Genomic DNA, 72,089 nt, shown 5'->3' on the forward strand with positions numbered 1-72,089 from the left:
ATAAAATGATAAGAGAGTTGTTTAAAGTATCTCCTAAAATTTTGCACGTAGAGGGTACATTCCCAAAGATCTGTTTGGTGTGGAGCATAAGGATTGAAGAAATTATAAACCAGACCATACAGATTCTCCTGCTTTTCGCGAAGTATAGCAAACTAAGCTTAATTTTCATAATATATCATGGAGTTCCGCAAAGTAACGCCTGCTTCTATCCAATATTAAAAAAAAAATTCAAATATAAGAATTTATTTGAAATTGCTACAATTCAACTAAATCGCGCGTCGCCACGGCCTGTATCGCCACGGTAAAAATCAGGTTTACCATCGCCGATAGATGTTTCACATAAAAAAGATCTTTAAATACACTGTCAATATAAGAGTGGCGGGCGTGAGCTCCACATCCGTATAAACAACACCGCATCGCAATCAGAAGGTAACCGCTAACGGTTCGGAGACGCAGTGAAAATATTATCCCGTGTGTTTGTGTTGGCTAATTGGAACGCGTCGACGCCTGAGGCGGACTAGGGATGGGCACACGCCTATCGACACGCACATCGATACCACTACGATAAATTAAAAAAAAAAGTAATAAATAAATAGTTTTGTACAGAATAGGCTCCGAAACTACTAGACATTTTTTGACCATTTTTTATCAATTGGAAGTAAAATTATCACGAAGTAATATAGGTTATAATTTCTTTGAAATAAATTAGAGATTCTTACGAAAATTGCAATAATGTAATCCCCAGTAGTACTATAAAATTAACTTTGAAATCGGTCCTTCCGTTTGGTCAATACGATATATGGCATAGACAGACACACACAAACAAACACACACATTCGTTAAACTTATATACATATATATATATATATATTACTATACTTAAACATATAAAAATAAGGAGGGTAAGGAGAGAGCTTACACTCGTAACGTTTGTTTTTAGAGTACTGAGGGGACAAATATGTAATGCTGATGTGTTACGCCTGGTAAGCCTGCGTGCGCCTGACCGGTATGTTTGGCGGAGGCACCGGCCATCGCTGCTGGCGGTGCCGAACGGGCGCACCAAGCTACTGAAGGAGGCGCCACTGACGCGCGCACTCCGTACCCTCAATGTGATAGCCGAGAAGACGGATTTATTTTGTAGCACTCTGAGTGAACTCACAAATATAGCGATTAGGATTTTATCATATACACTATAGTTATATATATTATTAAAATTTACATAACATGCTGCATTGTCGTATTAGGATAACTTTTCCTGTAATGACAAAAATGTAAGATGAAGAGAAGAGGAGGGAAGAGGAGAAGAGGGAATAAATAAATAAATAAATAAATATATTTTTCGATTTCAATGCTACAAAATAAGTTATTTAAGGAAATAAAGGTGACATTGACGTTAGTACAAATTTAATGCGTAACATTCATTGTGTTTTTTTATTATGTTTTGATAATTTCACCATAGTATTAATACTTATAGTAATAATGATTGACAGTCGATGAAAACCTATTTTCCATTCATCGATATCGATAGTCGTTTCTAATCTCAACCCCACCCCTCATATCTTGTTTAAATATTAATTCGGACGACAAAGGGGTTGGTTTCGCCCGCGGTGTTCCCTTTGTGCTCGGGGGACCTTGGGGGTGTTGGGGGTGTCGGGGGGTCAGCTGGTGGGGTGCACCTGCTCTCATCCGCTATTCACGACCTGTTAGCCGCATGTCAAAGATCTTTGACTGTTTCGAAAACTTCATCCGGTGAATTTCAGACGATTTAATGACGCCATCTATTGACAACAGCGGCGACTTGTGGAGGACTTGGTTAGGACTTCGGGTTCGTAACGTTTCTAAGATAAGTGCCTTTTAAGCAATTAAATTATTACTTGCTCCAACTGTGAAGGAAAACATTGTGAGGAAACCTGGATGCCTGAGAGTTCTCCATAGCGTTCTCGAAGGCGTCTGAAGTCCACCAATCCGCGCTTAGCCAGCGTGGTGGAGTGCTACCTAAACTCTTCTCATTTTGGGGGAGACCAATGAGAATGGTTTGTTAATGATGAATCACTGAAAAGTAGTTGAATCCCGCGGCTACGCCCGCGTTTTGTCCTTGCGCCAACCATTTGTTTTAATTCCTAGAATTTAAAATTGTTCTTTGTCCATCTCCAGGATGCAATCTATCTCTGTAACAAAATTACGTTAAGATTGGTTCAAAATTCATTTATTTAAAGTACGCCTAGTTTATAAGCACTTTTGAAACGTCAAGTCTGTTTGTAGTGTCTCTACCACGGGTTAGGAAGGCAGATTCTAGCGAGAAGAGCCGGAAACTCAGCAGATTACTCTTTTTCAATATAATTTTAAAGTTAAACAATCTTTAGAATTTTTACTATCTTGTGAGAGACGAGAGCGGAGTGGCCTGCTTCCAAGCAGCCTCGTCGTTAAGGAATTCATGAATCGTGTAGTAACCACGATTTGTTTAATGTCTTTTAATATATTGTTTAAACTTAAGTGAAGGTAGATCTAATATAACCTTCGGTATCATGTTATTAGAGTATATACCCATCCCCACAAAGGATTTATGTACTTTACTCAGACGATATGCAGATATCACTAATTTATTTCTAGTAAGTCGATTGTTTATATATATAAATATTGTAGTAGCCTGATACGATGCATGTCTGAGAGTTCTCCATAATGTTATAAAGGTGCGTGGTGTCCACCAATCCGCACTGGGCCATCGTGGTGGACTTGGCTAAACCCCTTCTCAATGTGGGAGGAGACCCGTGCTCTGTAGTGGGCCGATGATGAGTTGATGTGATGATGACCAGGTTGCCAATGAGTGAATGATTATGATTGAATAAATAATGTTTATTTCTTGTTGTTGTTCAAAATGTCTCTATACTTTTTATTACACTGCAAGTAAACCAACGAAAAATATATTTTTCTAGGGAAATAATAATTACAAACTAAAATTAATATTTACAATAAATATAAGCCGTCTGACTGTTCACTTATGGGCATGGTACCCAAAATGCTGGCGCTATTGCCCCTTTGAATTGCTAGACTTACCCGTTGGGCTAAATAAGCGCCAGCTCCAGCCACCAGACGTAAGGAGCAATTTTTGGGACACGATGTTAATGAAATTTTTCGTGTCTGAAGACCATGGGCCCAGAGTCTCAAACGCAAGCGCCGCGAAAACGTAGTCATTACAAATAACGGAGTATTTACGGCGCTTAAGCATTTGAGCAGATTCGACAGCTGTTGCCGCTTTTTGGGACGTACTCGGCAAGTGAGAAGCTGCCAACGTATCATGTTCCAACTACAAGTTAGTTGGACAAAATATGACTATCTTTTAAGGTTTGACTCATACGCGGACGAAGTCGCGATGGTCTGCGAGTTTCTTCAAATTCAAATTCTTTATTTGGTAAAAATATGGTAGGTACGAAACACTTAAATATAGATGTTATCGTTTTTTGTTTCACGCATATTTTGTCGTTCACATCGACGTCCAAATATTGAGGTAAATTGAAAAGCATAATGGTGGGTGCGGCGGCTACTAGTGCCGAGCAGGCCAAGAGGCGTAAATATGAAAACCTGGATAGCAGCTTCATTTTTGTGCCTTTCATATTTGCATTTTTGGTTCGGAGCCAAGAGCTCTTTTCAAAGAATTATCGAAAAGGGTTATCGAGTCTTCCGGTGATCCTAGAGCGGGCAGTTACCTTGGCCATCGAATTAGTTTGGCCATCCAAAGGGGCAATGCTGCCAGCATCTTAGGAACTGTGTCTCGCTGCGGTGGTTTCGAGGACGTTTTAGATTTTATTTAGTTTTAAATAGTTTATTTTAGGTTATATTTATAAAACAATTATTTTAGAGAATAAATAAATAGTTTTTGATCAAAAGCATAATATTATATTTAGTTTAATGTCAGTAAAGGTAATTTGGTAAACATATTATAATTCAGACAAATTTTTGTTCAGTAAAAATTCCTATGAATAAAATGAATTTTGTAGAAGCCATTTTTTGAAAGCTGGTTTGAATCTTATCAGTGGTAAAATCTATATATTTTCTGTTATCTTATAAAATAATACACAATTTCCCTTGAATGAATTACTAATTTTATGTAAACTGTACAACACTTCTGGTATTTAAATCGGTACAGTCCACTTTCATTTTAATTTTTAATTTTTGTATATTTTGTTTATGTATTCGTATATAGTTATTTGAATGTAGGTTTTGCATCTTACACCACCTATTTGTTCTCGCTCTTGTTGTCCTAATCCTAAGTTTGCCTGGCAGAGATCGCTTTTATGCGATAAGACCGCCATTCTACTCCAGTTTTTGTGCTTCTGTCTATTCGTCCTTTATTTTCCTAGCTATGTAGTGGTGTACAAATAAAGAGTTTAAATAAATAAATAAATTTAATTATATTTAGATGTACAAAAATAAAATTTTCTATATTGATTAATATTTCGAGTTAAGTTATTTCGTTTGGGGGGGGAGAAGTGATTTTCTGATTGCTTAATTAGCCAGTCGGACGGGTTTCAATCGCTCGACAAATTCCAGTTTATTTTAATTAAGACCTTTAATTACAGGGCTGCCGGCTGTCTGTTTGATTAAAAGATAACAGTTGTCGGTTCGATTTCCGGGTGGGGTAAAACCGCCCTTATGAAACGCTTCCTATATATGCTTCAATACATTTATTCTCAAAACAAACAGTTTTAATTAATGAGAAATTAAAATGAACATAAATAAGTGGTAATATTCAATTCAATTAAAAATTTCTTTATTCATGTAGGCCTATCACAGGCACTTATGAAGCGTTCATATTGTTAGAAATATTGGGTTAGGCTCACATAAATAAAATACAGTGCACATATTTAATAGTTATTTATTTACTTTGTACTTCGAGATTTATTTTAGTTACCTACTAGGTAAATATTTTTCATACTAATACTTTACTTTCGCTTTATTTAAAGCAGGTACTTATAATTTATCATAGTACCTGCCGACTTAATAGGTTTAAAAAGTTTTATAAAGTTTAATTATCATGCCTAAACTTTAACCGTTATTATTATTTGGTCACAATGGTGCTTATAACAGTTTCTAGCTAGGTTTAATGTAAATGTGTTAATACTCATCTCCAATCTCGTCAGCATCTTGTGGTTTGTAAGAAAGTACGTTTCAATGACTAGCAATTAAACTGGTTGTTCGTTTTACTTTCCTTTATAAACAATTACTTCTTCTCATAATTAGGTGTAAGAGAACAGAATGACCTTTTAAACTTCTACCAGCTGTTCTTTTAAGTTTTAACCACGCTTGTTTTTTCCACCATCACCGGTTAATTCCCCCTTATTCCCCTTTTTTTCACCACTGACATTGACATTCCTCCTACCAAGACCTACAGTTTTCGTTCAGGAATCGGGAATACTCAACAACTGATGTCGTATCGATATTATTTATTTAATCCTAACTGATTTTTAGTGCTGTTTATTAAAATTTGTTTGTTTTGATACTTTATTTATTTATATTTATTCCATATGTTAGTCCATATTATATTAATCTATAATCTAAGCTACTATGGTATCCAAAACGTTGCACTAAATTTGGTTGCCTCTTATCACAGCAATAGAACCCAAAGAGTTTGCATAAATGATACAAAGTCTCAGGGTTCATATACCTCAATGGGTGTCCCACAAGGCTCGATTTTGGGTCCTTTTCTATTTTTAGTGTATATAAATGATCTACCGTACCATATCAGTGGAACATGCGACATTGTATTGTTTGCAGATGATACATCTCTAATTTGTTCGACTGACAGGGGTAAAGATAACTCTGAGCATGTAAACCGTGTTATGTCGCATGTACTGGGATAACCGATAAATATTTTTTATGAATAATGCACATAAATACTTATACACCCAGACACTGTAAAAAATCATGTTCATCACACAAACATTTATCCAGTTGTAGGAATCCCCACCCACAATATTGCCACCACTGCGCCAGTCGGCCGTCAAAAATATAGAAGTTGGGACCTCCAAATAAGACACGCAGCTCTCACCACTGCACCGGCAACAAAACAAACGTACAAGTAATGCTTTAGAAATAAAAACAAATCATTTCACAGTATCACCCCCATCGTAACAGTAATCTGAAGCACGCAGTCTGCGAGAGCGCCGCAGCCCTACGTCTTAAGTTTTTAATTAAATATTAAAATTCATGCTACAAGCCGCGATAAGGACGTCTTCGCGTATATACTGCGACCGAAACAACTTTGAAACTTATAGTTTCGCGTCACCGATGAACTACTCATGCTCGTGATGTATTTTGTCAAATTCAAATTCGTTTATTTCAAGTAGACCTACTTTATAAGCACTTTTGAAACGTCAAGTATGTATGTTTGTAGTGACTCTACCACCGGTTCGGAAAGCAGATTCTACCGAGAAGAGCCGGCAAGAAACTCAGTAGTTGTCACACTCAATGACGTGATACGCATAGAGGGTATGCACAGGGTATGCAGATAAAATAACAATGCACATTGCCTTATAGCCCCAAAGTAAGCTTAGCTTGTGTTATGGATACTAAGATGACTGTCGAATATTTTTTATGAATAATATACGTAAATAAATATAATATACAGAACACTCAGACACTGAAAAACATTCATGTTCATCACACAAACATTTTCCAGTTGTGGGAATCGAACCCACGGCCTTTGACTCAGAAAGCAGGGTCGCTGTCCACTGCGCCAGTCGGCCGTCGTATATATCTTCGATATTACTACAGTCTATATCCTTCTCATTGTGGGATCACTTGTTTCAACGGTGTTGGAAAACCTGAGAAGGAATGCCTAGGAGTTCTCCATAATGTTTTTAAAAGGCGCCAGCGTGGTGGACTACGGCCTTAGCCCCTTCTCACCCAGGAGGGAGACCCATGGCCTTTAGTGGACCGCTAATTGGTTGATATGATGATGATGATGATTTCTTTTTTCAACGGTGAAGGAAAACCTGCATGGCTGAGAGATCTCCATAATGTTCTCAAAGGCTTGTGAAGTCCATCAATCCGCATTGGATCAGTATTGTCGACTACGGCCTAAAACGTCTTTGTGGGAGGAGATCCGTTCACTGTAGCATGCCAGTAGTGTCTTGATAGGATGAAGTGTATTTTTCTTTGAAACATTAATAAATCCCAAGTATCACGAGCACATAAGCGCAGTACAAATCCGGAGTCAAATTGCTCGTCGGAGCGAAGGGTCTCTCGCGAGTTGAATGAAACATTGATAATGGTGGACATTTTACACGGAATTAACTAATAACACCACGGTGCGGGTTGGGAATCATCTTCTGCCAGTCGTTCTTCTGTTAGCTTCTTTTAGCTGGACTGACTGTCCTCTTATGTTGAGATGTCTCTTAAAAAGTTCAAAGTTTGTATTAAACGCAAGCTTATAGAAAAGTCCTATTATAGTATAAAGGACTACGTAATTGATAAAAAAGCTTGGGTGTAAATTATTGCTCTAACCAGGTTGCTCTTCCAATAATTTAAAATGGCATTGTGAGATGGTGATATCAAAAAAAAACACATGGCTAAGTTTGTTGTGGGCTTCTTCTTAGACCAGGACGCGTTTGGAACCCTCGTAGCTTTAGTTTTAAGTTTACGAATGTGGTTATCGCCATCATCTCACTACCGTGTAATTCTTATGTACGCATCAAAAGTGCCACCTATGGGCCTACTTGAATAAAGATATTTTTGACTTTTAATTTGACTTCTTATTTTGACATTAACTGAATTGGTACACCGACCTGCAAAATAATTGCTCGTTTAATAAAATTATTTACATTCACTGATATTAACAATCAAAAACTGAAATTGACTGAAATCTCACTTGCTTGTAAGTGACGATGCTGGGCTAACCTGGATGGGGTACAGCAGGTATATTACAACCATACTGCTAATCGATTGCTACGCTTAATCTGGCCACGGCCGAAGCCTCCCACAATAAATTTGCATATTGCCCCTGTCGGGGATCGAACCACCCACTTAAAACCGCAGCGCACACAGGTTAACCTGAAATAACTTAAAAAAAATAGCATAATCACACCCAAGTGTTGAAGGTATTAGAAAAAGGATGGCGAGCAACGGAAAAAAGTGACGCGTAACCGAAAAATGTGACGGTAATTTTTTTTCCAACGCCGGTAAAGAAGTTTCACATGTAAAAGATTTTCTCTTCTCCGTTCTTGTTTATTCTCTGTTCTCTACTGTTCTTCTTGTCGTCTATGTTATCTTCTCTATTCTCTTTTATGTTGTTATCTCCGTTTCCTATACGTTCTAGTTAAATTGTTTGTTCTCTTCTATCTTCTCTTTTCTGTTCTTATCGTAACTACCGCCATGCTTATTTCTGACTCTTATCTCAAACGGTGTGTTTGTCAGTTTAGTTTCTGCATCGAATCTATCCTACTCTCTAAATAATCAATATCAATCTACTCACAATAGACTTGTTTCTAGTCAGAGATCGAGAAGGAGTCCACCGTTCCGCTGCGTGTGTTGGGGCTCGCAACTACTTCTTCCTGTACTTAGAGGAAGCAGTAGTACATAGTGAATCCACTATGCCGTTTAACGGAAATATAAATGCCTGAAGTAGGCAGAAGAAGTTGAATATGCTATGAAGTATTGAATGATGAGGAGATGGAGACATGAATGAAGTACACTTTATTGTACAAATAAAAAAAAAACAAGCATTAAAAAAATACACAAGAGAAATTCAAAATTCAAAATACATTTATTTCAAGTAGGCCTAATACAAGCACTTTTGAAACGTCAAGTCTGTCCTTGTGTAGTGACTCTACACAAGGACAGACTTGACGAGAAGAAGCCGGCAAGAAACTCAGCAGTTGCTCTTTTTCAACATCAAAAATTTACATTTTACATTTTAACATTCACTTTTCTATCTTGTGAGAGACGAAAGCGGAGCCGGATGCTTCCAAGCAACCTTGTCATTAAGAAACTCATCAATTGTATAATAACCTCGCTGTAATAAATGTGTTTTAACACATTCTTTAAACTTATGCATTGGTAGGTCCAAAATTACCTTAGGACTAGATAAAATAGCCATAATGATGATAGCAGGTCTAGTGGTTATCTAGTCTATTGTTATGCCATTTATTAAGGAAATCTAGTATTTGGAAATCGTTGCTTCTGACGTTTTAAAAATCTTGAGTTATTATCCAACAAGATTAAGGTCTTAGCCACTGGATGGTCATATGCCAGTATTATTTATTTAAGAAATTATTTATTTATTTATTTATTTATTCCCCATCTTACATTTTTGTAATTACAGGAAAAAGTTACGGCAATGCAGCATGTTATGTAAACTTTAATAATATATATAACTATAATGTATAGGATAAAATCCAAATCGCTATATTTGTACATTATGAAACGTTACGGAGAGATCTTTAATAGGACCCAGTTGGTTTAGTTTATATATATATTTGTATATTATAAGTATTTATGTGTATTAAATTCATAAAAATATTCATCAGCTATCTTAGTACCCATAACACAAGCTGCGCTTACTTTGGGGCTAGATGGCGATGTGTGTAGTGTCGTATTTATTTATTTATTATTAGTTACATTACGGGTTAATTAGGCTTAAAACCTACGTTTCAGGTTGATGGACACAGTTCGGCACTCTCCTACTCTCTCTGTTCTAAGTGATTCTATATTAATAGCGATGGTTTTCCACATGGGCCACATGCTTAGTGCTTTTAGTTCATTATAGTAAAAAAGAGTACGTGTTCAAACTCTGTTTACAACCTTTTAAAGATGAAGTAGCGCATGAAGTTTTAAGCTGATTTCATTTATTCTGAAGCTTTTGTTACAGTTAAGTTATAAAGTGGGTAATATTTAAACTTTGGATAACTATAAATATCAGGCCAGATAATTTTATTAAATTTATTAGGATTTTAACAAATACGCTAGTAATTATTATTTAATTAATAGATAGATATTAATTATCAATAAACAATTTAAATTTTATTTGATTAACAACCAATGTTCACAACAACAAACACTTCAGTCCTAAATGGAATTTAAACAAGCACAGATACCTCCCGGTGTCCTAGTCGTTTATCACTTTATAATCTCCGATTGCTAACATAATTTATCGCGGACGAAGTCAGCAACATCTAGTCCATATTATAAATGCGAAAGTGTCTGTTTGTTAGTTCTTACTCTGCGCCCTAACAGGGCGACCCATCACCTCGATTTTTGGCATAGAGTAAGTTGCAAGAACAGAGAGTGATGTATGCTATTTATTATTCCAGAGAAATAAACGGTTCCCGCGGGATTTGTAAAATACAGTAATAAACCCGGACGCTGGCAATCATCATCATCATCACCTCAACCAATTCACGTCCACTGCTGGACTAAGTCTTTTGTAGGGAGTTCCACAATCCACGGTCCTGGGCCGCTTGCCTCCAACGGCTCCAAGCGACTCGCCTGATGTCATCTGTCCACCTCGTTGGGGGCCGACATACGATGCGTTTACCGGTGCGGGGTCGCCATTCCAGCACGTTAAGAAATCATAAGAAATGTTACTAGCTATTGCCAATGTCCGAAAAAGTATGAGGATATTTCGGACGCTGGCAATAGCTGGTAAAATAAATAATAGTTTAAAAAAACTAAAAAACATTTAGCTTTTTATAGAAAACCGAACTAATAAATAGAAAATAAATTGTAATAAATTCAAATTAAGAATAGTGTTAATAATTTCAATAAATATATCTAATCTACTATCAATTCCGTGATAACTCTAAGTAACTGTAATTATTTTCCAAATTATTAATGTGTACGGTAAGAGTTAGGAGGTTAGCTGAGGTTACCCGCTCAGGAATTTATTAATAATTCAGGAATGGATTAAGACTTAACTACATAACATAACAGACCCTGCGCGGGTGCTGCTAAGCTGAGTGCCCGATCAGAGTGTCTCTCGAAATGCAAGTTCTAATTATTATTTAAAACAGCCCATTAAAAAGTAACAGCTAACGCCCTCTACCATCTAGTAGCGTAATGTTTTCTGTGGAATTAATATGATTAGATTTCGCTGTTAGGTACGCGAACGCCATCTGTTGGTAAAGCCATAGGTTTTTTACATTTGGGTCTAGATGGCGCTGTAGTAATTGTAATTAATAGTTCGAAAAAACTAAAAAATCTTATTTTTCATATTGAAAATGGAATAATCTTCTCAAATTAGTGTATTGTAATCGGCCCTCGATATGTCTACAAAGTTTGAACGAAATCTGACCGCTTAAAGTGGGTCAAAATAGCGTCCAAAGAAGTCGGTTACAAACATACAAACATACAGGTGAAGCTAAAAAAAGCGTATTAAAAATACTAATTCCGAAGCTAGTCCTTAGACTAGCTTTGGAAGACAAAAATCCACATTTCACGCTGAAAGCACTTTGGCAAGGGCTGTTCGAATATAAATTAACTCGCACCCCTTAGAAGTGGCTATAAATTTTTGCTGGGTACATTAATGTCAAACGCAAAAATTAAATTTTCTATGTATGGTGTATTATGGTTCAAAGGATATGCTGTTGGTTTTAGGAAGCTTTATGACCTATTGGTGAAGTATCCGAAGCCTCTTACCGGATGGTGAGTTTACCATGTTATGATTTCTTAATGACAAGGTTAAAGCAAGCACACAAGGTGAGAAACAATGATTGATAAATAGTAAAATGATGTTAGAAGAGAGCAACTGTCTTTCCGAGTTTCTTGCAGACTTCTTCTCGGTTCTGCCTTCCGAACCGTTGGTAGACTCACTACAGACAGACTTGACGTTTCAAAAGTGCTTATATTGGGACTACTCGAAATAAATGTTTTTTTAAATTAATTTTATGATACTTATGCTTTATGAGCTATTTGCGAAGTATAGTACCGGATGGTCAGTTTACCATCTTGCCATGATTTCTAATGACAAATTAATGCAAGCCGCTCCGCTTTTTACCGCCGTATTAAATACATTATATACCTCAGCACATTATTTACTTATGTGCATTATTTACTTAAGTCAATTATTTACTTCAATGCATAATTTACTTATGTGCATTATTTACTATATACTTAAATATATTATATACTATATATACTTTAGTACATTATTTACTTAAATATATTATATACTTAAGTACATTATTAACTTATGTACATTATTTACTAAAATACATTATATACTTAAGTACATTATTTACTAAAATACATTATAAACTTAAGCACATTATTTACTCAAATACATTATATACCTCAATACATTATTAACTTATGTGCATTATTTACTTAAATACAGTATATACTTAAGTACATTATACATTTAAGTACATTATATACTTACGTACATTATTTACTTAAGTACATTATATACTTAAGTACATTATTTACTAAAATACATTATAAACTTAAGCACATTATTTACTCAAATACATTATATGCTAAAGCACATTATATACTTCAATACAATATTAACTTATGTGCATTATTTACTTAAGTACATTATATACTCAATTACATTATTAACTTAAATACATTATATACTTAGGTACATTATATACTTAAGTACATTATATACTTAAGTACATTATTTACTTATGTGCATTATTTACTTAAGTACATTATATACTTTAGTTCATTATTTACTTAAGTATATTAAATACTTAAGGTCATTATATACTCAAGTACATTATTTACTTATATACATTATATACTTAAGTTCATTATAAACTTTATATACTTAGGTACATTATTTACTTAAATACATTATATACTTAAGTACATTATTTACTTTAATGCATTATTTACTTTTGTGCATTATTTACTTAAATATATTATATACTTAAGTACACTATTAACTTTAGTACATTATTTACTAAAATACATTATAAACTTAAGCACTTTATTTACTCAAATATATTATATACTTCAATACATTATTAACTTATGTGCATTATTTACTTAAGTACATTATATACTTAAGTATATTATTTACTTATGTGCATTATTTACTTAAGTACATTATATACTTTAGTTCATTATTTACTTAAGTATATTAAATACTTAAGGTCATTATATACTCAAGTACATTATTTACTTATATACATTATATACTTAAGTTCATTATAAACTTTATATACTTAGGTACATTATTTACTTAAATACATTATATACTTAAGTACATTATTTACTTTAATGCATTATTTACTTATGTGCATTATTTACTTAAATATATTATATACTTAAGTACACTATTAACTTTAGTACATTATTTACTAAAATACATTATAAACTTAAGCACTTTATTTACTCAAATATATTATATACTTCAATACATTATTAACTTATGTGCATTATTTACTTAAATACATTATATACTTAAGTACATTATATACTTACGTACATTATTTACTTAAGTATATTATTTACTTCAATGCATTATTTACTTATGTGCATTATTTACTAAAATACATTATAAACTTAAGCACATTATTTACTCAATTACATTATATACTAAAGTACATTATATACTTCAATACATTATTTACTTATGTGCATTATTTACGTAAATACATTTTATAGTCGTGTGCGCATAGTTATCCCGTGTGCACGTGTTAGAATATCATAAAATAACAACTTGATATTTATCATATTTAATTATGATTTATTGTAAAAGTATATTTTAAAGTTAATATTAATATCCTCACATTAAATATAAAGACCATTTTTATTAGTCAACATTCAGTGATGTCTGTCACTATACCGCTGTCAATACAAAACTTTCATTATACAGTTTTGTAATTGTATTTTAAAAATAATATTTAGAGTAAGTGAAATTAATATAAAACCATTGTTGTTAAAGTCATCATACAATGATGTTATTATACTTTAAGTATTAATATTTGTTCATACAATTGTCATTATACAATTGTGTCACTATACTTTAAAATTAAAGCTTTCCGGAAATTGATATTGGTAAAACACGTGATGTCGAAAAGTATAAAACTAATGTGCCTCGTCAAAAAAGGGGCAGTCTCTGTTTTGCCAGCAAACAGTTGGTCCTTCACGTGGGTTACTCAGGCCACCACGCTGGCCGAAATACTAAAGTTAAGTACTTTGCACAATTACTGTATCATTTAATTACTTTTCATACGATATATAATAAATAATTATAATGAAATATTGTAAATGTGATATTAAAAAAGAAGGGTTGCTCTGGAGTTTCTTCCGCCACTTCTTCTCTATGACATATGACCCCTTCCGAAGTGGTAGTAGTTTAAAAAGAAAATATTAACGGGAGGATTAATGTGAAATATATTACCATCATACTTTAACGGAGTGTTCCTTGTTTTATTTTTATCTCATTTAATTTGGGATTAATTATTACTTTAATGAGAAGAATTATTATTCTATTGCCCATTCGTTTAAATAAGATCATTATATCAAAGGCCTTGCTACCTAAATTGATAAAAATCTATTACACGCGTACACATTCTACCTGCCGAACACCAGTTGCGTTGTAAACAAGTGACGGTTGTTTCAAACCTTTCGTCTGTAAAAATGTTTTTATGTGGAAAATGTAACAACGATACAGAGGAGGCTATTTTTTGACAATCCTTGTTCAGGAATAACTGAAGTAGGCTACCGAAAGCTGGGTGTTCGACAAGCTACTTGGAAATATGCGACATGCAAACATGTTCAAGGTGCGAAAAAACAGCCGGGTTCTCCAGTTCCTTCCCCGACATACCTGTCAATGGATACTGTTATGGCAGAGCTCACCAAGTTGTCACTTCAGTTGCAGCCCCTTCCAGAACTTTTCAAGGATATTCATTGCATTAAATCGGATATGGCTGCACTTTCGACTTCCACTCAGGAATTGATCAGTAGAATCGATAGACTTGAAAAAAGGATTGATAATATTGAGTCTGTAAGTGACGCCATGCCTGAGTTGAGGGTTGCCATATCTCAACTTCAAGAGCAGGATCAGTGGCTTCGATATAATAATATAGAGATAAAAAAAATTGGTTGCCTGTAAAGTCGGTATACGGGCGAAAGTTTTACGTGACAACGACTTTGAGTGGTAAAATAATTTTAATGTGAATATTTATTCGTATAGTAGGAAGAAGGATGAAATAATAGTAACAATTTAAAACATTTATTTATACAAAGAATTATATTTAAAACATTAATTTATACAAAGAATCTCGCACTGAATTTCATATTAACAAAATTTTATTTTTACCTTTACACATACATACGTATTTATATACAAATATACATACAATAACTTGCAATACATTTGCGTACAATGAAACAGCGTTTACTACAAAGGGACGCGTGCCTTTCACTTTTTATGTCTGTCTCTCTCGCTCTTAGGCGGGCGCGTGCCTCTCACTCGCTCTCATTGTGAGCGCATAACGTGAGCGGAGCGTAACGCAGTTTCTTGAAGTGTCACCCGGCAAACCAATTTATAAGACGTTGTCACGTCAAAATAGGAACAGAGATAACCTTCCCTGTTTCTAAAAACAATAAATACTTCATCGCGCGTGTACAGTTCCGAAATCCTTCTGAGAACAAGAGGAAGCCTGTACCTACATTCTTGTGAATAAATTATTATTATTATTATTATAATTGTGTCTTTTATTAATAGATATCTTAAAGAAGATTTCGTAGCTGCTGGAAAGGCATTGAAGACACTCACAACATCTGATATCGGCATCCCAGGCAATACTAGAATCTTCATTAATGACCATCTGACGGTCGAAAATAAACAGCTGTTATCTAAAACGAAACTCCTTGCTAAGGAGAAAAATTACCGTTTTGTTTGGGTGAGGCACTCCAAACTATTTGTAAGAAAAAACGAAACGTCCCCCGTCTTAAGTATCAAAGCGGAGAAAGATTTGACGGAAGTAAAATAAAGTTAGTAACTAAAATAACATTTATTAGAAGTATATACCTAGAAATAAACTTTAATCTTAACCTCATACCTCTTCGTACCGCATTCGATGGGCGCAAGCATTTATAATTCCGAGCGCTTCCGTAGTTTTTGCAATGAATATTGCTAAGTTTGAACGGTGTTATGATAATTTATATTATTTCTACCTACGTTATGTAATTCATTGGAAAATATTGTTTTTTCTTAACCGAATATTAATTAATGTTTGCATTGGTTATATTTTAATTTTAAACACTGATTACCATTGTCAGGGCTTTTGGAAATTAGATGCGTATATTATTGCTAATAGAAGAAAATGATTTCTATTACACTATTTTATAGTTGTTATGTATTACTATTAAAGTACACTGCAGAATTAAGAAGCACTTAAGTATGATAATACAAACAGTTTAAATACAACGTTTTTTACAAGAAACGGACCTACTATTACTATTAATTTCAACATATTGTCATTAATTCTACAATAAACTACCAGTTGACATCTTGGAGATGTCTCTTAAAAAGTTCAAAGTTTGTATTAAACGTAAGCTTATAGAAAAGTCATATTTAGTATAAAGGACTACGTAAACGATAAAATAGCTTGGGTGTAAATTATTGCTTTAACCAGGTTGCTCTTCTAATAATTTAAAATGACATTGTGAGATGGTGATAACAAAAAAAAAAAACACCCTGCTAAGTTTGTTGTAGGCTTCTTCTTAGACCAGGACGCGTTTGGAACCCTCGTAGCTTTAGTTTTAAGTTTACGAATGTGGTTATCGCCATCATCTCACTACCGTGTAATTCTTATGTACGCATCAAAAGTGCCACCTATGGGCCTACTTGAATAAAGATATTTTTGACTTTGACTTTGACTTTAACCTATGGGTGTGTTGCAAATAAGTCGTGTGTATTTGGAAGGCTGCAGTATTCTTATTACTGTGTATTAAGTAGATTACTTATAGGCTTATTTGGTTTTTTTATTGTTATCGTGTGCAGTGTTCACTCTAGCTAAACTCAATATTTATCACCAAAATGTTAGGAGATTGCGGACCACTTTTTCCAGAAATATTTTATTGAATGGTTACGACATAATTACAGTGACGGATACTTTGTTGCTTGATAGTGTTTCGGACACAGAACTTTTTGACACAAGATACTCTGTATGGCGTCGTGATCGTGATTGTCAAGTGTGTCAGACAAGGGGAGGTGGCGTAGCTTTGGCTACTAAAAAGAGCCTGAATGTTGAATGTAGGTCGGATTGGCAATCCTCAGCTGAAGACCTCTGGGTTTCAGTAACTTATCACAACAAAAGTCGTAACACTTCGCGTATTCATATTGCACTATATATCTCTGTGCGGAGAATAAAGGCAATTCATTTGATCAACAATTGGATAACTTTTTGATCAATCTTGAAAAATTAACTAATGTCAAAGTCAAATACTTCTTTATTCAAATAGGCACATAGATGACACTTTTGATGCGTTATTATATACAAAATGTGTACATAGCAGTGAGTAGTGATGGCGATAACTACAATCGTAAACTTAAAACTGAAGCTATGAGGGTTCCAATCGCGCCCTGGTCTAAGAAGAAGCCCACAACAAACTTAGCCGGGTGTTCTTTTTGTTATCACCATCTCACATTGTCATTAGAAAATATTTAAGAAGCAACCTGGTTAGAGCAATTGTTTACACCCAAGCTTTTTTATCGTTTACGTAATGAACATCGTAATGATATGTTCTTAATTTTAGGTGATTTTAACATGAGTTCCATTCGATGGAATGAAACTGAAGAGGGCCTTCAAGCTTATAATTTAATTGATAATAATTCAAGGAACTTTATTGATACATTAAGTTTATGTAGCCTTAATCAATTTAACAATATTAAAAATAACTTCGGCCGCATATTGGACTTAGTTTTATCGAATGATTCAGTGACTGTTTTACATTGTGATGACCATAAGACCCTTTGTATCAATTTACCGTTCTTTTCCATCCAGATATTTCCATTGTCATCTAGAACTATGTATATTGTATGCATATAAAAGAGGTAACTTTTCTCAGATTAACGAAGCCTTATCGAATTATGACTGGGATACTCTATTGCATGTCGGGGATCTTGAATCTGTTGTCAAATCTTTCTATAAAATCTTGTATGAACTTCGAGATAGATTTGTTCCCTTAATCAAAAATAAAAGTAATAAATATCCATTCTGGTATAGTATAGTGTAGTATTCCACTTATTAAAGCAATTAAAGAGTAATTCAAACATTTAGTTAAATATCGTACGCATAAAAACCTAGAAGACAAACTTTCATTCGATATAGTAAGAACCAGAGTCGAACTACTTGAAGATAACTGTTACTCATATTACATTAATTCACTTGAAGAGTCAATCACAAAAGATTCTCAATTATTCTGGTCACATGTTAAGCGTAGTATTGCCAAACGTGCAACTAGCTTCTAACCTAAGTCTATGACTTATTCCCATTCTAAATCTGACACTGGAACAGGTATATGTAAACTCTTTTCATCATACTTTCATTCAACCTATCAACAAGTAACTTCTTCATCTTCACATGTGCAGCCAGGAGATTCTCAGGAGATTCTATTACAACTCGAAGCACCTCAGGCCTGCATGGACTCGAACGATGCAATGATACCTCCCGGTGTCTTAGTCTCAATGTGACGGCCGAGTGGCGCAGTGGGCAGCGACCCTGCTTTCTGAGCCCAAGGTCGTGGGTTCGATTCCCACAATGTTTTTCAGTGTCTGGGTGTTTAACTGTATATTATAAGTATTTATGTGTATTATATTCATAAAAAAATATTCATCAGCTATCTCAGTACCCATAACACAAGCTACGCTTACTTTGGGGCTAGATGGCGATGTGTATATTGTCGTAGTATATTTATTCATTTATATTTATTTATTTTATTAAATGTCATGAACATAACTTTAATTATTTACCCACTGTATAAAATTACCGTAACATTAGCTAAGATCGGTTCAACTGGTATGAAAGTTATTTCAAGAGGCTCACGATAAGAAATACTTTATAGCTCTAATGACTGTGCACTCTGAGGCATGTAGGTTCCCTCACGATGTTTTTCTTCACCGTTGATGTAAGTTATATTTTATTTTGGAACCCTCGTAGCTTTAGTTTTAAGTTGACGAATTTAGTTATCGCCATCAACTCACTTCTATGTCATATATTACATGTAATTTAATAATAATAATAATAAAAATCCTTTATTGCCTTACACTATTGTTAATACGAGATTATTAACTAAATGTTTATGAATTAATATAAACAATATGGCAAATGGCCGCAAACTCAGCCTTAAATTCAAATTCTAATTCAAAATTTCTTTATTCTATGTAGGCCTATCACAGGCGTGAAGCGTTCATACATAATTGTTTACATAATTGTAACGGGATGGTGATAACTTCGTTCGCCAACTTAAATCTAAAGCTACGAGGATTCCAAACGCGCCCTGGTCTAAGAGGAGCCCACAACAAACTTAGCCGTTTAAATTTATTTTTTTGTTATCACCATCTTCCAGTAAATTTATATTAAGCTATGAAGCTAGAGCAATTCACACCCAAGCTTTTTTATCGTTTAAATAATCCTTAATATTATAATAGGATTTTTCTGTAAGCTTACGTTTTATATAAACTTTGAACTTATTGAGAGACATCTCAAAGATTTCATTTGGTAATATGTTATAAAATATGCTATGCCTTATGCTAATTTACGCATCAAAATGGCATTTCTGTGCTTATTTGAATGAAGAAATATTTGACTTTGACTAATTGATTAAAACGCACATAACTTAGAAAAGTTAGTGGTGCGTGCTGGGATTCGAACTCAGCCCCCCGGATGAGAAGCCGAAGCCCTCACTACTAGGCTATCACCCCTACCGCCTAATAATTAATAAATTCTTTGTCTAACGTTCAAAAGAAACTTTCTACTCCTCGAAACATAAGTCCGGGATAAAAAGACATTGTTTAAACTCCCCCCTCCCGGTCACCCCCCCATTTTTTTCGACTTTTCGAAGGAGCGTAACGAAATTGAATATTCATGGTTGGTTTAAATATTCATACTATGAAAACCGCTGTCTACTGTTATCTTATTACGGTACTTTGTTAAAAAAGAGGAATATAGAACTAAGGAAAGATCCCATTTAATTACTTATTGGACGGCCGATTGGCGCAGTGGGCAGCGACCCTGCTTTCTGAGTCCAAGGTCGTGGGTTCGATTCCCACAACTGGAAAATGTTTGTGTGATGAACATGAATGTTTTTCAGTGTCTGGGTGTTTATCTGTATATTATAAGTATTTATGTGTATTATATTCATAAAAAAATATTCATCAGCTAGATAGCTGATGAATATTTTAGTACCCAAAACACAAGCTACGCTTACTTCGGGGTTAGATGGCGATGTCAATGATGTGATATTGTCATAGTTTATCTATATACTAATAAATATACTACGACAATACACACATCGCCATCTAGCCCCAAAGTAAGCGTAGCTTGTGTTATGGGTACTAAGATAGCTGATGAATATTTTTTTATGAATATAATACACATAAATACTTACAATATACAGATAAAAACCCAGACACTGAAAAACATTCATGTTCATCACACAAACATTTTCCAGTTGTGGGAATCGAATCCACGACCTTGGACTCAGAAAGCAGGGTCGCTGCCCACTGCGCCACTCGGCCGTCTATTATTATATCTATATTTATTTCTTATTTATATATTTTTATTTATTATATTTCCCTCGACATTCGTCATCGTCATCAACATTTCAACCGATTGACGTCCACTGCTGGACATAGGTCTTTGTAGGGAGTTACAAGCTCCTCGATTCTGGCCGCTTGTATCCCGCCACTCGTTTGATGGCATCTGTTCACCTGGTTGGCAGCTGACCAACGCTGCGTTTACCGGTGCGAGGGTGCGATTCCAGCACCTTGGGACCCCAACGTCCATCGATTTTCCGAGCTATGCCCACCCTTTTCCACTTCAGCTTCGCGACTCGCTGAGCTGTGTCACCAACTTTTGTTCCTCTACGGATCTCCTCATTTCTGATTTGATCACGTAGAGATACTCCTAACATAGCACTTTCCATCGCTCGCTGAGTGACTTAGAACATTCCTATGAGATCACGTTTCAAATCCGTAAGTCATTACTCTTCTCAGTGCAATCTGCCTTCCGAACCGGTGGTAGAGTCACTACAAAAAGACTGACTTGACGTTTCAAAAGTGCTTATAAACTAGGCCTACTGGAATAATTATATTTAATAATTATAGTGATATTTTTCCCCCTGACTCGAAATCCCCTTTCCAGAGTTTTAGCCTAGTACTTATATTTTAGCGCCAAAGTTGCTCGCATAGGTTTTATCCTTCTAGGGCATCTAATTGATGCCTTATTTCCTAATAGACGCCGAGAGCTTGCTTTTAGCCTCAATATTATAGGCTGTCTCGACTGATTTGAACGTAAATGATGAAAAATTTAAGCTGTGATAGCTTAGTGGGTAGGAGCTCGAATTTACTTTCTGAAGGTCGAGTTCGAATCCCAACACGCTAGAGAACATTTTGCAGAACTCAGAGGCATGGAGGTTTCTTTACTACGTTTTCCTTTACCGTTGAATAATAAATAAATATACTACGACAATACACACACCGCCATCTAGCCCCAAAGTGAGCGTAGCTTGTGTTATGGGTGCTAAGATGACTTATGAATAATATATACATAAATACAGAGTAACACTGTTGCAGGTATATGTTATTCCTTTGTACTAATTGAATAATTACAAATAATATTTTCTATAGAAATGTTTGCACAAGAACAATACAAAACAAAGGATTGTGAGGATTTTTGAAACCACGTTAAAAGTGGAACTACTTTTCACTGTATAGACATTTAGCTAAAAACTTTCGGAATAATATTCCATTAAGGGTAGAAAAATCGCTTCATCAATCTTAATTTTATACTTGGAAAATGGGAATGGTACTGGGAAATGATAAAAGTAGACTAGGTCTCCAACTCATATGTTTATTGCACTCTGTATCTCAGAGTACGACATATATAATACTTAACAATTATTTAGATGATATACACATATTGAAAAATTGAAAAAAAAATGTTTTATAATCCTTAAGTCATTTTGATCCGTTTTTCAATAATTTTCAATTATTCTATTATCAATTCCATCTTCATCATGACTTCACAGTTCATAAATGTAACCAATACTTCATGGAGCACTACACGATCAGCTGATGCGAACTATAGGCGCCGCCATATTGGCCTCCGCTGCTCTGACGAGCCCCTACCGTCACGCGACATGCAACATACAGGCGAAAAAGTTCGAGACGATGTAATAAAAGTTTCGCTATAAAATTGTCAATGGTGAACATCTAGTTTCGATTCCTAAAACATTTAGCTTAGCATTTAAGGGCCCTAACTTTCTTTAAATGTTATTTGTCTGCGGGCCACCCCTGGCGTTTAAAATTCAAATGAAGTTATGCCTTAATCCCATCCTCCCTCGTATCTTTACCGCTTTGCTAATCTTCGCAGATGCATTAACATAATTATTGCGTAGAAATCTATATGTATATTTTCATCACACTTGCTCGCAACGAGAACCTTATTGCATTAAAATAAGGCTCATTATCCAGGATATTAGACACGCGTGTTTTATTTGAAAATAACCGTACTTTTGCTTTGATTATGACCCCATTCAGTTTAGTTTATACCTTACTGCAATTTATATAAAGATGGACAATTTTTAATTTTGCCGGGTAATACAAATTCTTTTTTTTTTGAACCAACAAAGAGGTTTTTTGCTGCTAAAAATAGTATGCATTTAAATGAACAAATATTTTTACCTTCTCAATTATGATAAATGTATGTTTAATGTTATAGAATCAAATACCTATTCACAATTGCACGACTCATGACGCGAAGCATCAGAGAGTGCTTTAAAAAATTTTTTTCGCCTCATTTCGGCGGCTATTTTTATTATTATAGCCTTGTTAGTTCACGGAATCAAGATATTTTGCATACTATTGTCAAGATAATTTAATGGAGATTAATTCCATACTTTTAAAAAATTGATTTACTGCAATAGAATTGGAAAAAAACACCAAAATAGGTCAAAAAATTTTCCTGTCCGTCATGTGTGAAACCCGAAAACAGTCTAACTTGTGAAAAAATCCATTATTTGAGTAAAATTTTTTTTTTTAAATTCTAATCGACGATTGTAGGTCACTGAATGCGAATGATTAATTAATTCAGTGTAGTTTAATTGCAATTAATAAAAAACGAAAACTGCAAGGCTGTATATCTATATATATCCATGTAAAATTAACATGGATGGTGATATATCTATATCTATAGATATTATGTACATTTTATTCCACCAGGGGCGCCTGTGCATCACTTTCCTGGTACAGCTGTTTTTTTTTTTTTTTCTTTTTATTTTTCACGACTCATGTGTTTTTTTTTCGTTATTTATTGACAAAAAATGGGATAGCTATTTTATTAATGAGTCGTGCACTTTTGGATTTTCCAAATTTTCTTATTTTTTTTTGTTCCACAAAACACACGTCGCGATCTAGCCCCAAAGTAAGCGTAGCTTGTGTTATGAGTACTAAGATAAATGATGAATATTTTTATGAATAATATACTTATAATATATATATTATTCATAATATATGAGATAAACCCCCAGAAGCTGAATAATACTCATGTTCATCACAGAACCTTTTTTTCCTTTGTGGGAATCGAACCCACGGCCTTGGACTCAGAAAGCAGGGTCACTACCCACTGCGCCATCAGCCGTTAAACTAGTGACTCCTCATGAAATATATTTATGCATCCTTCTACATTATAGTAGTTACTACACTTGTAGTTTAGCATAGCATAGCGTGTTAGACACGCAAGTATTTATTTTTTGCGAAAATGCATGTATATTAATACGGATACGCTTTTATAATATTTTACGCTTTTATAATATGATTCCTAAGGTAATTTTGGACCTGCCAATCCATAAGTTTAAAGAATGTGTTAAAACACATTTATTACAGCGAGGTTATTATTCAATTGATGAGTTTCTTAATGACAAGGTTGCTTGGAAGCATCCGGCTCCGCTTTCATCTCTCACAAGATAGAAAAATGAATGTTAAAATATAAAATGTAAATTTTTGATGTTGGAAAAGAGCAACTGCTGAGTTTCTTGCCGGCTTCTTCTCGGTAGAATCTGCCTTCCGAACCGGTGGTAGAGTCACTACACACGGACAGACTTGACGTTTCAAAAGTGCTTGTATTAGGCCTACTTGAAATAAATGAATTTTGAATTTTTTGAATTTTGTATTTTTTGGACCTAACGTACCCATAAAAATAAATCATTAAATAAAATTCGTATTCAGTAATTTGAGATGTTGAACACTCAATAAAAATTGTGTATTGAATTGTATACCATTGAATCGTTAGATGTATGAACGCTTCAGAAGTGCATGTGATAAGGTCTACATGAATTAGACATAAATGAAATTTAAAAAAAAAGTAGAGTAATAAAAAAAATTGGAAAATCCAAAAGTACATGCCTCATAGCGGTCATTCAAATTTAAAAAAAAAAACCTAAAACAAAAACTCAAGTTTTTTAAAATGAAGTAACAAATAAAATTAATATCTTTATGTCTCACGCGGTTTTATGGGACGAAATTTACATAGCGCATGCGTGAATCTTGATTTTCCACATACTCTTGCATATGGAAAAAATACGTATACAAATACAGCCATTATTATTTTTTAGTTTCTTATAAATAATAAAAAAAATAGACTAAAAACACCTCACGCTCCGCTTATGAGGGGTGCAAAAAGTTGAGCTGGCTGAATATTATGAAAGCACCAGTCTTCCTTTCTTATCTACAATTCCGACACGTTGCATCCATCCAATGAAGCCTCTATTTTGGGTCATGTCAGCTTTTTTACCCCCCACGCACTCTGACAGCGGCCTGCGATGCCACACTGTAAAAAAATGTACCTACAGTAATTTGTGTGGTGTTAAGCAAATAAATGTTGCTTTGGACTTTTCCAAAGTAACATTTAACGTAACATTTCCATAGTCCCTAGCAGATTACCATCTTAGACTGCATCGTCGTTTACCACCAGGTGAGACTGCAGTCAAGGGATAATTTGTAGAGTAATAAAAAAAGGACAACTTACCGACTTTATAAAGGCACGAGTTGTAGTCGAGTTTGCAGTGGTTCAGGAACACCTTCCTTTGCCCACTGCTGGACAACGCGCATTGAGGGTCATACTCCTCTGTGCAGGAAGCTGGGCAAGCGTGGGCACAGAAGCTTCCATCCACGCCCATGTTTAGAGACCTGGATCAATCAAAATCAATCAATCAATAAATCACTCGATACATTTTTATTTTGCTTTAATATGCATGCAACACTTTAACATAGGTGTTATTTAATTTTTATAATTGTCATATACCCTGCCAAAAAATTGTCGTAAATAATTTTATTAATTTTCCACATTAAATAGCAATTCACATTTAACTTAATTAAAAGTAAAAATATAAAAAAGGTTTGTTTGGTTTTATCAACGGTAAAGGTGAAACTTTTTTTCATATTATAGACATTTAATTTAAACATTTTCAAAATAATATTCCATTAAATAATTTTATGAATGGAAATAATAACAAATATTTTTATTGAACTCAGTATTTCAGAGTACGACATATTCAAATTCAAATTCAAATTCATTTATTTCAAGTAGGCCTACTTTATAAGCACTTTTGAAACGTCAAGTATGTATATTTGTAGTGACTCTACCAAAGCAGATTCTACCGAGAAGAGCCGGCAAGAAACTCAGTAGTTGCTCTTTTCCAACATCAACATTTACAATCATTTTTCTATCTTGCGGGAGATGAGAGCGAGGCTGGCTGCTTCCAATCTACCTTGTCATTGAGGAATTCACCAAATGTATAGTAACCTCGCTGTACTAGATGCGTTTTTACACATTTTTTAAATACGTAGGTCAAGAATTTCCTTAGGAATCATGTTGTAAAAGCGTATACTCAACCCCACAAAGGAGTTCTGCTCCTTTCGCAGACGATATGCAGATATCACTAATTTATGTCCGTTTCTGGTAAGTCGATTGAAATACATAAATATTATTTCAACTGAAAATGCCACTGGCTTTAACGGCGATATCTACATGTAGTGCCAGAGATTGAGGCTGAACTAGCAAACGAATTTGTAGCTTTGTTATTACGATACATCTATACATACCTTCTAGAAGCGAAGGTCCTTCTAGTTTCCACATTTGCTGCTTCGTTTTGGGGTAGGGGTACAGGTTTGAACGCGTACGGCCTGGTGAGGTAGTGAGCGCCTATATTTTTGCAGTACTCCACAGGTACCATTTCGTATCCTGGAATGACATATTCTATAGCAATTACTAGTTGAATTTCACAAATCCCGAGGGAACGAGCGAAGTCCATACGCAATGTCTATAAAAATATCTAACCATCTGCCATTATTTTATTAGGAATACTAAAAATAAATAAATAAATATACTACGACAATTAACACATCGCTATCTAGCCCCAAAGTAAGCGTAGCTTGTGTTATGGGCACTGAGATGACTGATGAATATTTTTATGAATAATATACATAAATACTTATAATATACAGATAAACACCCAGACACTGAAAAACATTCATGTTCCTCACACAAAAAATTTCCAGTAGTGGGGATCGAACTCACGACCTTGGACTCAAAAAGCAGGGTCGCTGCCCACTGCGCCGTCAAAAGAATGAAAATGAATTATTAAAAAAAATACCTCTTAGAGCAAAGCTTTTTTTCCGTAAATGTTTTTTTTTATTTTGAGCATACCCATTCGAATCGATTTCACTGCTATACGATGTCTTACTTATGTTTCGAAATTCATAAAATTATTTAATTAAAAATAAAAATGGCCGCGCCCAAACTGGTTGTACAAACGTTACATTATAGTATACGTTACGATTAGATTTATTTTAAATACTGTATTATAAATGTAACATTATGTGTTGTGCTGAATAAAAAAATATATTTTTCTAGGGAAATAATAATTACAAACTAAAATTAATATTTTTTGTCTGCATCTGCGGATCTTTAACTTGCCTATTCTCTTCTGTTTTATTTGTGGTTTGACAATATTGTATATATTTATTTATTATTGATATTAATGATACAGGTATATATTAATTATTATCACTAACTATATATTTTATTGTAAGTTTGTTATATGTACATATTATATTTGTATATATAGGTTTACGCATGTTTATTTGCAACACAGTACAGTTAAATGCACCACCTACCTCTCTTCTTGAGCAGTTTTTAACGCCTTTGGTTGCCTGGAAGAGATCGCTATGTAGCGATAAGGCCGCCAAATTGTATACCTTTTGTTAAATTTTTACTTTTATTTTGTTATGTTTATGTGGTGTACAATAAAAGTGTATTCATTCATTCATTCATTCATTAATATTTACAATAAATATAAGTTGTCTGACTGTTCACTTATGGGCATGGTACCCAAAATACTGGCGTTATTGCCCCTTTGATTATTTTTGTTATTGCGCCATACTTGGGTCACCAGAACAAATAAGTGACGGCCGACTGGCGCAGTGGGCAGCGAACCTGCTTTCTGAGTCCACGGCCGTGGGTTCGATTCCCACAACTGGAAAATGTTTGTGTGATGAGCATTAAGTGTTTTTCAGTGTCTGGGTGTTTATATGTATTTTCTAAGTATTTATGTATATATAATTCATAAAAATATTCATCAGTCATCTTAGTACCCATAACACAAGCTACGCTTACTTTGGGGCTAGGTGGCGATGTGTGTATTGTCGTAGTATATTTATATTTATATTTATAAATAAATAAATTGAAATTGAAATTGTGCTGTTTGTTTTCCTAAGATAAAACAGCCACGGTAAGACTTTGTATACAGTTTTGTAACAAGCGGGAGCGGTGATAGCACAGTGGGTAGGACTTCGACTTCACTTTCGGGGGGCCGAGTTCGGATCCCAGCACGCACCTCTAACTTTCCTTAGTTATGTGCGTTTCAATCAATTAAAATATCACTTGCTTCGACGGTGAAGGAAAACATCGTGAGGAAACCTGCATGCCTGAGAGTTTAACAAGATTTTGTCAAAGGTGTGTGGAGTGCACTGAGCCAGCGTGGTGGAATACGGCCTTAACCCTTTCTCATTGAGGGATGAGACCTGTGACACGTACGGGCCACTAAGTTGATATTGACGACTTTAAACTGCTAGCAGTACTTACGGTTAGCTGCATGCTGAAATCCACAGTTAACTTTCCGAAAGAAACATTCGTTCAGGAACAGTCTATACCTAAACTGCTTGTTTTCCTCCTTCCCCCCACAAACTGAGTCGATGGTATTGCTGCAATTCAGATGCGTACAATTTAATCTTTTTGTGTTAACTTTGACAGTTCTGTGGTTCGCGGAGTTTTGTCTGTCTTGCTTCTTGGATTTCACCGGTTTTTCGACGTTCTCATTGTTTTTACCGGACACGAATACGATGTCTGTTTTCGGAGATTCTGCAATTTAAAATAGTTGGTAAATCCAAAAGTGCACGTTTCATAATCTCATTCATTACAATAAAATTGAGATTATTTGTAAATAATAATTAAACTAAATCTAATTGTACCGTGAAAAGTAATAGGCTTCTATTCCTCAAAATACTGAAGCCTATAAAAAAAGCAACTCGATAAGTGAAGTTTTTCGCTCATTATCGTGACCACAAGATACGGGATGCGCACATACAGACACAAGTCCAAGATAGAACTTTAAAAAAAAAAAAAAAATTAGTTGATATAAAAAAAAGAGATTTAAAAATATTGTTATTTCTTAACATTTGTCTATTTATATTCACTTATTAAAGCAATAAAGAATAAAAAAAGTGACATTTAAGTTGAAAGTTGATTTTTTATTAAATCTTAAATACGATATCGCGGTTTATAACTAGGCGTTATGTATCTAACATTTGGCAGCCGATTGGCGAAGTGCGCAGCGACCCTGCTTTCTAGTTCGATAACTGAAAAATGTTTGTGTGATGAACACGAGTGTTTTTCAGTGTCTGGGTGTTTATATTTATAATGTAAGTATTTATGTATTTAATAAAAATATTCATCAGTCATCTTAGTACCTATAACACAACTTACGCTTACTTTGGGGCTAGGTGGCGATGTGTGTATTGTCGTAGTATATTTGTTATTATTTATAACATCGTTCACATGGGCCCGAATCAATTGAAAGAATTTTGTCGCTTACTACGGGCGTCATAAGAAGGCTCAGAGTCACTCAGCGGGCGATGGAGAGCTATGCTGGGAGTATCTCTACGTGTTCAAATCAGAAATGAGGAGATCCGTAGAAGAACTAGTATAACCGACATAGCCCAGCGAGTCGCGAAACTGAAGTGGCAATGGGCGGGGCACATAGCTCGGAGAACCGATGGATGTTTGGGTCCTATTTTGCTGGAATGGTTATCACAGTCGAGGTTTACATTATCCTTACGAGTTACACACATTATAAATGCGAATGTGTGTTATTTTTTTCTCCCTTCGACAGTTAGGGAACTTTGCAACCAATCATATTGCTTTTTAGTATAGAGTTATTTGAATGGTCGGAGAGTTACCCAGATAAACTCACGGTTACAACGGACTTCCTAAAAAAACATAAGTAATGCGGACGGACAAAACTATTGTAGAGAGAATGGTAGAGAAATCTACTCACCTGTTTCAGCTATACGGATTTTATCATCCCTCATCAAACCGCCTATTCTCCTACTATTAATAACATCATCAATTTTGACTCCATCATCATAAACGGCATCTTCATTCCTAAAAACCGGCTTATCGTTTGGTATAAACACTATCCCATCTGTCCCAGCTTCTCTATTTTCTGTCACTGGTTCTTTCTTCGCTTCTTCATTACGTTTATCTTCTCCGGTAACGTTATCTGGGTTTGTTACCGGTTTCTTCATCGGTCTGTCTAAATCACTGTGACCGGAATATGTTATGAATACCTCGCTATTGTTCTTATCGATAAATGAACATTCTATCAGCAAAATGTATTGTAATGTTATAAAATATAGTTTGTACTGCATTTTGAACAACATGTATGCAATAACTTTATATTTTCACTAGATTTTGCCCACGGCTTCGCTCACGTTAAGTCCAATTTTTGATTTGGTAAATTTTAACTACAAATGTTTAAATAAAGTCTTGCTGCTTATAGAAAAATATGTACTTAAATTACCTAAAAAATCACAAACTTTCATTTATTTGACGATGACAATAATTTATAATACGATTTCATCCCCTATTTTGCTTTTGGAGTTGGAATCTTAAAATTTTTGAAACACTTTATTTTTAATCGAAAACCTAAAATCAAAGTTTCATGGAAGTAGCCTGAAAAATAAATTGATAAATGTAGGATTTCATACAAACTTTCATCCCCCATTTCACCCACTTAGGGTTAGAATTTTTAAAAATTTCAGCCCTGCTAAATTATATTTATAGTTAAGTGTTTAAAGTGGTTTAGTTAAGTTTTCGTCGATGTTAACAAAGTGACAGTTAAGTTAGTAAAATTTAAATTTTAAACTTCTGTTTTGGTATTTTATTGGATGCTAATAGTTTTTGTTTTGGTTATTTTGGCCTTAAAAACTGCAAAAGATTTTACACAAATAATTAACATATATACCTGCTACGGGCCTCTTATAATGGAGAACTCTCAGGCATACAATGAACACAGCATTGCATCAATGCTACGTAGCGGCAGAAATAAGCGAAGCGGTACTTCCCCGGACGAGCTCTGTCACAAGAAGTTCTGCTACTACAAAATATATATGGGATGGTTTAACTTTTATCACTGACAGTCGACCTGATCCACAAATTTAAAGTCGCGCAACGTGCTATGGAGCGAGCTATGTTGGGATTCTCCCTTCGGGATAGAATTCGCAACGACGAAATCCGTAGAAGAACCAAGGTCACCGACACAGCTCAAAGGATAAGCAAGTTAAAGTGGCAGTGGGCGGGTCATGTCTGTCGTAGGACCGATGGCCGTTGGGGCAGACGTGTTCTAGAGTGGAGACCGCGAATCGGTAAGCGCAGTGTGGGACGACCTCCAGCCCGCTGGACAGATGACCTTAAAAAGGTGGCTGGAAGCGGATGAGAAAGGCGGAGGACCGTGTGTGGTGGCGCGCTCTTGGAAAGGCCGTTTGAAGATGAACTTTTATCACTTGGTATATAAATATTGCACTTATGTATTAAAGAACACTGTATTAATGTATTATGTGAGTTCTCGCTGAATTATTCGCGAGCGCAGAAGCAATCGTGTAATGCTTCTGTTCGACTGAACAATAGGAAATAATTTCATATTGGAGCTAGCAATACAATGGGGCTTATGTAACGCTGGAACGTTTACACAAACTCGCCAAAACTTGTTTCTGATTGTTGGAAGCAAAAGTTTAAACAATGTGTTAAAACACATTTTCGTCACACTTGCTCGTAACGTGAATCATATTCCATCGATATAAGGCTCATAATACAAGATATTAGACACGTGTGTTTTATTTAAAAAAAAATATTTTAACCTATTACCGGCCCACTACGGGGCATGGGTGTCCTACCACAATGATAAGGGGTTAAAATGTATTCCACCACGCTGGCTCAGTGGGGATTGGTGGACTTCACACACCTTTGAGAACATTATGGTGAATTCTCAGGTATGTAGGTTTCCTCAAGATGTTTTCCTTCGTAGTTGAAGCAAATGACATTTTAATTGCTTAAAATGCACATAAGTAGAAACGTAGGTGTGTGCTGGGATTCGGACTCGCTCCCCAAAGGTGAAGTGGAGGTCCTACCCACTGGGACGGTAAAATTACGGTACTTGTGCTTTATTTATGACTAGCTGTTGCCCGCGACTTCGTCTGCTTTTGATTTTGTTTTTCGATGTGGCATTAAATTTAGTTGTAGATCTAAAAAAAATTAAAGTATTCAGTATCGCTAAGTCTTAAATGAGGAGTTTGCTGCTGTCCGCTGAGGAGTTCTGTCCTCTATCTCCAACCACAGTTTGGGCAAAATTAAACATATATTATAATTATACCTCTATAGTAGAAAAATTATTATTTAATAAATATTCGGTTATAATTTGTCGGAGTTATGGTGTAAAATCGTCAAACACTCATCCCCTCTCCCAAAGGAACCGAGCTTAATGTTGGGATAAAAAGTATCCTATATTACTTCTATCACTTTCAAGAATATGTGTACAAAGTTTCATGAGGATCAGTTTAGTAGTTTTTGCGTGAAAGCGTAACAAACTTACATTGACATTTATAATATTAGTAGGGATGACCCGATTAAGTTTTGTTTACCACACTGCAAGTCATATGTATAAAGATGCACAACTTTTAATTTAGCCGGGTAATACAGCGCGTAGCGCGTTAAGGAAAAATGATGAGACTAAATTTTTACGATGCGCGCGCACACCGTCACGAAAAACCGACACCCTGAAGTTAGCTATAGTCAACAATTTTGTTTTTCAATGAAAGGTTTGACAGTGAATACTTTGAATTGTCAAAGTCTGCGGGCTGATGCCGGTGATTTCATTGATTCAATTGTATAAACAATTTTAATGACGAAACTTGGTTTGCCCATACTGAGATAACTAGATAATGGGTTATATATTATATAATAGATCGATCAATGTTAGGTACATTGAATTAAAACACCCTTTTCTATTGTTTTTAAGCAGAATAAAGCGAAAGATAAAATTTTTGAAAAGATTGTTATCCTGTTACGCTAAAGAAGTACCTATAACTTCTATCGCGTGTACATAAGTAAACTCACGTATATTTAACCAACAAAGAGGTTTTATGCGGATAAAAATAGAAGGCATTTCCGGCTTGAATAAAGAAATCTTTTTACCTTCTCAATTATGATACATCAAAGTTTAGTTTATTCAATTTATAACTAGTTATATTTTTAACATGTTATAAAAATGAAAAATTCCCTTTATTAAATTTTTAATTTAGACTGTATGCAGCCAACGATGCTGGCTGTATATCGGTTTACCTTTGCATGCGAAAAAAAGTCTCCAGTTTCTGTGATGTGACGAAACTTGTATACAGTGCGAAAATTCATTCATTCGTATTTAGTAGTTTATCCTGTGACGAAAATCGTCGTATGAAACGCGTATGGTAGATACATAACTTGTTACACTCTCGGCTTTCTTAGCGGATTCGCGAGCTCGTGCGCTAACCTCCTCGACTGTATAACGCAATGTTACCAAACTAGATGCATAAAATTGGTACTATTATTACAGCAAGGATTGTTGGCGTGGCGACACAGACTATGGCGACCCATCGCCACGCTATATAATGGAATATATGTACTATGCGTAGTTGAGTTGTCGCAACTTCAATTTTTTTTTATGTGAAACATCTATAGGCGAGGGTAAATCTGAATGTTGGCGTGGCGACACAGGCCGTGGCGACTATGGAGGGTAGAGGTAAGGAGAGTCATCTTATATGGGAGAAAAGTTGAAAAAGTGTCCAGTGTATGCGCTAAATAACAGTTCAAAAATCCTCCACAATGGCGCTGGTGGATGCGCAGGGTATGGTATGAATGTAGCAATCGTAGATGAATTGAAGTATGCCGAGTTAAACAATTTAATGTAATTATCAACTAAAGTAGTTAATTATTGAGAATTTCAACAACTTACGTTGTACAAAATATTGTGGTAAATATAACCTTACTTCCTTGTTTATTTTTCAAGCCTACTCTAACAATATTTATATTTGGCGCTTCTTTTAAGAGTTACCTTGATGCAAATGTGGCGCTATCCTAATTTAATACATTTTGACGACACTTTTTCATATACACAGATGATCCTCCTTACCTCTACCCTCCATATTGCAGCCACTAAAACTCTGTGTCTCCCTCGACAGATCTATAAGCGAGAGTCTGGGATTCACTTGCGTATTCACGGCACTCTCGCCAATGTTTTGACCCCCCATGCATTGCGGGTCACGGCAAGCCACCTTCTTCTCAGGCCTGCCAACCTTCCCCTTAAATTCGCCACCCGCAGGCCTGGCCAATCGGTCGTCATATAGCTGATATATACCTAACAGGTTAGCCCGTTACCATATTAGAGTGTAACATCACTTACCATTTACCTACATATAGTTAATAATAAAAAAAAACTGACGAACTGGTGACAAACGGATGGGTGGGTTAGTAATTGGATCTCCTAAAAGTCAAAGTTCTGGAAATCACAACAGCAAAAATATCATAAAATAGAACTGGATATGACAGTAGCGCCATCTATTGACATTTCCTCAAACTACTGTATGCTTTCTCACCCCGCAGCTTTTCACGCAGGTCTTGATGCTTCCACAATATTCAAATAGATGGCGCTATTTATTATTTCAACTTGTACTGGCAGATGGCGTTAGTAGTATTTGAAAAAGGCTTTTCAGTTGCGTTTGTAACAAAGAGTAAATGCTGTTATTTTACTAGCTTTCGCCAGAGTGCTTCGTCAGCGTTTATTACGGCTTTCTACAAATCCCGTGGGAACCGTTTGTATCCCTAGGATAGAAAGAAGCCTATGTAACTCTCCGTTATTTTAACTAAGTCTATGCCAAAAATCATGTCGATTGATTGCTTTGTCAGGGCGTGAAGGCAAAAAAACATAAAACAAACCAACACAATTTCGCATTTACGAGTAGAATATAAGTAAGAAGTAACATGGAAGGACGGACGGGTTGAGAAAAAATGCAGTTAAACTCGAGTTTTTTTTTTTTTTTTGCCCTTGACTGCAATCTCACCTGGTGGTAAATGCTGATGCAGTGTAAGATGGTAGCGGTTTAACCTGTTGGGGAGTATGGTAGTCATATCCCCAATCGGTTTCAACGCGACATCGCGCCGGAACGCTAAATCGCATAGCCGCACGTCTTTGGTATCGGTATCGGTATTGTGGTAACCAGAGAAAATTCAGAAATTATAAATTCCAAAATTGCTGTGCTGGGAATCGAACCCGAGTTGGAGGTCTGCTTAAATTCACAGCGCTCACCGTTGTGCCAGGAAGGTCGGAAAAAAACTTAGCTTTTAATAAAAGTAGGTACATATACTATTTAGCCTTATTGGGAAAAATCTGGATAATTTGAAATTCCTGTGGTTAGGCGTAGAGCCACAATCAATCAAAAATGTCGTATCTATGAATATCTTAATAATTTTTTTAATTTTTTAATGGACTTTTAATGAATTTCATATTTTATTTGAACCCTCTACCTCCCACTGGCAATGCCACCTTTCAACATGGTGAAAGTAAAGTCACTAGTAGGTACTTTGATATAAACTTATACCTATGTTTCTGTCGCTCAAAAGTTTGCGTATCTCGGTTTATTTAGGGCAAACATCTCAGGCACTGTACATAAATGACGGCCGACTGGCGCATTGGGCAGCGAACCTGCTTTCCGGGTCCAAGGCCGTGGGTTCGATCGCCTCAACTGGAAAATGCTTGTGTGATGAACATAACATAATACATAGTATATTTATTATTTATTTATTATATTTAATACACCATCGCCATCTAGACCCCAAACTGCGCCAATCGGCCGTTTATAGTCGTAGTATATTTATCTTTATATATATATTTCTTGTGTGCGTGTGTATGTCACTGAACTCCTCCTGAACGGCTGGACCGATTTGAATGAATTTTTTGGTATGCGTTTGGGTGGCACCCTGGATGGTTTAGATTCACAATTCAGCCCGACAGATGGCGCTGGGGTCCGCTAGTTTATTATAAATACGGGTTCTTATTTTAAGCATTTTTCGAGTTCCAGTACGATTTTGCAATTTTACCTAATCGTAAGATAACGCAGTATAAGATTGTAGCGGGAAATCGGTTTCCAAGCATCGTACTAGAACGCTAAATCGCTTTGCGGCTCGTCAGACATAGACGTGGTCGATATACCGTGGACGCGTACGCGCTTCGCATCTTCGTTTCTCATCCGCACCGCTAGGATCTGGAATGCCCTTCCAGCTTCCATTTTCCCCAGCGCCTACAATATGAGTACCTTCAAATCAAGAGTGAATAGGCATCTTCTAGGCAAGCGCGCTCCACCTTAGCTGCATCATCGCTTACCATCAGGTGTGATTGCAGTCCAGCGCTCGTCTATAAACATAAAAATAGAAAAAAAAAAGACGAGTGTTTTTTTAATTCCACTACAAGTTAGCTCTTGATAGCAATCTCACCTTGTAGTATTTGATGATGCGGTCTAATATGATAGCAGGCTAACATGGTGCTTATATTAGGCCTACTTGAAATAAATGAATTTAGAATTTTGAAATAAATGAATTTTGAATTTAGTTACCTGCTACTTTACCCTTCCAACAAACCCAGTTACGTGTAGTTACGTGCTATGTAGCTATATTTCTGTCGCTCAAAAGTTTGCGTATCACAGTTTTTTTAGGGCACACATCTCCGTATAAAGGTTTTCTATTTTTAGCGTATTCTGAGTTATTAGACATTTTTGTTTGCTCTGTTTGGCGGCCTTCCTAGCGAAGCAGACAGCGCTGTAGTTTTAAGTTTAAGGTCACCGGTTTGATTCCCGACGGGGGCCAAATTATATTTTCTGAAGTGACTCTTATTTTGTGTTTTTCACGCCATTGGTTGCCTGGATCGATACGTAGCGATAAGGCTGCAAAATTAATAAATAAATAAATATACTACGACAATACACACATCGCCATCTAGCCCCAAAGTAAGCGTATCTTGTGTTATGGGTACTAAGATAGCTGATAAATATTTTTTTCTGAATATAATACACATAAATACTTAAAATATACAGATATATAATTGTATACGCTGTGTCGTTTTGTATCTTATTTTAACCACCGACGCATAAACGACGGGTTTTTATAAGTGTTGTGTGTGTGTGTGTGTGTGTGTGTGTGTGCGTGTAAAAAATTGAAATCGATCGATTTTTATATTGGCGTACAGTCAAAAGTTTCTTCATTAATTCATAGGTTATTTTTGATAATTTGACATTAACATTTGTGGTGGACTAAAGCAAAAAAGGTCAAGGTGCTTTCAACACGTAAGTAGGTGAACAGTGTAGGTACTGTCTCAGCTGAGTAAGTTTCTCGTAATACTCACCGTGTCGCGTGGTTAGAACACTGCCCGGGGGATACAACTGGCTAATTACGCCGCCTCGAAGCGGCGGAGTCGTCGAGTGCGTTTCCGTCGAACGAAGTCACGTTAGAACCACACGTCTATTATTTATGTATTAAATTCAAATTCATTTATTTCAAGTAGGCCTACTTTATAAGCACTTTTGAAACGTCAAGTATGTATGTTTGTAGTGACTCTACCACCGGTTCGGAAAGCAGATTCCACCGAGAAGAGCCGGCAAGAAACTCAGTAGATCTCTCAGTAACTTTTTTCCAACATCAACATTTACAATAATTTTTCTATCTTGCGGGAGATGAGAGCGAGGCTGGCTGCTTCCAATCTACCTTGTCATTGAGGAATTCATCAAATGTATAGTAACCTCGCTGTACTAGATGCGTTTTTACACATTTTTTAAATGTATGCATTGGTAGGTCAAGAATTTTCTTAGGAATCATGTTGTAAAAGCGTATACTCAACCCCACAAAGGAGTTCTGCACCTTTCGCAGACGATATGCAGATATTACTAATTTATGTCTAATTTATCTGAATTAAGGACACTCACAATATACCGAAGGCACGAGAGCCCGAATAAGGTTGATGGAGGGCACTTTGGAGGGGCGTAAAGTCCCCAGCACCTACAATATTGGTAATTATGAACATGCAGCTTAATTTGCTATAATCTGCGAAAAGCAGGAGAATCTGTATGGTGTAATTTATAATTTCTTCAATCTTTACACTCCACACCACACAGATCTTCCTCTTTCGAGATTCCATGATATGTTTATTATATTCCATGAGATTGTTAACAATTTATCAACAATGATTCATTGTAAAGTCAACATCTCCTGAGGATGCTCCGGTTTCGGAGCGAAACGTGCGTAGAGGGTACATTGCCGAGGATCTGTTTGGTGTGGAGTATAAGGATTGAAGAAATTATAAATTACATCGTACAGATTCTCCTGCTTTTCGTGGAGTATAGCAAATTAAGCTTGTAAGCAGTTCTACGTGACGGGTTTAATTCCGTACCCCCAAACAAACATATATTTTGAGTTTACTTAGAATTACGTGTCAGTCAAGAATGGTGTCCCTAAATATCGTCCCACGCAGTGGAAGCGATAGCTGGGAACACGTACTTTAGGTTTCACTAGAAAGGGTCCTAACTACAGTGTCTAAGAAGTGTCTCCGAGAGGAAAGCTTTTGATGAAGCTTTAAAGACAAGTACCGCCAGGGATTATGCATAGATTTTTCGATTTTCGGATGGACACTTGCCGCTAACCACCTGAGGGGTTGCTACGGACCTCGGCTCGGTTCGACGTTAATCTGAGTGTTGGTGGACTTTTGGACTAATCATTGTTTAGTCCGAACGCCCCCGTGACCATGGTAAGGATCCACTTCCAGATGACGTCAGAAATCGGGGCCCTCGTCGTCGCCGGTGAAGACGCTGTGTTGGTTGTGTGTTTGTGTGCTGTTGGGACACATTGTCGGTAGTTATTTGAACGTCATGGTCGTAAAGGACATGTTTAGGACGTCGCTGCCTAGGCTCGATGTCTGGGGCGGGGGTATAAGTGGACGCCTCGACCACTAGGGGGTCAGGGTGTTGGACTGCTTTTTCAAAGTAGGCCTTTGATATTTTTTTTAAAATACTGGGCTATAGTGGGATGATCGAGGTCTCGGTGGATATCTAAGTTGCGCACGAACCACGGGCAGCCCGTGGCCATGCGCATAAACTTATTCTGTAGGACTTGTAAGCTCATATGAGGGCGTTGGGCGAATACGACACTGGCGTATGTCATCATGGGACGTATGCACGTTTTATACTAGGTTACATTGTGACGGAAGGTATTAACAAAGATTGGCCGTGGCACCGTGTTGTACTAGTGGGAAAAAAATCTCTCATTTCACGCAACTAGCACTTACGCCATCTAGTGTTAGCGCGGGTCAATATTGCGTTTTATTGTAATTTTACAAGCTTAATTTTCATACTATTGAAAGATGTCTGTTTAAGGAGCTACGTTGTGTGACGCACCACCTTCTTAAGTTTACTTCTATCCAGACGGAGTAGTATGTTATTTAGATGTTGCTTTAGGTTAGATTAGAGCTACTTCGGAGAGCAACTTTTTGACATGTTTAACCAATGACGTCAAAAAGTCACCCGTCATAATTCCCGGCACTCGGCCAATGGAGCCGTGCATCCCCGAGGCGAACACGGCACCGCACCATATTAAAGCATTGTTTAATTTTATAGAAGACCTTTTAATATTACTGCTCAGGTCGGATACAGTAGCTGTACCTGCTTAGTTCTAATTCCGGCGTAGTTATAGACTCACAGTCCTCACTCACAGTCTAGCATGGGCAGGAGACAAATATTATATCCCCCGTTATATCCCATATATATATATATGGGATATAGTTCACAGGGATGAACGTGTCCACCTGCACGGGAACATTGAGTTATTGGATAGAAGCAGGCGTTACTTTGTGGAAATCCATAATCTTCTTCTATATATATAAAAGAGAAAGTGTGTGGTATGTTCCGTATAGGCTCCGAAACGGCTTGACCAATTTCAATGAAACTTTCAGGGAATCTCCGGATTGACCTGGCGAGTAATCTTGTAAAGTTTGGTGACGATTGGTGCACTCCTATTTTTGAACTGCCAAACTGTCAAATACAGCTTTTATTTACTATGATGATTTTCTAATGTTGGGTGTACATGGGTGTAGACAATGATCTTCACCCGCTCGAGAAGAGAATAGAAGAGAATGAATGCGGAGAGAAATAAATGATTTAATATATTATGAGACTTAAATTAAAAATTTAATGATGTAAGTTTATTGTTTAAATAAAATAAAGCAAAATCTAGCCCGGCGAAGCGGGCTAGGTACGCTTGTATATTATGAAAATTAAGCTTCATTTGCTATACTCCGCGAACAGCAGGAGAATCTGTATGGTGTTATTTATAATTTCTTCAATCCTTATACTCAACACCAAACAGATCCTCGGCAATGTACCCTCTACGCACGTTTCGCTCCGAAACCGGAGCATCCTCAGGAGATGTTGACTTTACAATGAATAATTGTTATGTCAAAGACAATTTATTAATTGTAAAGTCAACATCTCCTCAACAAGTATAGCAAATTAAGCTTATTTTTCATAATACATTGAATAAGAGAAGTTTATTTTATTACACATATATTATATTATTACACATATATTATTTGGATAGTGCTCTGAGAGTTTATTTATTTATTTATTGAATTAAAGTACCAACAACATGCATGTTACACGATTTTGAACATAGCACAAACACACAAAAACATGACGTCAATGACAAGTGTACATAGCGTTGACAAAGCGTCACGTAAACTTAATTTGACGAAAAATATAACTCACCGATAAATGTTAGGTGAGTTTTATCCTAAGATAGTAGATAAGGCTGTGGGAGAAGATACATTTTTACCTTTCCCCGGGGAGGAAACTGTCTCATGCTGCTAGCCGTGCTACCCTTATTTTATACAGTCCAATATGATGACGGCCGATTGGCGCAGTGGGCAGCGACCCTGCTTTCTGAGTCCAAGGCCGTGGGTTCGATTCCCAGGACTGGAAAATGTGTGTTATTAACATGAATGTTTTTCAGTGACTCGGTGTTTATTATAAGTATTTGTGTAAATTATTCATCAGTAATCTTAGTACCCATAACACACCTAAACTATAATCGGCTCAACGATTTAATCAATCTTGATGAAATTAAGCACAAATGTAGCTTGTACACTGGCGATGGACAAAGGATTCCATTTACGTTCAAAACCAGGGTAAAATGTGACTGTTTGTTTGTTACCTATTTTCGGCACAACCCTTAAACCGATCAAGATGAAATTATTAATATACTACGATAATACACACATCGCCATCTTGCCCAAAGTAAGCGAAGTTTGTGTTATGGGTACTAAGATAGCTGATGAATATTTTTATGAATATAATACACATAAATACTTACAATATACAAATAAACACACAGACACTTAAAACATTCATGTTTATCATACAAGCACAAATGTAGCTGGTACCTTGGAGATGGACACAGGATAAAATTTATTCCGGACAGTGCTTTGCAGGATGTGTGCTTTACATGCACTGTTTGTCGCTTATGAAATTAAATGAACTAAACCATCTTTGCGTTTCGAATTCGGTTAGAAGCGATATAACTCACGCTGGCATAAACTAGGCTACACTAACTTCGGTGCCTAGGTAATGAAACTGCAGGCTCTGACCTAGATTCTCTGAGACCTGACCCATTTATAACTTAGAAAGGACTTCATAAATTATTACAAAAGGTACTTTTGACCTCCCGTCGCAGTGGTGAGCGTATAAGTGGGAGGTCGAGCAGGCGAAATCTGGGGATTAAATTTTTTTTAATTTTTCATCGTGTGGTCCGGTGGGAGGCTTCGGATGTGGCTTCGGTGTGGGATTCATATTTATTATATTTTCTGTGGTAAACCCCACAAGGAAGGCCGCTTGTTTCCAGCGGCTCCCAGCGACTCCCAGCGACTCCTTTGATGTCATCTGTCCACCTCATTGGGGGCCGACCAACGCTGCGTTTACCATCACCTTGGGACCCCAACGTCCATCAGTTCTCCAAGCTTTGTGCCCCGCCCATTGCCACTACAGCTTTGCAACTCGCTGAGCTATGTCGGTAACTCTGGTTCTTCTACGGATCTAATCATTCCTAATTTGACACGTAGAGATGCTCCCAACAGCGCTGAGTAATTTTGAGCCTTGTTATGAACTCCATAATCAGTAAAACTGGCAGCACGCGTCTTTCGAAGACTTTGGTCTTCAGGCACTGAGGGATTATGGTCGAAGAGTCTCTATGAGGGACATAATTCGTAATGAATAGAGCCGTGCTTGTACGTGGACCGGCAGGCACGGTGTGGGACCGCCAACGTTGGACAGATGACCTTGAAAAGGCTGAATGAGAACAGTGGAAAACCCGGAGTGGTGTGCCTATGGCCAACAGTGGACGTTTGTAGGATGATGATGAAGATTGCCATTTTGATACATCATCATCAGCCAATGTGCGTCCACTGCTGGACATAGGGTTCTTTGAAGCAGCGCCAAATTTTCCTATTTTCGGCTTTTTTCATCCAGTCGATGCCTGGCACTTTTCGGAGGTCGTCGCTCCATCTAGTTGGGGGGCGTCCGACACTCCGGTTACCGACTCCACTCGATGACTCCAACGTCCGACAAACGTGACCAGCTCACTGTAACTTTAGTATGCTAGCACGAAAGGCTATGTCAGTTACTTTAGTTCTTTGGCGAATCACTCCGTTACGGATCTTATCCCTCAAAGGAATAGCAAGTATAGCTTTTTCCATAGCACGCTGAGTGACTTGAAGTTTGTGGATCAGCCTCGTTATCAGTGTCCACGTTTCGGCACCGTAAGTCATGACCGGCAGGACGTACTGGTCGAAAACTATTGTCTTCAGGCATTGCGGTATGGGCGACGAAAAGCCCAGCCCAGCTGCATTCTATCGATCTACGCTTTCACAACAAGATTCCTAAGGAAAATCTTGACCTACCAATGCATACATTTAAAAAATGTGTAAAAACGCATCTAGTACAGCGAGGTTACTATACATTTGATGAATTCCTCAATGACAAGGTAGATTGGAAGCAGCCAGCCTCGCTCTCATCTCCCGCAAGATAGAAAAATGATTGTAAATGATTGTGAGTTTCTTGCCGGCTCTTCTCGGTAGAATCCGCTTTCCGAACCGGTGGTAAAATCACTACAAACATACAGACTTGAAATAAATGAAATTGAATTTGATATCCTTCTCGAAACGGTTTCTACCCAACTGAAAGATTTGTCCAAGATATGTATATTCTTTTCTCTTTTAACTTTTACGAGAATAGACCCCGGACCGACCAGATTTTTTTATTTTATTTTTTTAAATTATTCTTCCTTTGGGAAAGAATAGCAGGACACCTCCGACATGGTGGTCGGAGACCTTGTAATTCCTTTTTTAATTTTTAATATACCAATTTCTTTTTAATTTAAAGTAGGATGTGATAAATAAATAGATAAGGGATGTAGTAATGATTTTTAAAGGTTGTTTCATATAAACTTATGTTTTTCATTATACGTATTCTGAGTAGGGCTAAAGTTTCAAATGACTAGTGTTTATATGCCAATTTCTATTCATGTTTATTTCATATATTCTTATAATATACGGCAGACATAAATCTTTATTGTACATATTGTGTGTCATGATTTTAAGGTAGACAGTTGGTTATTTATTAAATATTATATTGGTATGTTTTAATGTAATGTGATTATATAGTTAATAATTTGGTAAATTTGTATATTGTTTATTTCCGATTTTTTTGTATTGCTTTGTCTACTTAGATTCGCTATAGAGCTGTAAATCATAAGGGGATCGACCAGATTGTTAAGCATAATCTTGGTCTGGTACATTTGGTTCTTGGTCATTTTGTTACGGAACCCTAAGATAGCAACAAACTCAGCTGGGTATTTCTCTAAAATAATAAGACTAGTCTGTCAGTTACTACGTAGTCGCAGTTCGATTTGGCTCCATTAGAAAGTATGAAAACGCCCGGGGGAAATTTTAACAATATCGATTTTCAGTCACGCTCTCAACCACTGGTGGATTCTTTATATTTCCATTTAGAGCTTTGTTATCGTGACATCTACTCTTTGCAATCGAAGTTGTAGAGTTTATATAATTTTATTCTTTCAGACAACTAGGAACTTGTAAGATTTTTAACGAAAAATAAAACCAATTTAATGAAAGAAAGTAATAAAATATAAATTTTCAAAGAATTATCGAAAAGGGTTATCGAGTCTACCGGTGATCCTAGAGCGGGCAGTTACCTTGGCCAACGAATTAGTTTGGCCATCCAAAGGGGCAATGCTGCCAGCATCTTAGGAACTGTGCCTCGCTGCGGTGGTTTCGAGGACGTTTTAGATTTTATTTAGTTTTTAAATAGTTTATTTTAGGTTATAGTTATGTGTTAATAAAAAATATATTTTAGAGATAAAATATTGTTTTTTGAATTCATTCAGTAGTTCCATCGTGACGCACGGTTATGAGACAGAACGACAACAATGAAAAAAATTACAGTTTTGCCTTCAGTATCGATTATAGAGTGCCCCCGAGGAAATTGCAATCGCAATAATCTTTCAGCTCTCACAAGATAGAAAAATGAATGTTAAAATGCAAAATGTAAATTGTTGATGTTGGAAAAGAGGAACTGCTGAGTTTCTTGTCGGCTTCTTCTCGGTAGAATCTGCCTTCCGAACCGGTGGTAGAATCACTACAAACAGACAGACTTGACGTTTCAAAAGTGCTTATATTAGGCCTACTTGAAAAAAATGAATTTTGAATTTTGAATTGATTTTGCAACGAAGCAATGAATTGCCGTTCACCAATCGCAGGCGCGTACACTCTGTTATTTTTTATGAGAACGTTTTGCGGCGCTTGCGTTTGAGACTCTTGGCGCATGGTGTTCGGACACTAAACGTTATACGTTCGTGTATCAAAAGTTTTTGTTTTTTTATTTATTTTACGGCCATGGATTCAAGTCCTTGAAGGCCTTTCAAAAAATATTTAATTTTAAATTAAAAAAAAAACTGTGTTGACGTCTGGTGACCCAAGAACTGGCGCTTATGTAGTCTAAACGCTAAGTCTAGCAATAAGCAAAAATAGCGCCAGAATTTCGGGTACCATGCCCATAAGTGAACAGTTAGACGGCTTGTATTTTTTGTAAATATTAATGTCAGTTTGTTATTATTATTATATGTTTTCTAAATGGAATTTATGTATAAAAATTAGGTAAATACAGCATAGCAGCAAATTTCTCATGAGTATGAAACTAAATACTTCATAGCTCAACATTAACTAGACTGTGAGATGGTGATAACAAAAAAAAAGCCTGGCTAAGTTTGTTGTGGGCTCTTCTTAGACCAGGGCGCGGTTCGAACCCTCCTAGCTTTAGTTTTAAGTTAACGAATGCAGTTATCACCATCACTAACATTAGTGTAACATGTTAAATGTATGAACGCTTCATAAGTGCCTGTAATAAGGTCTACATGAATAAAACATTTTTGAATTTGAATTTGAATTTTGAATTTTTCTATTTGTTCCAGGGTACAACGGTGCTAGCTGCAAGCAATGGTTCTGCCGCTACAAAAGGTAAGAACTTCACAATCTTGTTCCTCCTTCCCCGTTCTACCACTGAACAACGAAACGCCGTGAGCAGTGGCATCCTTATGTGGTTGATATTCCATCAACACGCACAAAACGTTTTTTATCCAAATTTCTGATACGCACCGCTAGGATGTGGAACGCCCTCCCGGCAACTGTGTTTCCTGCCACGTATAATATGGGTACCTTCAATTATAAATTGAATGACAAAAATAAATTACAAATTGACACGATAACTTGCTAACATATACTCTCAGTCACACACACACACACACACACACACACACACACACACACACACACACACACACACACACACACACACACACACACACACAACCATATAGGTACCTTCAAGGCAAGAGTGAATAGGCTTTTTCTAGGCAAGCGTGCTCCAACCTAGACCTCATCATTGCTTTCTAACGGGCATGATTGTCGTTAAACGCTGGCCTATCGTTAATAAAAAAAAAACCTGTGCAATTTATTCACACACGGCGGAAGTGTAACTTCTTAAAAGTAGCCTACGAGAGATTGAGGTGGATGTAGTGTATCAGAACTATTAGAATAAATGTAATGTTTATTATTTAGTTTCCATGGTAACTAGAATAGGTAGAAAAAATATAACGTTTTCTATCACACTCTGTCCTATACATTTATGTGTTTGTTTCTTTATCTAGATATTATTCGGTTTCCTTGGTAACTTAAATAGGAAAAAAACAGATAAAATAGTATGTTTATTTCTGTCTCATTCTTTGCCGGCTGCATCCTACCTAACCTGATTAAAAAATATTCTAAGGTCTAAACTTTAAGGAAACGTTCAATACTTACCCGATACACGGGGTTTAAATAGCTCGCACGTAAGAAGCCTTAAGGTCAAAGGCAAAACCAGGGATGTCAGTTGTGAAGTCGTATATAAAATAGCGGCGGCCCCGCAGCGTCCAGTTTCTTAGCGGATTTTAACAATATTAACGTATAAAGTTAAATAGTTAGTTTATTACGTTACAGCATTTTTGTATTTGTGTCACCTGTCTTTTTCTCCGTTGCATCCGTTATGAGATCACAACGATTCTAAAGAAGTTTCACTTCAAAAACTTCTAGGTTTTTTAATGCCTTTGGGTCCGACCGACGGTCAATTTGGGTCAATTTGACGGCCGATTGGCGCAGTGGGCAGCGACCCTGCTTTCTGGGCCAAGGCCGTGGGTTCGATTCCCACAACTGGACAATTTTTGTGTGATGAACATGAATGTTTTTCAGTGTCTGGGTGTTTATATATATATTTTAAGTATTTATGTATATTATTCATATAATTATTCTTCAGTTATCTTAGTACCCATACACAAGCTATGCTTACTTTGGGGCTAGATGGCGATGTTTGTATTGTCGTTGTATATTTATTATTATTATTATTATAATCTCTTAACTTTGAAACTTACGTGTAAGATTTTTTTTAATATAGTTATTTTATGTGTAATAGTACTCTTTGTTTCTCTTGAAAAGCTAATAAATAAAAAAAAAGTGTGAGCCGTCACGGGACGCCTGGCAGATGTGAAACATCGAAATTGTTTTCAGTAAGTTATTGCATAATGAAAAAATAAAGCATTACAAATTTGTTCGACAAATAAAAAAAAAATACAACCAAAAGGATAACCACTCCTTTTTGTAAGTCGGTTAATAATGACTGTTTTATTACAAAATTAATATTCATTGTTATTGTTACATACGAAATAGAAGCATGCAATCATATAGCGTGGCTATGCGTCGCCACGTCTTGCGTTGCCACGCCAAAAATCGGTTTTACCTTCCGGCTATAGATGTTTCACATCAATAAAGAAGAAGACCTATGCCCAACATTGGTTACAGTTGAAGCGTTACACCAGACAAAGTTAGGGCCCCGTGCCCATCATCGGGATATTAAATAGGCTGAGAAGTCACAGAAGCAGGTCTAGCTTTCAATATAACGCCTGAAAAATGTATACCCAGAATGCTTAAGAATAAGTATAAATGGGAAAAGTTGCTAAATTGGTAAAGTTCATTATGAAAACTCGGGAAGATGACGAATGGGAGAGGCAGAACACCGACGCCTGAATTAAACAGCTGCCTTTCTGATGGAATACTTAGTGTAATACCCGAAAGTACAGTGGAGGATGGAGAAGGTTTTTAGTCCGCAGGCACTTCATAATAATAGGTGAAGTCGGGCATGCCAGTTAGTGGTATCCATGAGGATTTTCCTCCTCCATATATAAATAAAAAAAAAAGTCTAGCTTTCACTACGGCCGGAGTGGTCAGTTCTTTTGAAAGTAAGCAAAAACATTATGCCCCCAAACTGAACCAGGTCAAGTTGTTAACAAACAGTCGCTCAGTCTAAACTCAAGAGCCCCTACAGACGCTCCAACTAGGCCTAATATAAAAAATAAAACCCCCAGGCCCCATAAAACTACCAATTGACATCTTGTAGATGTCTCTTAAAAAGTTCAAAGTTTGTATTAAACGTAAGCTTATAGAAAAGTCCTATTATAGTATAAAGGACTACGTAATCGATAAAAAGCTTGGGTGTAAATTATTGCTCTAACCAGGTCGCTCTTCTAATAATTTTAAATGACATTGTGAGATGGTGATAACAAAAAAAAAAACACCCGGCTAAGTTTGTTGTGGGCTTCTTCTTAGACCAGGACGCGTTTGGAACCCTCGTAGCTTTAGTTTTAAGTTTACGAATGTGGTTATCGCCATCATCTCACTACCGTGTAATTCTTATGTACGCATCAAAAGTGCCACCTATGGGCCTACTTGAATAAAGATATTTTTTACTTTGACTTTGCCTCCCAACTTTTTGAGACCAGTAGGGCAGAATTCGCGCGCAAGCTAATCATTTCTACGATAAACAGTTAGATAAATTTGCTCTACTCCGCGAGAAGTATCATCATCGTCATCATCAACACTCAACCGATTGTAGGGAGTTTCCAAAATCCACGGCCCTGAGCCGCTTGTTTCCAGCGGCTCTTAGAGACTTGTTCGATGCCGTCTGTCCATCTCATTGGGTTGTCACCTGTCACCCCACCGACCAAGCTGCGTTTACTTGTGCGGGGTCGCCATTCCAGCACCTTGGAACCCCAACGTCCATTGGTCCTCCGAGCTATGAGCCCCGCCAAAGGCGTGCACTGGGTTTCTTACCAGGGTAGTCATATAATGTTATTTTAGTATTTTATTTTATAACAAATTACCAAATGAAATCTTTGAGATGTCTCTCAATAAGTTCAAAGTTTATATAAAACGTAAGCTTACAGAAAAATCCTATTATAATATTAAGGAATATTTAAACGATAAAAAAGCTTGGGTGTCAATTGCTCTAGCTTCATAGCTTAATTTAAATTTACTGGAAGATGGTGATAACAAAAAAATAAATTTACCCGGCTAAGTTTGTTGTGGGCTCTTCTTAGACCAGGGCGCGTTTGGAACCCTCGTAGCTTTAGATTTAAGTTGGCGAACGAAGTTATCACCATCCCGTTACAATTATGTAAACAAATATGTATGAACGCTTCATAAGTGCCTGTGATAGGCGTACATGAATAAAGAAATTTTGAATTTAAAATGGGAAATTTGCCAAAAATCCCAAAAATGCTCCTACTATACGAGCTATGTATAAATTTTAGGTGTGCACACCACTGTGCCTCGCCCATTTACACATTCCAGCTTCGCGACTCGCTGAGCTACTCGTACTCGTATGTCGGAAAGTACAGTTTTGTATAATTGCTATACAAGCGAATTTCATTATCACCATCGTAAACCCATTACCTACATACATGTTTTTATTATTTTGTTATTTAATTTATCTTTTATATTTTAATAACTGGGTTTACACCTTTCAATAAAGATTATTATTATTATTTTTACCGGCCAACTACGCGGCACCGGTCTCATCTCAGAATGAAAAGGGTTTAGTATGCCACCACGCTAGTCACGTGCGGATTTGTACATTTTACACGCCTTTGAGAACATTATGGAGAACTTTCGGGCATGAAGATTTCCTCACGAAGAGTTCCATCGCCGTTAAAGCAAGTGATATTTTATTGCTTAAATTTAAAACGCATATAGCTCCGAAGAGTTAGAGGCTCGAACTTGGATCACCGAGCGGGAAATCTTACTCACCGCGTATTATATATCATTGTTACTTGACTGTAGTTGGTAATTTCATTGCCTTCTAGTTACCGAATTATTAAAAAAAAATACACATAAATATGAATTTATGAAACTGAAATGGCTTTCTATAAGGCATCGGCGTAATCTCCATGTGTTATCTATCCTGTACTCTACTCTTTTTGTTCCTTGGACACCACCCTACCTTAAAGAACGATTCAAATTTCTTGGCCCGTGCACATCCCAAGGCTCTCAGCGATCCACCAGAGAAAATGTGCTAAGAATGGTAAAGTGTAACTCTCGCAGTTATTCGGAGTCCTTTACAGTAAAAGCGGCAATGCTGTGGAATGAACTCCCTGATGACATTCGACGCTCTAAATCCCTTGCGATTTTTAAAAGTCGTGTAAAGAGGCACTATTTGTCACTATACATGTTAATATTATATGTATATGTATGTGTATTTATGCATATATATTATATTTTGAATATAATTATTATTTGTATATATTATATATTAAGTAGAATTGCGATTTCCCGTCTCTCATTGCCTTATTCCAATAGTTAAGGTAGCCTGGAAGAGGTCACTTTTAGTGATAAGGCCGCCTTTTGCTTATAATTTATATTAATGTAAGTGTTCCTGTGTGTGTTTCCTTTATTATGCAATAAAGTTGTTTAAATAAATAAATTTATTACGGAATCGGTGAAAGCGCCGAGTTCGAAACCCAGCACGCACTTCTAGCTTTTCTAAATTATGTGCGCTTTAAGAAATTCAAATATCACTTGCTTCAACGGTGAAGGAAAACATGGTGAGGAAAACTGCATGCCTGAGAGTCCTACATAATGTTCTGAAAGGGGGGGGGGAGTCCTTCTCCATCTTGGAAGAAGACCCGTGCTCTGTAGTGGGCCGGTCATTACCGGTCATCAATCCATTGGTTGATGTGGTGATGTGAAATCGGGGGCCGACGAGTTGGCATGTCTGTAGAGGCGTTATCCACCCACCCCCCCCCCCGCATGCAACACAATACTAAGTTTTGCTAACTTCATCGAAGTTGAACTAATATTTTTTTTTCTCAGAGACTTTTAAAAATTTTAACGACTTTGTATAACGTTATTTATCAGATTGTGAAAACGTTAGGACTTTTGGCAATCTGTTTGTGTGTTTATATATGCTGCTACTACTAAAAGCGCCCATTTCGATGGCCGATTGGAGCAGTGGGCAGCGACCCTGCTTTTTGAGTCAAGGCTTTTTGAGTCAAAACGCTTTTGTTTGTTTGTATATTATACATAACAATATTTATCAGTCATCTTAGTACCCATGATAGCATAACACAAGCTACGCTTACTTTGGGGCTAGATGGCGATGTGTGTATTGTTGTAGTATATTTATTTCATTATTTTATTGTTTTATAATGAAGATTAGTAATAACCTACTGATTTTAAATATTAATAATTAAAGGACGAAAGGGATGGTACATGCAAGCGCACGATAGGAACACGTCCTGTAATATGTCGCCCTGTTTCATACTAATCAGTTTCTACGCGACATCGCACTTGAAAACTAAAATTGCTACATCGCTAAATAGCTTAGCGGCAAGTCTGTCTCGGTAGCGTGGTAACAAGCCAAGCCCGAAATTTCTCACCAGACCGGACCAGAGAAAATCCAGAAATTATAAATTCCCAAACTTACCCCCGAGGAAATTTTCAGAATAAATAAATAAATAAAAATGAAATAAATAAATAAATATACTACGACAATACACACACCGCCATATAGTCCCAAAGTAAGCGTAGCTTGTGTTATGGGTACTAAGATAACTGATGAATATTTTTATGAATAATATACATAAATACTTATAATATACATATAAACACCCAGACACTGAACAACATTCATGTTCACAAATATTTTCCAGTTGTGGGAATCGAACCTACGGCCTTGGACTCAGAAAGCAGGGTCGCTGCCCACTGCGCCAATCGGCCGTCAAAGAAGGAAGGAAGAATAGGAAGGGTTTAGGCCGCAGTCCATCACGCTGGACAAGTGCGGATTGCCTTCTCACGCCGTTCAGAACAGCATCGCAAACTCTAAGGCATTCAGATCTTCACGATGTTTACCTTCGTCCACGTCCATCGGCTCTCCGAGCTATGTGCGCCACCCATTGCCACTTGAGCTCGACTCGTCGATCCCACTTCTGATTCGAACACGTAGTGGAATTCCGAGCATAGTTTTATTCCTTATAAGTAAAAGTAATTGGTGCTCGTCCGGGGAAAGTACTACCGCCATGCTTATTTCTGCCGCTAAGTAGCAATGCTGTGTTCCAGTGTGAAGGGCGTGGTTGCCGGTGTAGTTACAGGCGCATGTGGCTTGACTACCACAACTTAGGTTGATGTCCAGCGAAGTATTGCTCTGTGCATAGGAAATGAAATGAAAAAAAAATTAAATGATAATTTATTTGTTCACGTAAAACAATAGCAGATAAGGCGGAGAACTTCTGCTTCTGTTAAATTTAAAACCTGTGCCTCTTTAAATCTGTAAAGATCGCGCTCTTCCATTACAAAAACACATTTTTATTTCAATTAATTTATATAATACATTTTTTTATTTCTGACACGCGAGTAAAACATGCAGTGTGAGTGCGATGCAGTTATGCTATGTGTACGTGCGTGTGTGTGCGTCTGTGGGTGTGTGTGTGTGTGTGAATGTATATGTGTGTGAAAGTGCTTGCGTCCGTGCGTGTGTATGCGTGAGGCTGATTATTAAGTAATAAACCTTATTGATCAATAAATGTAATGACTCTTATTTTAGCAGTTGCAAAAGGAGTTCAGTTTTTATATGTTAGTGATTGTAACCATTGAGTAGTTTTTGTTAGGAATTAATTTGGCACTAGCCATATGGTAGACCATCTGGTTTAGTACTGAAAAAAATCCCTAGGTAATTAATGGTAACCAAGCAAAAGTTCGAAATTTGAAAACTCTTCATTTTCAAAGACGGTGAAAACAGCCAAGTTTATTTTACCTTTATATAAACTTTGTATCAAGATTAGTTGAATAGTAATATTTTATAATACAAAACATTACAATGTATTATACAAAGCAAAACAGCCCTTATAGCTTGCAGGTAAGACCCAAAATGGTATGAAACATATATTTGAATATAATTCATTACCACACGATTTTGTGGTTTTTGTATTCCATTTTCCACTTTCTGTTCTAGGAAATAAGGTAGGAATTCATTTGGAAGGCTTATAACGGTGTCAGAGGTAAGTGATGTACGTACTAAAGAGATAGTTAACGCAAAGTTCAAATAGGACAGTGTTGTGGGCAAGTTTCGAAAATTGTATCGATATTGGAAATACCGAGTTCCGAAAGAAAAGTACTAGAAAACCTGACTTGGAGAATAAGAATAATACCCACGCCTCCGAGTAAATAGTTTTGACAAATATTAAAATAATTAAAGTTTTATAATCTGAAGTTAAAAACCCCCGACGTTCAATATAGTTTACAATATTCTACTAGTAGCCTAGTCTTTTAATTCGATATCTATTAAAATAAACTAACGGCTGCCAACTTGGACCGATATTCACAAAACGTGACCAAAAAACACCAAAATATGGGATTTCTGTTTCGGAGTAGCCTATTGTGGTATGGCAGTTATATTAAAACCATACCGCTCATCGGTTTCTACGTGCCATCGTACCGGAACGTTTAATAGCGACACGTAACGCTGCGCCAGGAAAGAAAAATGGCAAAAAGAAGTACAACTAGTAAAAATAAAGATTAATAGATAGATAGAGTCGTTATTGCACAAATTAAAAGAAACAAGAAATAACGAAAACAATATATATATATATATATATATATATATATATATAAAATGCACATGGTAGATCTATTCACTTTAAACGATCACCTCCAGACAACCTTTTATGGAAGAATCAATTAAGAAAAATGAAAAATACATATATCTTAATCATTATCCAACCAAGCTAGCACTGTACAATTCATTAATACGTAGCAGACTTGAATACTGACTGCTCTATTGCATGGAATCCTTACTCTCAAGTCCATAAGAATAGAATAGAGAGATTACAAAATAAGTTTTTACGACAATTAGGCTACAAGGACAAAATATTGAATGAAGATACTAGCTATAATGACCTATTAAATATTTATAAAACTCTTTCACTCACGAATCGCAGAAACATGATAGATCTTTGTTTCTTACATAAAATTATTAATGGTGGTATTGATTGTTCAAGTTTAGCGGATAGGGTAAGATTGGCATTACCTAAGTAAAATGCGAAATCTTATATCAAGAATAAGCAAACTTTTAGGCCTACATTCACAAAAACTAATCTAGGCAGGTCCGCCCCGATAAATAGAATTGTCTCAGCCTACAATTGTGCATTTAAAAAAGCTGATTTAGATACTTTTTACAATTCCGCTCTGAGTTATAAGCGCAAAATTAAAACACTGTTTGTTACGTAATCCCCTTTTATTTTTATTTTTATTAGAGTTTGTAGTATCTTTGTATTTTTTTTTTAAATTAATCTCTTTAGGTTCTGTATATAATTCATTCAATTCTGAAGAACGTCTATATTTCATGATGCATGCAGAGTTAGCCTGTAAGTGGGGTATACAATGTAAAATTCAGAATATTACCGTTATGTTTATAATAATTTTAAGGCATTGTATATAACGTTGGCTTCCTAAATAAATAAATAAATTATAATATATATAATATAATGAAGAATGAAAGAATAAAGTAAGTTATCGATAGAAAAAGTATAACTGGTAAATATTCGATATCTTCTAGCAGAAGTATAATTATTATGAAAATTAAGCTTAATTTGCTATAGTTATGTTAGTTTTTCATAATATATCATTGATTTCCGCAAAATAACGCCTGCTTCTATCCAAGAAGTATAACGTGTAAAAGTTATACTTCTATCGATAGAACAGAGTCGCATCCCCAGTGGAGTACAAACACCGGCACGCTGGCTCACTGCATCTTATTTATATTAATTCAGATTGAAATTTCAGCATTACCGCTATTTACTAGCGGAGCTTGTATTTCTTAATATTTTGACATCGAGTTGACAGATCTGGTGGAGAACTGTCAACTCCCGAAAAAAAAATTTCCCGTGTTATTCTTATAGGAATTAAAAAAATGCGATGAGGACAATCTTAATATTAATATTAAGGGCTCATCTTTTCACAGAAATTGTTTTACACCCAAAATAAACTTTTGAGACTGTTAAAAAATAATTAAAAAAATTTTTTTTGGATCACCACCTCTAAACAATAGAATGCTTATCACCCCATCTGGGATTTTTTTTTTAAATAGAGAGTATTCAGTGTCCCTCGATTCATTCTGGCAAGAGCTGCCAAACCGAGCAGATCTCCATATATTTGTAAAAACGTTTTGAAGTACAATAAAATAATTATTTGGAAAAACAATTCTATTACTGTCAATATGGTAAGTTACGATATCGACAAGGAAAATGACGTCAGTATATTAAACGTACAGAAATCATCCAGTTACAGATTTATTGTATATGTTAAATGTAAACACATGATTTATGAATCGCTCGATTTATAATATCCCATATGATAATGGGTACAGTTCGTGTAACAAAGGAACTGGATACTAAAGTTGGCGAACCTTCATTGTATTTTGCCGGCATCGCTTTGTTAATGCCTATTTGCTTTTCATTACCCTTCAAACTTCGTAACCAGGTTGTTTGTTTAATTTTTTTTTGCTTTAGCAATTGTGCTCTAGGCGTGTTTGTTTCAAATTTTTTAAATTTGATTTATACTCTTTGGAGGTAAAAACCTCGGGTCTGTGATATTATAAAAAAAAAACCCGGCTAAGTTTGTTGTGGGCTCTTCTGAGACCAGGGCGCGTTTGGAACTCGTAGCTTTAGGTTTAAGTTGGCGAACGAAGTTATCACCATCCCATTACAATTATGTAAACATATATATGTCGTTAAACATAAGGCCAATTCCATCTACTTTTAGGGTCAGCAGATGATAAAATCATTAATTATGTTACATTCCTATTTTTTTTTATTTCTTATATAAAGTTAGTAAACTTTATTGAGGCCAAATAAAGTTTGTACGCACAGTTCTAGATTAATTATATATAATTGCATCTTTTTTTTTTTTTTTTTTTTTATTTACAATTTATTTATAATTTTTATTAATACATAACTATAACCTAAAATAAACTATTTAAAAACTAAATAAAATCTAAAACGTCCTCGAAACCACCGCAGCGAGGCACAGTTCCTAAGATGCTGGCAGCATTTCCCCTCTGGATGGCCAAACTAATTCGTTGGCCAAGGTAACTGCCCGCTCTAGGATCACCGGTAGACTCGATAACCCTTTTCGATAATTCTTTGAAAAGGGCTCTTGCCTCCGGACCCCACGGTCCCAAAGTCTCTACACCAAAAGGCACAAAAATTAAGCTGCTATCTTGTATCTTGCATACAAGTGTTTTCTTTATATATAAAAAAACACATTGTATGCAAGATCCATAAATAAACAAAAACTTCTTAAAACATAAGATTTGATTGCGAGTGCCTTTATAAACCAAAAAATAATACCTGCTTATATAATTGATATCTTGGACGCGTTAACAATTCCCATTTTCTCAGCCAAGTTGTATGTATGAACGCTTCATAAGTGCCTGTGATAGGCTTACATGAATAAAGAAATTTTGAATTTGAATTCGAATTTGAAAGTTTAGTGGTTAAGCTAAGGTCTGCGTTTCAGGGAGACCAAGTTTTAATCCCGGCCTGCAACACTACCTTTTTTTTTTTTTTTTATAAAAACTATGGCAATGGTTAACTTAAAACCTATTAGCGTTTCGATTTGCCAGAGAAGTCTCAAAGACAGTCAATAAAGTGCCTCTAAAGCTTGGGAAGTAATATTCCTTCCTTGTTATGGGGTAAAGCAGCTGATATCGAAACTATATTTATATTGTAGAAAAGAGCTGTACGATCAATATATAAACCTGAATCACTCGAATTCCTCCGTGCGAAGTTTAAATAAATAGGCATACCTACTGTAGCTTCACAATATATTTATAATAATATAGTATTTGTGAGACAACATGTTAGTCTTTATAGCTAATCGATCAACGCTTCTTCCTTTAGACCTCGACATAGACGGCTATTGATTGTTCCCAAATCAAACACAAATTATGCACAAAATTCTGTTGTACTACGTCTGGCACGAACATATAACAAAGTTTATTATAATTTAGATATTTTTCATTTATCCAAAACACAATTAAAAAGAGAAATAATACGTTTACATAGAACGTCATGACTCAGGCGCTTACATGGAGCATTTACGCGCGCACACACGCACACACACACACACAGACACACAGACACACATAGACACACACGCACGCACGCATGCAAGCACGCACGCACACACAAATATGTACTTTTTCAAATGCTGCGACGAATACATTTTTATTAGTTTATTATTAGATAAGTCTTAATAGCTTTCCTTGTTTCTTTACGTCTTGTGTTCACACTTTTATGTTATTAACTTTTTTAAATATTTATAATTAAAAACTTAATTATTTTTATGTTAAATCCGAGACTATTTCAAAATGCTATGTTTATGTAATCTTGGTGGCCTTAGATTTAAGTAAAAGTATTTATAAATATATTTTTATTGTAACGCTGTTGATTACGAATAAATAAATAAATAAATAAACAAAAAGTGGACATAAACAGTAGACTTACGAGAAATTGTCATCTTTATATCGTCTGCGAAAGGTACAGAAGTCATTTGTGGGATTGAGTAAACGCTTTTATAATACGAGTATCCCGATTCCTAAGGTGATGTTGGACCTACAACTGCATAAGTTTAAAGAATGTGTTAAAACGCATTTATTGCAGCGAGGTTACTATACAATTGATAAATTTCTTAATGACAAGGTTGCTTGGAAGCATCCGGCTCCGCTTTCATCTCTCACAAGACAGAAAAATAAATCTCAAAATGTAAAATGTAAATGGTTGATGTTGGATAAGAGCAACTGCAGAGTTTCTTGCGTCTTCTCGGTAGAATCTGCCTTCCGAACCGGTTGTAGAGTCACTACAAACAGACAGACTTGACGTTTCAAAGGTGCTTTTGTTAGGCCTACTTGAAATAAATGAATTTTGAATTTTTTGAATTTTATTTCGGTTACACAAGTAGATTTTTTTTTATTTGTTTTTATTTACTAGCGGACCCCAGACTATCCAGGGTGCCACCCAAACGCATACCAAAAAATTAATTCAAATCGGTCCAGCCGTTTAGGAGTTCAGTGACATACACACACACACAAGAAATATATACAAAGATATAAAGATGTATATAAAGATAGCCATTTCAATATGATAAAGGACTAAGACACCGGGAGGTATCTTATTGACGGCCGATTGGCGCAGTGGGCAGCGACCCTGCTTTCTGAGTCCAAGGCCGTGGGTTCGATTCCCACAACTGGAACATGTTTGTGTGAAGAACATGAATGTTTTTCAGTGTCTGGGTGTTTATATGTATATTATAAGTATTTATGTATATTATTCATCAAAATATTCATCAGTTATCTTAGTACCCATAACACAAGCTACGCTTACTTTGGGACTAGATGGCGATGTGTGTATTGTCGTAGTATATTTATTATTATTTATCTTTACATCGTTCGAGTCCATGTAGGACTGGAGTGTATCGATAATGCAAATTATATCAAAATACCCACCAATTCCATGTCATGAACATTGGTTATTAATCAAATGTTTAATTATTTACCCACTTTATACCATTACTGTAACACTTATCTTACTGACTATTTAATTATCGAGACACCGGTTTCGCTTGTTTGTCTTGCTTTAGCATAGGCCTCCCCCAGAGTCTTCCGTGCTCCGCGATCAGGGGTTACCCTTATCCACAGAGGTCCTGCTGTAGCTCTTAAGCCGTCTTCCCCCCTTCGGAATGGTCTTTCCCTTCTTCTCTTACCATCTCTAGGATACCACTTTCTTTTTTCTTCTCATTAAAGGACCAACCCACTTCCATTTAAGTTTTTAATTTATTTTTATAACAATTTACAAGATGAAATCCTTGAGATGTCTCTCAATAAGTTCGAAGTTTACATAAAACGTAAACTTATAGAAAAACCCTATTGTAATATTAAGGATAAATATGATAAAAGAACTTGACTTCTTAGCTCAACATTAACTCGACTATGAGATTGTGATTACAAAAAAAACTGGCTAAGTTTGTTGTGGGCTCTTCTGAGAGCAGGGCGTGTTTGGAACCCTCCTAGCTTTAGTTATAAGTTAACAAATGCAGTTATCAGCATCACTTACATAAGTGTTAACATGTTAAATGTAAGAATGAACGAATAAAAGATTTTTGAATTGATATTTAAATTTTTTAATGTTGTACGTTACGTCTGTTATATTTGTTTTCCCTTTTTATTTATTATTTATTTATTTATATCCTTAGTATACTTACAGGTAACCAAAACGTATACGTAGTCAGTTACGCATATCACAATTTTTTGACGTGACAACGTTTTATAATTAACGAGCGACTAAGAGGCACAGTCGGCCTCCGCGTTCGACATCTGTCTCTCTCCTACTTGAGTGAGCGATGCGTCCGCGTGGACAGCTTCTTTACAATAATACATTTACATGTTTTCGGCAAGGATGAAGTGCAGTGAAAAGTGAATGCGGTGTCAATTGTTCATAGCATCTATAATATCTATCAAACAAATAAAATTAAAATTTTCTTTTGAAAAATGCAACCATTCCATCAGTATTTTCTTACGACGTTGTCACGTTCAACTATCGTCAGTAAGCCGACTTTACAGACAACCAATTTTTTATCTGAATATAGTTTATGAACTTAGCTAACTTTTTCTTTTAAACTTATATTAAATATTCAATTTGTTAAATATGCTTTATTTATCCTGTCTTTTTATCCTGTTTTTTTGCTTTTGGAAAGGATAAATAGGTTATGAATGTCTATTTACATGAGCCTCCAAGATCAATTATTCCTTTTAACCCAACGCGTAGATATTAACCCACTGTACTAACTAATTGTTACGTTAAATATTCAGTAGATAGCTCGATCTTCTGTCTATCATGCTAATTAACGACATAACACCATTCAATTTTGCACCATAGCTCACACTTCATTAGGTCCAAATAAGCTTTAACAAACCACCCCATTGTTTAACCTCGGGTTATACGGAGAAATGAGTCTTCCAGCTTCGCGTTTAAGGTCGATATTATGATATGTCTTACTGTTGATTTATATAATGTGTCTTATATAAATGAGAATAAAGCAGATATTGCGATAATAAATTCTCCGTAATGAAGTATTTATTTTGGAATATTGAATGTTATTTTTTTTATACCACGTCTTTATATTAATGGAACAATGTATATTTTTATAGTATATTTAGTACTAAAGGGAAATAAAGTTACGTGAAATGAGGAAACAAAAATCTATTTCCTCGGTTTTCGCGGCTAAATACCGGTAGATATTTTGGAATAAATAATAATCTGCAGAGCAAGTATATGAACTGACGAGTAGTACTAAAATCGCATAAAAGACACTCGTTACTCGATTACGAGATGTAGTAAAATTGCATAAAAGACACTCTCAACTCGTTTACGAGATGTACTGAAATTGCATAAAAGATACTTGTTACTCGATAATGAGATGTACAAAACAAGCATAAGAGACCCTCGCGACTCATTTACGAGATGTACAAAACAAGCATAAGAGACACTCGCGACTCGATTACGAGATGTAGTAAACTCGCATAAAAGAAACTCGCAACTCGTTTATGAGATGTACTGACATTGCATAAAAGACATTCGCACATCGTTTATGATATGTACTAAACTCGCATAAAAGACACTCGCGACTCGATTACGAGGTGAACAAAACTAGCATAAGAGACATTCGTTATTCGATCACGACATGTACAAAACTAGCATAAGAGACACTCGCGACTAGATTACGAGATGACGTTAACTCGCCTAAAAGACACTCGCGACTCGATTACGAGATGTACTAAAATCGCATAAAAGACACTAGTTACTCGATTACGAGATGTAGTAAAATCGCATAGAAGACACTCGCACCTCGTTTACGAGATGTACCAAACTCGATGCATAAGAGACACTCGTGACTCGATTACGAGATGTAGTAAACTCGCATAAAAGAAACTCGCGACTCGATTACGAGTAATACTAAAATCGCATAAAAGACACTCGTTACTCGATTATGAGATGTAGTAAAATCGCATAGAAGACACTCGCAACTCGTTTACGAGATGTACTAAACTCGCATAAAAAACACTCGCGACTCGATTATGAGTAGTACTAAAATTGCATAAAAGACACTCGTGACTCGTTAACGATATGTACAAAACTAGCATAAGAGACACTCGCGACTCGATTACGAGATATACTAAAATTGCATAAAAGACACTCGTTCCTCGATTATGAGATGTAGTAAAATCGCATAAAAGACACTCGCAACTCGTTTACGAGATGTACTAAACTCGCATAAAAGACACTCGCGATTCGATTACGAGATGACGTTAACTCGCCTAAAAGACACTCGCGACTCGATTACGAGATGTACTAAAATCGCATAAAAGACACTAGTTACTCGATTACGAGATGTAGTAAAATCGCATAGAAGACACTCGCACCTCGTTTACGAGATGTACCAAACTCGATGCATAAGAGACACTCGTGACTCGATTACGAGATGTAGTAAACTCGCATAAAAGAAACTCGCGACTCGATTACGAGTAATACTAAAATCGCATAAAAGACACTCGTTACTCGATTATGAGATGTAGTAAAATCGCATAGAAGACACTCGCAACTCGTTTACGAGATGTACTAAACTCGCATAAAAAACACTCGCGACTCGATTATGAGTAGTACTAAAATTGCATAAAAGACACTCGTGACTCGTTAACGATATGTACAAAACTAGCATAAGAGACACTCGCGACTCGATTACGAGATATACTAAAATTGCATAAAAGACACTCGTTCCTCGATTATGAGATGTAGTAAAATCGCATAAAAGACACTCGCAACTCGTTTACGAGATGTACTAAACTCGCATAAAAGACACTCGCGATTCGATTACGAGTTGTACTAAAATCGCATAAAAGACACTGGTTACTCGATTACGAGATGTAGTAAAATTGCATAAAAGACACTCTCAACTCGTTTACGAGATGTACTGAAATTGCATAAAAGACACTTGTTACTCGATAATGAGATGTACAAAACTAGCATAAGAGACCCTCGCGACTCATTTACGAGATGTACAAAACAAGCATAGAAACACTCGCGACTCGATTACGATATGTAGTAAACTCGCATAAAAGAAACTCGCAACTCGTTTATGAGATGTACTGACATTGCATAAAAGACATTCGCACCTCGTTTATGATATGTACCAAACTCGCATAAAAGACACTCGTGACTCGTTTACGAGATGTTGAAACTAGCATAAGAGACACTCGTGACTCGATTACGAGATGTAGTAAACTCGCATAAAAGAAACTCGCAACTCGTTTATGAGATGTACTAAACTCGCATAAAAGACACTCGCGACTCGTTTACGAGATGTACAAAACTAGCTTAAGAGACACTCGCGACTCGATTACGGGATGTAATAAAATCGCATAAAAGACACTCGCAACTCATTTACGAGATGTACTAAATTCTATGAACTGACATCGCATAAAACACACTCGCACCTCGATTACGAGATGTACCAAACTCGCATAAAAGACACTCGCGACTCGTTTGTCAGATGTACTGACATCGCATAAAAGTAACTCGCACCTCGTTTACGAGATGTACCAAACTCGATGCATAAGAGACACTCGTGACTCGATTACGAGATGTAGTAAACTCGCATAAAAGAAACTCGCGACTCGATTACGGGATGTACTAAAATTGCATGACACTCGTTACTCGATTATGAGATTTAGTAAAATCGCATAAAAGACACTCGCAACTCGTTTACGATCTGTACTAAACTCGCATAAAAGACACTCGCGACTCGATTATGAGATGTAGTTTTTATTATTTTTTATTTAAGAAATTCTTTATTGATCAATATCATTTTACAGAACCATATATGCATCCATACGACACAAATAGTAAAACACAAGATAACATTTACTTAAAGGCTAAGGCACATATTAAAATATACAGCATAATTACAATAAGCAACTCATAACATCTTAAAATTATGTTAAATTACACCACTTATAAGTAAATTGCGAAATATTTTTGGATATTTCTGCTTTATACAAAAATATTGAAAAGAGGGTACAAGCATAAAAAGGTACTTGTTTGTTACATGCAAATGTCGCGCGGCTTGCGTACGAAAACTTAAACAAATTGCGCGAAACGCTTCAATTGACCACCGCCGCTTTCAGCAAGCGAGAACCGGTATGATGGTAATGTGCGTGTGGTGTTAGTCACGCACACTCGTATCTGCCCGCGGAAACAAAACATAGTGATGAGGCAGCTTATACGTGCCGTATTTATCGATATACGGCAAATCAGTGACTTTAGTTTTACAAATATTGACTACAATAGGATTATTGTGACTGGTATTGGTAGAATAGAATTTACGTGTTAATTTTAATATGAAGACGATTAAAAATGGGAATTTTATTTTATCGTGTAAATGATGTAAGTTACTCTTAAATGGAGTATTGTAAGCTATTTTGAGTGCTTTGTTTTGAATAATTTGTAATAATTTATAATTAGATAAACAAGTATTACTCCAAATGGGGCAAGCATAAGTTATTGTTGGCCTGACAAGTACACTATAAATTTTTAGCTTGGTAGACGCGCTAAGTTCTCTTTTTCGATTTAAGATTGGGCTGAGGGCACCAAGTGCTTGTGCACCTCTTACTCGTAAAAAATCTGCAATGTGCTTTGACCAATTTAGTTTTACGTCCATGTTTAACCCAAGATAGCGGACGGACTGTCTCCATTTGACGCTATAACCAGCAAGTTCTAAGGTTCGTAAGGGAGGTTGACGATGCCGAGTAAATATAATGGCTTCAGTCTTGCTTTCGTTAAGCCTAAGCTTCCATTTTGTAAAAAAGGTGTGAAGCCGATCGATGGATAATTGTAAGCGACAAATTTTCAAGTCAATAACATCAGAAGAAGTATAAGATGCCGTGTCATCCGCAAAACAGCCTAAATTTGTTCTAGGTTGTCTTGGGATGTCATTTAAATACAACAGAAACAAATATGGGCCTAAAATAGATCCCTGAGGGACGCCAGCTGGCATTGTCCGACACGATGATTCGCTCTCACCAATGTAAACCCTAAACTTACGATCCCATAGATAGGACCTGACAAGTTTTATCAATGGTAAGGGTATGTTAAGAACCACCAGTTTGTGAAGCAGGCCCTCGTGCCAGACGCTGTCAAAAGCTTTTTCAATGTCAAGTAAGACCATACCAGTAGATTGGTGAAGGTTGAGGTTATAAGTTATATGTTCACAAACCCGAGCCAGCTGATGAGCAGTTGAATGCGATTGGCGAAAACCGAATTGCTCATTAATTAGTAAGTGCTCAGAAACTGCGCGTAGGCGATTGTACACTATTTTTTCAAATAATTGGCCTAAGGACGGAAGTAAGCTAATGGGTCTGTAGTTAGTTGGTACTGAGTCATCTTTGCCCGGTTTTTTTAGTGCGATTATTTTAGCAGTTTTCCAGGCGCTCGGAAAGTAACTCATATACAAGCAACCATTGAAACGACGAGTGACGAGTACAAAAGCCTTCTGTGAAAAATTCTTAAAAAGAGTGTTCACGATATCATCGTGACCAGGTGATTTACGGGTTTTAAGCGTTTTTAAAATAGTACGACAGATATACTGTAACTTTGAATGTAATGAAGGGGATTTTTAACGGCTTTATCTAGGTCTGGGCTTGGCCAGTTATAAGTGAGATTCATGTTGCCAAGAAACGCTGTAGCCAGGACATTGCACTGTTCCGTTGCATTGGATGTCAAGGTTCCATCCGGATACTTAAGGGGGGGGTATTGTAATTCGCTTGGGTTTCAGAGATCTAGATACGCGCCACACCTCGATTCTTGGGTTTTCAATCTTGGAAAGTGTTTTATTCCAATTGTTATCTGAAATGTTCTTAGTTACCACATCAATGGCAAGATCAATTTCATTTACAGAGGAAAAGGTTCTTGCGGAGATGTTAATATTTTTATCCAGCCGATTACGATAGTCACCCCAGTTAGCATCGTTATACCGGTAATAACGAGCTATCTTATTGCGGTGTAGGTTGCCTCCTATGCTATAGCTAATAGGGTAATGATTTGATGAGAGTGCTACTACCACCTGGACTTCACTAATGTTTACAATATCATGTGCCAGGACCAAATCGGGTTTAGTAGTTTTATAATCGGATAAATAATTCACCTGTGTGGGACGGGACTATCAGGAGCTAGAATATTGTAGTCGTTATGCAGCATATGATAAAACTAAACTCTGCCTCGGGTATTTGTGTAACTGCTTTGCCAAAAGTCATGATTAGCATTGAAATCACCGGAGATGAGAACATGGGGGCCAAGATTTATGATACATAAAAGACACTCGTTACTCGATTATGAGATGTAGTAAAATCGCATAGAAGACACTCGCAACTCGTTTACGAGATGTACTAAACTCGCATAAAAGACACTCGCGACTCGTTTACGAGATGTACAAAACTAGCATAAGAGACACTCGCGACTCGATTACGGGATGTACTAAAATTGCATAAAAGACACTCGCACCTCGATTAAGAGATGTAGTAAAATCGCACAAAAGACACTCGCAACTCGTTTACGAGATGTACTAAAATCGCTTAAAAGACACTCGTTACTCAATTCTGAGATGTAGTAAAATCGCATAGAAGACACTCGCGACTCCATTGCGAGATGTAGTAAAATTGCTTAAAAGAGACTCGCGACTCGTTTACGAGATGTACTTAATTCGCATAAAAGACCCTCGCGACTCGTTTACGAGATGTACAAAACTAGCATGAGAGACAATCGCGACTCGATTATGGGATGTACTAAAATTGCATAAAAGACACTCGCACCTCGATTACGAGATGTAGTAAAATCGCATAAAAGACACTCGCGACTCGATTACGAGTAGTACTAAAATCGCAAAAAAGACACTCGTTACTCGATTCTGAGATGTAGTAAAATCGCATAGAAGACACTCGCGACTCCATTGCGAGATGTAGTAAAATTGCTTAAAAGACACTCGCGACTCGTTTACGAGATGTACTTAATTCGCATAAAAGACACTCGCGACTCGTTTACGAGATGTACTAAATTCGCATAAAAGACACTCGTGACTCGTATACGAGATGTACAAAACTAGCATAAGAGACACTCGCGACTCGATTACGAGATATTCTAAACTCGAATAAAAGACAATCGCAACTCAATTACGAGATGTAGTAAACTCGCATAAAAGAAACTCGCAACTCGATTATGAGATGTACTGACATCGCATGAAAGACACTCGCACTTCGATTACGAGATGTACCAAACACGCATAAAAGAAACTCGCAACTCGTTTGTCAGATGTACTGACATCGCATAAAAGACACTCGCACCTCGTTTACGAGATGTACTAAACTCGCAAAAAAGACACTCGCGACTCGATTACGAGATGTACAAAACTAGCACTAGAGACACTCGTGACTCGATTACGAGATGTAGTAAACTCGCATTAAAGAAACTCGCAACTCGTTTATGAGATGTACTAACATCGCATGAAATACATTCGCACCTTGTTTATGAGATGTACTAATATCGCATAAAAGACACTCGCAACTCGTTTACGAGATGTACTAAACTCGCATAAAAGACACTCGCTACTCGTTTACGAGATGTACAAAACTAGCATAAGAGACACTCGCGACTCGATTACGAGTAGTACTAAAATCACATAAAAGACACTCGCACCTCGATTACGAGATGTACCAAACTCGCATAAAAGACACTCGCGACTAAATTACGAGATGTACTAAACTCGCATAAAAGACACTCGCGACTCGATTACGAGTACTACTAAAATCGCATAAAAGACACTCGTTACTCGATTATGAGATGTAGTAAAATCGCATAGAAGACACTCGCGACTCCATTGCGAGATGTAGTAAAATTGCTTAAAAGACACTCGCGACTCGTTTACGAGATGTACTTAATTCGCATAAAAGACACTCGCGACTCGTTTACGAGATGTACTAAATTCGCATAAAAGACACTCGTGACTCGTATACGAGATGTACAAAACTAGCATAAGAGACACTCGCGACTCGATTACGAGATATTCTAAACTCGAATAAAAGACAATCGCAACTCAATTACGAGATGTAGTAAACTCGCATAAAAGAAACTCGCAACTCGATTATGAGATGTACTGACATCGCATGAAAGACACTCGCACTTCGATTACGAGATGTACCAAACACGCATAAAAGAAACTCGCAACTCGTTTGTCAGATGTACTGACATCGCATAAAAGACACTCGCACCTCGTTTACGAGATGTACTAAACTCGCAAAAAAGACACTCGCGACTCGATTACGAGATGTACAAAACTAGCACTAGAGACACTCGTGACTCGATTACGAGATGTAGTAAACTCGCATTAAAGAAACTCGCAACTCGTTTATGAGATGTACTAACATCGCATGAAATACATTCGCACCTTGTTTATGAGATGTACTAATATCGCATAAAAGACACTCGCAACTCGTTTACGAGATGTACTAAACTCGCATAAAAGACACTCGCTACTCGTTTACGAGATGTACAAAACTAGCATTAGAGACACTCGCGACTCGATTACGAGATGTACAAAACTAGCATAAGAGACACTCGCGACTCGATTACGGGATGTACTAAAATTGCATAAAAGACACTCGTTACTCGATTACGAGATGTAGTAAAATCGCACAAAAGACACTCGCAACTCGTTTACGAGATGTACTAAACTCGCATAAAAGACACTCGCGACTCGTTTACGAGAAGTACTAAAATCGCATAAAAGACACTCGTTACTCGATTATGAAATGTAGTAAAATCGCATAGAAGACACTCGCAACTCGTTTACGAGATGTACTAAACTCGCATAAAAGACACTCGCGACTCGTTTACGAGATGTACAAAACTAGCATAAGAGACACTCGCGACTCGATTACGGGATGTACTAAAATTGCATAAAAGACACTCGCACCTCGATTACGAGATGTAGTAAAATCGCACAAAAGACACTCGCAACTCGTTTACGAGATGTACTAAAATCGCATAAAAGACACTCGTTACTCGATTCTGAGATGTAGTAAAATCGCATAGAAGACACTCGCGACTCCATTGCGAGATGTAGTAAAATTGCTTAAAAGACACTCGTTACTCGATTACGAGATGTAGTAAAATCGCACAAAAGACACTCGCAACTCGTTTACGAGATGTACTAAACTCGCATAAAAGACACTCGCGACTCGATTACGAGTAGTACTAAAATCGCATAAAAGACACTCGTTACTCGATTCTAAGATGTAGTAAAATCGCATAGAAGACACTCGCGACTCGTTTACGAGAAGTACTAAAATCGCATAAAAGACACTCGCGACTCGTTTACGAGATGTACTTAATTCGCATAAAAGACCCTCGCGACTCGTTTACGAGATGTACAAAACTAGCATAAGAGACACTCGCGACTCGATTACGGGATGTACTAAAATTGCATAAAAGACACTTGCACCTCGATTACGAGATGTAGTAAAATCGCATAAAAGACACTCGCGACTCGATTACGAGTAGTACTAAAATCGCATAAAAGACACTCGTTACTCGATTCTGAGATGTAGTAAAATCGCATAGAAGACACTCGCGACTCCATTGCGAGATGTAGTAAAATTGCTTAAAAGACACTCGCGACTCGTTTACGAGATGTACTTAATTCGCATAAAAGACACTCGCGACTCGTTTACGAGATGTACTAAATTCGCATAAAAGACACTCGTGACTCGTATACGAGATGTACAAAACTAGCATAAGAGACACTCGCGACTCGATTACGAGATATTCTAAACTCGAATAAAAGACAATCGCAACTCAATTACGAGATGTAGTAAACTCGCATAAAACAAATTCGCGACTCGTTTACGAGATGTACAAAACTAGCATAAGAGACACTCGCGACTCGATTACGAGATATACTAAACTCGAATAAAAGACAATCGCGACTCAATTACGAGATGTAGTAAACTCGCATAAAAGAAACTCGCAACTCGATTATGAGATGTACTGACATCGCATGAAAGACACTCGCACTTCGATTACGAGATGTACCAAACACGCATAAAAGAAACGCGCAACTCGTTTGTCAGATGTACTGACATCGCATAAAAGACACTCGCACCTCGTTTACGAGATGTACTAAACTCGCAAAAAAGACACTCGCGACTCGATTACGAGATGTACAAAACTAGCATTAGAGACACTCGTGACTCGATTACGAGATGTAGTAAACTCGCATTAAAGAAACTCGCAACTCGTTTATGAGATGTACTAACATCGCATGAAATACATTCGCACCTTGTTTTTGAGATGTACTAATATCGCATAAAAGACACTCGCAACTCGTTTACGAGATGTACTAAACTCGCATAAAAGACACTCGCTACTCGTTTACGAGATGTACAAAACTAGCATAGGAGACACTCGCGACTCGATTACGAGTAGTACTAAAATCACATAAAAGACACTCGCACCTCGATTACGAGATGTACCAAACTCGCATAAAAGACACTCGCGACTAAATTACGAAATGTACTAAATTCGCATAAAAGACACTCGCGACTCGATTACGAGTACTACTAAAATCGCATAAAAGACACTCGTTACTCGATTATGAGATGTAGTAAAATCGCATTAGAGACACTCGCAACTCGTTTACGAGATGTACAAAACTAGCATAAGAGACACTCGCGACTCGATTACGGGATGTACTAAAATTGCATAAAAGACACTCGTTACTCGATTACGAGATGTAGTACAATCGCGCAAAAGACACTCGCAACTCGTTTACGAGATGTACTAAACTCGCATAAAAGACACTCGCGACTCGATTACGAGTAGTACTAAAATCGCATAAAAGACACTCGTTACTCGATTATGAGATGTAGTAAAATCGCATTAGAGACACTCGCAACTCGTTTACGAGATGTACAAAACTAGCATAAGAGACACTCGCGACTCGATTACGGGATGTACTAAAATTGCATAAAAGACACTCGTTACTCGATTACGAGATGTAGTACAATCGCGCAAAAGACACTCGCAACTCGTTTACGAGATGTACTAAAATCGCATAAAAGACACTCGTTACTCGATTCTAAGATGTAGTAAAATCGCATAGAAGACACTCGCGACTCGTTTACGAGAAGTACTAAAATCGCATAAAAGACACTCGTTACTCGATTATGAAATGTAGTAAAATCGCATAGAAGACACTCGCAACTCGTTTACGAGATGTACTAAACTTGCATAAAAGACACTCGCGACTCGTTTACGAGATGTACAAAACTAGCATAAGAGACACTCGCGACTCGATTACGGGATGTACTAAAATTGCATAAAAGACACTCGTTACTCGATAACGAGATGTAGTGAAATCGCACAAAAGACACTCGCAACTCGTTTACGAGATGTACTAAACTAGCATAAAAGACTCTCGTGACTCGATTACGAGATGTACAAAACTAGCATAAGAGACACTCGCGACTCGATTATGGGATGTACTAAAATTGCTTAAAAGACACACGTTACTCGATTACGAGATGTAGTAAAATCGCATAAAAGACACTCGCGACTAAATTACGAGATGTACTAAACTCGCATAAAAGATACTCGCGACTCGATTACGAGATATACTAAACTCGAATAAAAGACAATCGCGACTCAATTACGAGATGTAGTAAACTCGCATAAAAGAAACTCGCAACTCGATTATGAGATGTACTGACATCGCATGAAAGACACTCGCACTTCGATTACGAGATGTACCAAACACGCATAAAAGAAACGCGCAACTCGTTTGTCAGATGTACTGACATCGCATAAAAGACACTCGCACCTCGTTTACGAGATGTACTAAACTCGCAAAAAAGACACTCGCGACTCGATTACGAGATGTACAAAACTAGCATTAGAGACACTCGTGACTCGATTACGAGATGTAGTAAACTCGCATTAAAGAAACTCGCAACTCGTTTATGAGATGTACTAACATCGCATGAAATACATTCGCACCTTGTTTATGAGATGTACTAATATCGCATAAAAGACACTCGCAACTCGTTTACGAGATGTACTAAACTCGCATAAAAGACACTCGCTACTCGTTTACGAGATGTACAAAACTAGCATAAGAGACACTCGCGACTCGATTACGAGTAGTACTAAAATCACATAAAAGACACTCGCACCTCGATTACGAGATGTACCAAACTCGCATAAAAGACACTCGCGACTAAATTACGAGATGTACTAAACTCGCATAAAAGATACTCGCGACTCGATTACGAGTACTACTAAAATCGCATAAAAGACACTCGTTACTCGATTATGAGATGTAGTAAAATCGCATAAAAGACACTCGCGACTCGATTACGAGTAGTACTAAAATCGCATAAAAGACACTCGTTACTCGATTCTGAGATGTAGTAAAATCGCATAGAAGACACTCGCGACTCCATTGCGAGATGTAGTAAAATTGCTTAAAAGACACTCGCGACTCGTTTACGAGATGTACTTAATTCGCATAAAAGACACTCGCGACTCGTTTACGAGATGTACTAAATTCGCATAAAAGACACTCGTGACTCGTATACGAGATGTACAAAACTAGCATAAGAGACACTCGCGACTCGATTACGAGATATTCTAAACTCGAATAAAAGACAATCGCAACTCAATTACGAGATGTAGTAAACTCGCATAAAACAAATTCGCGACTCGTTTACGAGATGTACAAAACTAGCATAAGAGACACTCGCGACTCGATTACGAGATATACTAAACTCGAATAAAAGACAATCGCGACTCAATTACGAGATGTAGTAAACTCGCATAAAAGAAACTCGCAACTCGATTATGAGATGTACTGACATCGCATGAAAGACACTCGCACTTCGATTACGAGATGTACCAAACACGCATAAAAGAAACGCGCAACTCGTTTGTCAGATGTACTGACATCGCATAAAAGACACTCGCACCTCGTTTACGAGATGTACTAAACTCGCAAAAAAGACACTCGCGACTCGATTACGAGATGTACAAAACTAGCATTAGAGACACTCGTGACTCGATTACGAGATGTAGTAAACTCGCATTAAA

General features: G+C 36.5%; 2 protein-coding genes across 2 annotated transcripts; one reads left to right on the forward strand and one right to left on the reverse strand.

The window, feature by feature from the left end:
- The first annotated feature begins 11,664 nt into the window (after positions 1-11,664).
- On the forward strand, positions 11,665-15,947 carry LOC120635578. Its single transcript, XM_039906590.1, has 3 exons — positions 11,665-11,691; positions 14,624-14,956; positions 15,660-15,947. Exons 1-3 carry the CDS (start codon positions 11,665-11,667, stop codon positions 15,945-15,947), a joined length of 648 nt encoding a protein of 215 aa, XP_039762524.1.
- A 6,211-nt stretch (positions 15,948-22,158) lies between these two features.
- On the reverse strand, positions 22,159-30,211 carry LOC120635744. Its single transcript, XM_039906881.1, has 6 exons — positions 29,794-30,211; positions 28,323-28,598; positions 26,282-26,420; positions 25,206-25,366; positions 24,830-25,007; positions 22,159-22,305 (listed from the first exon to the last, which is right to left on the reverse strand). The coding sequence occupies exons 1-5, from the start codon at positions 30,176-30,178 to the stop codon at positions 24,877-24,879; spliced, it is 1,092 nt and encodes a 363-aa protein (XP_039762815.1). The 5' UTR covers positions 30,179-30,211; the 3' UTR covers positions 22,159-22,305; positions 24,830-24,876.
- Positions 30,212-72,089: the final 41,878 nt, after the last annotated feature.

This window comes from Pararge aegeria, chromosome 27 (assembly GCF_905163445.1).
Source record: "Pararge aegeria chromosome 27, ilParAegt1.1, whole genome shotgun sequence".
NCBI lineage: Eukaryota > Metazoa > Arthropoda > Insecta > Lepidoptera > Nymphalidae > Pararge > Pararge aegeria.

What these genes read in the sequence shown, in the direction of transcription:
- LOC120635744 (XM_039906881.1), bottom strand. Translation starts at nt 30,178, where the DNA reads ATGTTGTTCAAAATGCAGTACAAACTATATTTTATAACATTACAATAC. An exon ending in AGGACCTTCGCTTCTAGAAG is followed by an intron (nt 25,367 to 26,281) that starts GTATGTATAGAT and finishes TGATTGATCCAG; the next exon opens with GTCTCTAAACATGGGCGTGG. An exon ending in CTCGTGCCTTTATAAAGTCG is followed by an intron (nt 25,008 to 25,205) that starts GTAAGTTGTCCT and finishes ATTTTTTTACAG; the next exon opens with TGTGGCATCGCAGGCCGCTG.
- LOC120635578 (XM_039906590.1), top strand. Translation starts at nt 11,665, where the DNA reads ATGACAAGGTTAAAGCAAGCACACAAG. An exon ending in GGTTAAAGCAAGCACACAAG is followed by an intron (nt 11,692 to 14,623) that starts GTGAGAAACAAT and finishes ACAACGATACAG; the next exon opens with AGGAGGCTATTTTTTGACAA. An exon ending in GGATTGATAATATTGAGTCT is followed by an intron (nt 14,957 to 15,659) that starts GTAAGTGACGCC and finishes ATTATTATTATA; the next exon opens with ATTGTGTCTTTTATTAATAG.